This window comes from Papaver somniferum, chromosome 7 (assembly GCF_003573695.1).
Source record: "Papaver somniferum cultivar HN1 chromosome 7, ASM357369v1, whole genome shotgun sequence".
In the NCBI taxonomy this organism is placed as follows: Eukaryota; Viridiplantae; Streptophyta; class Magnoliopsida; order Ranunculales; family Papaveraceae; genus Papaver; species Papaver somniferum.
Genome location: NC_039364.1, coordinates 268,059,851 through 268,131,939, shown reverse-complemented (window position 1 = coordinate 268,131,939; position 72,089 = coordinate 268,059,851). Strand labels below are relative to the sequence as shown.

The following is a 72,089-nucleotide window of genomic DNA, read 5'->3' as shown; positions in this document are numbered from 1 at the left end:
TGAGTAGAGTGTTCGCAAGAGATAACGATGGAAGAGAAATTATGAATATTGCGAAAATCTCGCCACTAGAGGAATGGCAGAAACAGATCATTTCTTTTACCGCAGAAGAAATTCCCGAAGGAAGAGGTGCATGACAATCCATTGGTAGTAAAATTAGAAATTAATCCAAAACCGAAAGAAGATGAGGATGATGAAGCTGAATTCATGGGCAATTAATAGAATTCTAATCGATACTGGAAGCTCTGTGAACATCTTATTTTATCATACTTATAAAACTATGGGAGGAAGAGATGATGATCTTATACCATCAACATATAGATATATGGTTTTAATGGTACTGCTAACAAGCCTAAAGGGGAGGTTACTATGCGAATTCCATTGAAGGGAATATCTTCTGAAATCTTATTCTGTGTCGTTGATGTAGAATCACCCTACAATGCGTTAATTGGTCGACCTTGGCTACATGGGATTCTAGGTGTAGCTTCAACTTTCCACCAGTGCATCAAATTCCCTCACCCCAGTGGTGTAGGAATCATAAAGGGAGATTGGGTTGAAGGAAAGTGTTACGAAACTGAGATAGAATCTTGCGAAGGAAGAGCAAACAAGAAGGAAAATTGGCGACACAAAATCAAAGATACACAGAAAGTGAGAGGTTGATGGTGGATGCAATCGAAAGAAAAGAAGAAGATGTTGCGAAACTAATGCTAGCTCAGAATAAAAATGATGAACATACCACTACCAAGGAAGCAGTAGCAGAAAATAATAAAGACAGAGGATGGCAAAGGTAATAAAAACAAGAAATGTATGAATGATTAAGTTGTTGCGACACTCGCAATAAGTAAAATTCTCAAAAATACATTTGATTGAATGACAAAATTGAGATTGCGAAATCCAAATACAATATGATGATGTGCGAGACTCTCGCAGAGATAATGAATTTTACAGAAAATAATCAAAGAAAAATGACAAAAGAGAAAGAGGCGAACCTTTATGGCGTACACCCTAGTTCGCGAATACAATTTCGCAAGAGGCAAATGTAAGACCTAAAGTACGTCATATTAGGGGGTACCTGTTGCATGGCTCAGGGAAAGGCTACACCGCCACCGGAACCCGAGTCATGGAGATTTGGGGTCAATAAAGCCCATCCGGGAGAGGCACCTTGGATTCTCAGCTTAAGCATATGACTTAGGTTGGGCGACTAAGGTAATAAGGACTCTCCCAAGGAGTGCAGATTTGATCAAGGCGCCGAGGTACACGGTTGAGTCAAGAGTGCCAGGGACGTTTGAAGCGTACTTTGCCATTCTTGACAAGTCTTGGCCTGAAGAAAACCCCACTTAGGGTGCAGTCTCGTAATCATAAGATCTATAGGTAAAAGGGATAAGAGGCTGCGAAAACAACTGGTTGTTGTTAAGACCGGATGGGAGGATCTAACCTTGTATGGTAGAAGTACGCCTCCTTGAAGGGGAAACCAGGGGGAGATAAGGACGGCACCCTCCATTAGGGAGCTGATAAGTGTCTTAAGATGCAAATATCATGCGGCTTTTTATTCGCAAGGTTATTAAGGCTTGTCATATTTGTGCAACAATCCTGAAGAGGCAATAATACAAAAGAAAAAGATAAGACGAGATCAATGGGTTTTCGCATGAAAGTGCGAAGACGTCCTGCGATTTCGTCGCAAGACGGCAATGTCATGGGGATTTATTTTCGCAAGAATATTTAGACTTGTCATATTGTCGCAACATTCCTGAAGAGGCCATAATACAAAATAAAAAGTTAAGGCAAGATCAATGGGTTTTTGCATGAAAGTGCAAGGACGTCCTGCGATTTTGTCGCAATGACAAGAGGTGGCATAATAAGACCTTTACTTAGGAAGGCAAAATAAGACCACACATGAATGAGATTTTGAAAATAATCAAAATTCACTTCGCATAAGATTGCGAAATTATACATAATTAACTGCGAAATTGAGGCATAAAATAAGAAAATTTATAAATCTCTCATTTGGATACAAATAACAGAGGCAAGTATGGGAATGAATGAAATTAGAAAATGTTATTTGTCTCCATATGATAGATTTACTCAAAGATTCAAAAATTAATGATTATATTGATTAACTGTATTGCAAGGAAGAATTGTTTTAATGAATGCAGGTCAAAATGAAAGAAACACAAATATACAGAAAGAAGGAATAAATGTACAAGTATTACAAAGAATCAAAGAAAGAAAAAGACTACTTCTTAGTTGATCCTTCATTATCTTCATCAGACTTGTTCCCTTCTTCGTCTGCGTCAGAATCTTCATCACCATCAGAACTTCATCACCATCAGATTCTTCATCATCAGCTTCGCTATCAGAAATAATCAACTGGGAGTATTCTGTGGGATCTCTTCCAAGAGACAAGGATAATCAGAATGAGGGATATTATGATCGTCACAAACCATTTGGATAGTTTGATTGCGAAAATGCATAGCATCATTCTTAAAATTCGCAACAGTGATCTTGATTTGATTCTTTAATCTAGAATACTTGTCGTTGCGAGAAGAAAGATTCTTTGCGAGTTCCTCCTTTTCAGCTTCGAGTTCCTCTTTTCACGATATCTATTTTCAGAATCTGCGAGCAAAAGACAATCAATTATTAACTTGATGAAAATTCATAAGAAGCAAAAGATTAGTAAAGAAGAGCAGTTAGTAACCTTCTCTGTCAGAAATCATATCTCTAATCAAGGTGTATGCTCAACTTGGAGACTAACATTTACACCTAAATCTTTTCTAGCATCATCTAAGATTTTCGCAGCCCAAACAAATTCATCCTCATTACTTATAAGAAGACGAGAACGAATTTGATTTTCCCTTTCGCAGAGTTCGATGTTCTTGCGGTTAGCTTCATCTCGTTCAAGTTGAACTTCAAGAAGAGTCTCTTGGAATTTCGCCAAAGCCTTAGCACCTTGATCAGAGATGCGATCCTTATCATCTATGAGACCGCTAATTTTGGTTCTTAACTCATTGGTTTTCTCTTTAGAATCAAGAAGGAGACGCTTAAATCGGTTGGCTAAGCCTAAACTAGATCTATGGTCAATTTCTAAGAGGCGAAATTTAGATCTAAGCTCATTTAGAGAAAGAGATGAAATTCTATCATTTGAGAAGCTATTTAAGGAATTGTTAAGACGCTCAAGAAGGGTATCATTATCCAAGGCATTAGGAAATGAACGAAGAAGGGTAGCTTCATCAGAAAGACCATAAATGTCTGCAAAAAGGATCATTTAAATAAGATAAAACAACAGGATGAATGAATGAAGGGAAAAGAGAAAAGTAACATACCGTAAAGATTATTAGCTTGCTGAAGACTAGAGATTTTGTTCTTATACGAAGAAGAATCAATTTCTAATTGTCTATTTTTCTCGCGAAGACCTTTAACTTCAGCTTCCAATTCTTCATTCTTTGTGCGAAATTGAAGATTCTTCTTTTCAAGATTTTCGCGTCTCCTCTCTAGATCTGAGGCAACAGCGAAAGAAGCTTTTCCAGCCTGCGAGAAAATATAAAAAATATTAATATAGAAAGAAATTTTGAGTTATGACAATGAAGAAAAAAGGATAAAATATACCAGACTATTGAGAATGCAAGAAGTCGGGAGTCACTGATCTAGAAACTCCACGAAGAGAACTATCACCATCCAGTAAAGGGACATCGCAAAGTAGCGAGAGCTTGCAGGTTAGCGAATTGGCTATCTCCCATTCCTTGTAGAGAATCAGAAAAGAGGCCAGAGAGCTTAGCCATAGAAGATTCAGGTGGAAATCTTCACTTGCGAAGATCATTGTCCTCATCATCCTTGTCACTTTCGAATTTTGAGGAGGAATATTTGAAGGAGAAGAAGAACGACTTTCCTTTTCTTTGAAGGAGGAGCAGTTGATTTTTCTGCGAAGAGCACCTTTACCTTTATCACCAGTCTTCGCAACATCAGCAGGTTCTTCTATTTCAGCAATAATCTTCACACACAGATAGAAATAAGAAATGGAAGCAACAGTATACAGTTTAAAATCATAAGAGAAAATTTCTTACCTCATCTGTGTATGAGCGAAGAGCTAACAGAGTACTAGCTTTCCCAGTCCTGTTATAACTATCTTTCAGTTTTTGGATCTGCAGAATGTCGCAAGAGTTAGCGAACAAAATAATAAAACAATAAAGAAATATAAAGTGAGCTAAATGGGAAGAAACATACCTCTTTCTCCTTCTCAGGCCAAGAGAAAACCCAAGGTTGATAAGCAGCGAGATTCGCAGGAAGAACATTTGACCCAGCAATGTAAGGTCCTTTTAGCATTAAAGGAAAAACACACCATTTATTATCTTTGGATTGGCGAGGAGTTGTGTTTTTACTAGAATGCCAGTCAATATCTTGCATGAGAATTTTAGCTTCATCAATGTTATCTTTCCTTTTTAAGCGAATACCCCAGCGAGTATTCTCTTTCTTCATGGAGATAAGTTCATAGTTCTCAAAGAAACTCGCTACTGTGTATTTCTCAGCAATTATCTCTAGGTCTGCGAATTTAGGATCCCTAAGTTCTTTGGAGTACAGATATCCTTTACCAGCACCACGGTTATCTAACTCTAGAATCAGACGGATGCAGTCCCAACTTAGTTGGAAGATAGCTCGCGAAAATCCCGAGTGAGCGAGAATTTCATAGAATAAAGGAAGATCTGGGTCATAAAGAGGAATAGGGAGACCTGCGAGAATCTGACCTAGCAAAATTATGATTGACTGATCATCACAGTACTGATCAGATAAAAGTTTGATAGAAAAAATTGATTTGGCATTTTCACCAGGAATGGTAGAGAGTGTGAAACCTTTATCAGTAAGATCTTTTTGGACATCTTTTAAATCCTTCTCATGTCTATGACCACTTGGAGCCATATTTGAATATAGAGTATGGGAATGAATAAAAAGTAAGAGGATTGAAGGGGGAAAAATTACAGCAGCAGAACTTGCAGAAGAATAACAGAGTTGCGGAGAATAACAGAGTTGCAGAGATGAGAGAATAAAAATAGAAGAGAAAGTAAAAAGAAAGTGGAAAGAAGAGTAAGAATAGTATATAAAGGAGATTTTTTTTACTCGAAGAAATAAACACCATTAAGACGAAAAGACGTGAGCGGTTGAAAAGTAGCGGTTACAGAAGACGTGTCAAGAAACAAATGGAAGAAAGAATACGTGTGATAAATGCAGAATATGAAGAGATGAACAGCTGCGGTATTTCTCACATCATTCTCTACTTTGCAGAGAAGATATGAGAAGAGGCAAGATGTAGGATCAGAATCTAGCAACGATAATGTCTCAGCAAAATTATCAACAACACAACACAACAGCGTCGCAGAACAATTTCATAAATGAGACGATAAAACGACGTCAGCTAGGATCACGAGAAAGATGTGATAGTCCTGCGAAAATTAGAGAGTTTGCGAAATTAACATTTGTAAGGTTGCGAGAATGTCGCAGACCATACCCAAAAATAAAGGACAGATTAGCTGTCATCCACTATGTATTTCCCTATAAATAGTCGTTCAATTTGTAAAGAAGAGAGAAAGATCTTTTTGAGTAAGAAACAAGTAAATAGGAGAGAGAAAGTCTAGAGCAGAGGTCATTCTTGATTCCTTATCTTTTCTTGTAAGAACATTGAAAGATTTATCAATAAAATTAAGAGTGTAAATCTAAAAATGAGTTGAGTAATAATGAAATCATATGAGGGGTGTAGTGTAGGATTTCCTGCAACTACAGACAATTTATTATTCGCAATTAAAATCATGATTCAAGTTTTATCATTTGAAATTGCCCGAAATAGTGATATGTGTAATTAATGTTATTCAGGAATGTTTTGAATCGATTTACAGAGAAACATAAAACTACTATAGATTCGGGTATAAGACAGTGTTATCAGTCTTACAAACTAAGAAAATTGTTAGAAGTCTGAAGTCGTATTACAAGTACTCGTACACGTAGCGGAGTAGCTATATGTCGAAAAACAGATTTTTGGTACGCATATCCTTATGCACATCCTGTAAAAATCTGTTAACTCGTGAACCAGATCGGTACGCATACTCGTATGCAAATCGAATAGGAACTATGGTCACGAAACCGGTTTGGTATCCATGCCGGTACACCCACCAGAAAAGTTTTTTGTTCACGAACTCAGTTTGTGTATTCATATTGGTGCGCATACCAAAATAGTTATGTGGTCTCCGAAGCAGGTTATAGTCTTAAGGTACACATGCCTAAATAGTTCTGTGAACTCCGGAACTTGGTTGTGCTTAATAGTATACAAACTGGTGCACATATTGTGACTGACGTGACTCACAAACGACTATGATATTTTTAATTTGTACACCTACTAACCATGTCGATTATTTTCAAATGCAATAAAATTATTTCTACGAGATAATTAGCATTTGATCAAATCTCTAAAAACAGTATAAGCTTATTGGATCACATGTGTTAAATGTTCATGAAAATGAATATTAAGCTTATAAGATCAAATCGGCTAGTTTCGGCTAACCACCTTGAACATAGTCTTTATACATGATTCGGTTACGGTTTCACCTAACCAGAGTGTATATATTTTTTATGTAAATCATATTCAAAATTTCGTCTAACGTTAGATATTGATTGTTTGGTTCCAAAGCTATCTTAGCTTAAACCTAAAGCAACCTATACTTTGAATGTCTATGAAAAGAGAACTTCAAGCAACTAGGATCTCTTTGAATCCCGACACTACTTTCCTTGGTGTGTCCTAGTTGTAACTAGAGTCGTCCTCTTCCTAACCCTTTTAGGGTTTAGCGACTACAAAGACTTCACAGGGATTCGTGAAGCCAGGTCCAGTTATCTTTTCTTGATAATTCGAGTATCTTGATCTTGATCGATTATTGAGCTGCTCACTTGATCAAGATAGATAGAAATCATTAAAGTTCTCTTCGTCTCAGACTTTGTTGATTCTGAAAATACTGGGGGTACCAATATACGCCACCAACTTTTTCGTAGGCAATCTGTATGGACAAACTCAACACAACTTCCGACAGTAGAAACTCAATCAAGGAAAGTGTCTACAGTTATATCTCTCTCTTGTTGTTAGAACGTTTACGAAAATGAATCTGTGAACCTAACTACAAAGAGAGTTCTTGAACGGTACCAAAGACCAATATCCAAGGATCAATCAAGTCTAATCCAACAAACAAGGTTGGACCTAGCTACTGTGATTGATCAACGCACAACATGTGATATTTCAATTATAAAGATAAACAATATAATGCAGAAAAGGAAATGACACAGACACCAGAAATTTTGTTAATGAGTAAATCGCAAATGCTGAAAAACCCCGGGACCTAGTCTAGATTGAACACCAAACTGTATTAAGTCGTTACAGTCACTATCGTGCTACCAATTAACTTTGGTCTGGAATTTAGTTGAGCCTGAACTCAGTCTCCCACTGATTCAGGTACAGTCGCGCTCCTTCGGCCTCTCGAATCCCAGCAGGACTCTGCGCAATTGATTCCCTTAGACTGTCTCACACCAACTAAGAGTTGCTTCAACTAAATAGAAGACTTTAAACCAAATTTTCCTCCCATAGATTAAGCTTATGATTGATATCATGATTTACGATCTAAACGGATAATCAGATCAAACGAAAGATCCAGGTGATGGAAATCGATAGCAACTTGACAGAAGTATGGCCATACTTATGCAACCCGAAGTGCAGCCTAGATTATTATTCACCTCACAAGTATAAAACTTGAGGAATCAACAAATTATGATACAAAAAGACTTTGTTGATTACTATTTATCTTGATCGTTGGAGCAGGGCTCTACAAAAAATGAAGATCGGGATACTCGAGTTATCAAGATAAAAGATAACTGGACCTGGCTTCACGAATCCTAATGAAGTCTTTGTAGTCGCTAAAACCTAAAATGATTTCTGGAGAGGACGACTCTAGATACAACTAGCGCACAACAAAAAGAAGTGTCAGGATTCAAATATCCCAGTTGCCAAAAGTTCCCCTTATATAGACTTCAAAGCCTAGGTTGCTTTAGGTTTAAGCTAAGATAGCTTTAGAAACAAGCAAACAAAATTCACAGATAGATGAAAGATTTGAATCTTATTCACATAAACAAGATATACACTTTGGTTAGGTAAACCGTAACCGAACCGTGTATAAAGATTATGTCCAACATGGTTAGCCGAAACTAGCCGATTTGAACTTTAAAAGCTTAACACTCATTTTCATGTTCACTAAGACATTAATATTGAGTCACAATGATGTGATCAAATAGTCTAATGTTAGTTAGAGAATTGATAAAATTCAAATCACTTCAGAGAAACAATTTAATTACACTTGCATCATAATCGACATATAATTGTAAATGCACAAAGTACAAATACATGATAGTTCGTGAATCGGTTGAGTTAGAGTACGTTAATCGGTTTGCAAACTTATAAGCAATGACCAGTTCCGGAGTTAACAAAACTTTTCAAGATCATGTACCGGTTTGCAAACTTTGAATCAACTCAAAGTTCCGGAGCTAACAAAACTTTTCAAGTTCACGCACCGGTTTTCAAACTGAAGACTTTTTACCGGTTCTTGAGTTCACGGAACTTTTTCAGTTCACATACCGGTTTGGGTACTTAACTGTATCTAGAACATAATACTGTATTGGCTCGCATACCGGTTTTAGCATTTTAATCCGGTTCCCTTACTACAGTTCCAAAATGGTTTGTATAAGAATACATACCTATCCGAATCACAAAACAAACATATTTTCCCATGATGTACATACGAATATGCATATCACACAAATCCGAAAGTCGATACACAGCTACCCTACTACGTGTACGAATACATGTAATACGGCTTCAGACATATAACAGTTTTCCCAGTTTGAATATAGTAGTTCTACATTTCTCTAAATCAATTCGAAACAATCCTGAATAACATCAATGATACATATCATTGTTCCAGGTTATTTTCGAATGATAAACTTGAATCATGATTTGGTTCCGAACAATAAATTGTTCTCCACCGAATTTTATCAAGTATGAGAAAATGTTCATTAAGCTTAGTCATTATATTTCGTAAACTAAATAAATAGTTCTCGACTCGAAATTCTTTTCTATGCAAGCTAGTCTAGTTAGTTATGTGACAATCGTTTCAAGGATAGAGAGGTGAATATAACTTAAGAAATAGGTGGTTCCGTCTTCACTTAACTTTTTTTGATGAAGTTCTCCAAAATCTTCGGTTGATATTCTCTTTCAAACCGTAGAACGCAAATGATGACTGGTTCTTTCTCAACTACCTCTATCCTAGACCGAGACTTAACTAATTGTAGACTAGAAATCAAGATATAGTTTTGACAACTAAATTTGACAAGAAGCTTAATATAGAAATACTTGTGAGTTCGACCAAGCAATGCTCTAACAGATTCCATAAATTTTATGCTTATGAGGTGAATAATAATCTAGGCTGCACTTCGGGTTGCATAAGTCTGTATTTTGAGGTTAGCTAGACTTTGTTTATTGATATCGGTTTCCATCACCTTGATCAATATTTTTGATCGTAAAGGAAATCACATATAAACTTAATCTGTGGGAGGAAGATTGGTTTAAAGTCTTCAATTGAGTTGACGCAACTCTTATTTTGTGTGACGTCAGCTAAGGGAATCAATTGCACCGAGTCCTACTGGGATTCAAGAGGCATAAGGAGCGCGAATGTACCTCAATCTATAAACAACAATGGAAGTTAGGAATGTCAGCTTTCAACTTGTATTCTGGTAGTGTTCTATAAGGATTTTAGCCAGACTTTAATCTTCTATCCTCATTCCATCTTTTCTCATGTTCTTTTTCTAACTCATCATCTTTATCACTGTCGAGATTGAAAATTGTAAGCACTTACCTAGAAAACTCTCCAACTTTTTCTTTTGTCTAAGCTCACATAAATTTTTCCAGCTATATCAATATTCTGAAAGAAATAATGTTTTTTACGTTCTTTGTTTCATCTTCTATCTTTTCTTCTTTTTCTTCGTTCATTCCTTGCATGCTTTCATCTTCTATACCTATGTATTTTTCTATCTTGGTCATGTACTCTTCATGTATTCCAAGCCTTTTTTAGAAAGTCTCAGTAAGAGATTTGATGCTTGCTTCAATTATTGTTGTGAAGCTAGTTCCAAGTTCAGTTTTAAGCTCTGTTGTGATGGCAGTTTTAAGTATAACAAAATCTTCTTTCGTGAGTGGTTTATCTCCCATTGAAACAAAAAACTAATATAACTTGTAGGAAGAAATTTTTTTAGGGTTGCGAAAGAGAATTACCTAGGATCTAATCTAAATGGGAATCTAGAATTGCTAGTTAAGACCTCTTGTATCAATCATTGTGATTCGATTACAGAAACACATCTTCTTTCCTTGTTTCTCCAGTGAGTAAACTGTGTCCAAAAACAAAACGGAATCAGACTCATTCTCCTTTTCTTCTAAAAACTCTCGAAACCACAATAATCCACTCATTGGAATCATGGATAGTAGTAACCGCAATGAGCTTGGTTCAGCATCTCTTGTTCGTCATGGTTCAGTGAAGAGAAAACTAAAGTGGGTTGTACGTCACGCCTTAGTTTTAAGGCAAAATGAATATTAAATAGTAGTTCCTAGGCTTCCTCGAGCAGATACAATTAGGTGCTTCGGTAATTTTCTCTTTTCAACACATTAGAGACCTGCATTCTTCTATGCTTTGATTTTGCCAACGCCTAAGATTCTTACATAGCAAATTGAGATCCCTTTTCTCTTCTTTCTTATTACATGACTCCAAAATACCTACAAAATGCAAAAGAAGCATAATATACACTAATTTACAAGAGAAATAGCAAAGAAAGCATAAATAATATATAGTAAATCAAGGTGTTTAAGACACCTATAAGTATCCACAATATGTTGACGTACTGAAGGCAACCAAGGTACTCATCCAATAGTCACAAACATAGGGAGTACCGAAAGAAGATTTACCTGCAAATCATGGGAGCAAACTATGATTCACTTTCACACATCTCAAAACGAATTCAAAATAAACGAGTGAGATTATTCCAACTAACATCGATGAGACAAGGCATTAATAAAGATGTCTAGGCGTGGGCCAGCCCCAACCACACACGCTAAATGCCAACAGACAACTAACACGTGGAAGAATATGGGTGGAAGAGAGAAGGGAGAACCATCGTATCAGAAGTGTGTCGTTGATTAAACAATGAGGCAACACGAAATATATCGTCGCTCCAGGCACTCAGACCAAGACAATTTGAGGTGTACAATCCTTATGCACGACATGACTTTTTATTCCGACACGACTTTTTACTGAAGAGAAATGATGTGAGACAATTATACGGTGAAGTTGATCTTGTGCGTAGTGATATGACAACAATTTATAATGAGTATTACACGTTGTCAAATTCAAGAGCTCCCGGCAGTGGAACTCAGATTTGGGTATTCAAATTGGTCGGAATTCTGCCCATCAAGGAAGTGAGCTTATGCGGGTAATGTTAGAGCTTACTTAACGCTAATTCATGTTAATGATACTTTTTATAGATTATGTCTGTATTTATGTAGTTTTAAGTCTTAAATGGTTAGGCAGTGAGTTAGTGACTAATGAATCTTGCTCACAATTCAAATTTTGAATCTAAATTCATATGTTGCTGCATAAATATGCTTGTTTCATGTAGGAATATGCTTCAGCACAAGAAAATGGTGGTCGTATGCAATCTGACTTGTTGGAGTTAGATCAATATATTAGCGAGGTATATAGATGTTCTCTAAAACAACCACTCGATATCCTAGAGTATTGCAAAAATCTGGGGACAATGATTTCCAGTACTTTCAATAATGACGAGGGATATTTTGTTAATTCCTATTCCAACCGTCGCTTCGCAGTTCCTTATTACCTGAAAATGCTAAGGTGCTGATAACAACTTGTGATTGGGACCATGGAGTTGGTAAGTGTCTAAGTGGCGTTGCGTAAGTCAGTAATATTTCATTTAGTTGAATGTCTAAATCTCATATATGACATTGATTGTTTTTATCTATGTAGGAAAAAAAGATTTGGATGAGGACAATGGGATTGAAAAATATGTATTAGGATCTAAACTTGGTGCACTCAATCTCAATGGCAATGATGGGGCAGTGGAGGATGGGGAAGTAAGTTCTTATGCGTCTAATTAGTATGCGCATTTCTTCAATATAAAGCGGGGTATTTATGCAAATTCCATGTTTTTGACTTGAATCTTTTCTTTTGTTTGATTTTTTTTTTATGAAATTACAGATGCATATTTAATAGTTAGAGAAACTCAAAGATAGACATGGAAAATGAGAATGTTTTTTGGACAGACGGTTATCAATGTCTCCAAATTTTGTATAAAAAATAGATTGGAGATGGTTTTTTAGACAGTTATCACTTTTTTTTGATTGACCACAATATACATTTTGTGCAGGAAGTGGTTATTAATATCTTTATTGTTGGACTTGGTGATACAAAGTACAAACAATGGTATTACTACAGTTTTGGAGGTTATTTTTCTTGTTGAAGATATCATGAACTGATCAAGTACTAAACTACTAATGACTGGTACTGTGTGAGTGTGTTCCTTTTAATGCAAACTTAGTGTCAAATTATTGTTAAGTTTTGAAATTTTGATATTAAGGTATCGTTGATTGAATTTAATCAAAATATCAAATGAAAAAGCTTTATATGGCCTAAATGTTAGGTTGTAGGAATATGACCAGAAATAGGCCAGAAATCAGAGGAAACTCTGTCAACTTCGATTTCTAGCGAGTCAACTCGAGAGAAACCAACTAACTGGTGAGTCCGCAAGCTTTACTCATTATGGGCGCGCGCTGGAGAAATGACCGCCCGTGAAGAATAGCGACCCGCAAGCTTTGACCTATGTTAACCCGTAACAAGCCAGCCCCGTTTGCCCGTTTGCCAGCTCTACTCATTACTCATACCTCTCTCCTCATTCATCAATCATAAAAATAATAAAAAAAATTGGTTTCATATTCTAGCAGGTTGTTTGATTTTTTCTAATACAACTTATTATAATATCTGAATCAAAACTATTAAGGTTGTATTTTTTTTATTCTAGTCACAATACGTTCTTGTTGAGTCCACGATTCAATATATGATCCGAATCTGACATCGGAAAAAAAAATGAACGGCCAGACACCTAATTCGAACTGAATCATACGTCGAGTGAGATTCTAATCCATGATTTTAACAAGCAAGTTTTAAATCTATAATTATTATAGCTTATTTGGATGGCAGAAATAGAAGTCACAAGCAGTATCCAGAATGTAAATGTTTTTGCATCACAAAAATCGAACTATCTTACAGGGGGTTTGTCAAACGAGATTTCAAATGACTTTCAGGGAATTCCCAAATCTACTGTTAGTCAATAGAGATTTCTGGAGAGTCTCCCAATGTCTCTTGTTATTGGTTGGAGACTCTTTTTTAGGTCATTTAAATTCTCTGAAACTCCATTTTTATTGGATTAGGATTTCATAAGAGTCACTAAAACATCGATCCCTGTTATTCAAATGAGAATTGAAAGTCATTGATTTATTGTTTTCAGAGATTTGGAGAGACTTTTTTGGAAAATAGGCATGGTAGAAATCTCCTCAAGAGTTGATATTTCTGTAGACTTGGAAACTTGGGGAATATTTGTTTTTGAGAGTAGGACCAATTTTTTTTTGTTTGAGCTGATGACCAAGTAACAGGCCATTTGCAGAGTAAATCAGTGGCGAGATTGCATAGAAATAAAATGAATGTGGGACGAGTGAAATAAGAAAAATGAAAACATAGGCATAATAAGAAACAACGAATTATTTATATTATAATGAACATAATAAAGTAACATTTTTGACAATGAACACGTATTTTATCAGGTATTCATGGTACTTTTATTTAGATTATAATGTGCATAATAAAGTAACCGTTAAATATTTTGAATTTTTGAATAGATATTGTACATTTTTTTGTCTCTACAAATCACCTAGACTCTTTACGAATATCAATTTTTTGTCTCTACAAGTCACAAAGACTCTCTAACATACTCTCACAGAATCACTAGAAATCTCTATATTTTTAGAGAATCTCCGGGAGTCACTGAAATATAAAATCTATGAAAGTCTATATAAATCTCAATTGACTACCTCCCTGTAAATGGTTTTGCGTCACAAAAATTGAACTCTCTTACAGGGGGTTAGTCAAACGAGATTTCAAATGACTTTCAGGGAATTTCTAAATCTACTGTTAGTTAATAGAGATTTCTGGAGAGTCTCCCAATGTCTCTTGTTATTGGTTGGAGACTTTTTTGAAGTCATTTAAATTCTCTGAAATTCCATTTTATTGGATTAGGATTTCATAAGAGTCACTAAAACATCGATCCCTGTTATTCAAATGAGAATTGAAAATCATTGATTTATTGTTTTCAGATATTTGGAGAGACTTTTTTTGGAAAATAGGCATGGTAGAAATCTCCTCAAGAGATGATATTTCTGGAGACCTGGAAACTTGGGGAATATTTGTTTTTGAGAGTAGGACCAATTTTTTTTGTTTGAGCTGATGACCAAGTAACAGGCCATTTGCAGAGTAAATCAGTGGCGAGATTGCATAGAAATAAAATGAACGTGGGACGAGTGAAATAAGAAAAATGAAAACATAGGCATAATAAGGAAACAACGAGATTATTTAGATTATAATGAACATAATAAAGTAAAATTTTTGACAATGAACACGTATTTTACCAGGTATTCATGGTACTTTTATTTAGATTATAATGTGCATAATAAAGTAACCGTTAAATATTTTGAATTTTTGAATAGATATTGTACATTTTTTTGTCTCTACAAGTCACATAGACTCTTTACGAATATCAATTTTTTGTCTCTACAAGTCACAAAGACTCTCTAACATACTCTCAGAGAATCACTAGAAATCACTATATTTTTAGAGAATCTCCCGGAGTCACTGAAATATAAAATCTATGAAAGTATATATAAATCTCAATTGACTACCTCCCTGTAAATGTTTTTGCGTCACAAAAATTGAACTCTCTTACAGGGGGTTAGTCAAACGAGATTTAAAATGACTTTCAGGGAATTTCCAAATCTACTGTTAGTTAATAGAGATTTCTGGAGAGTCTCCCAATGTCTCTTGTTATTGGTTGGAGACTTTTTTTAAGTCATTTAAATTCTCTGAAACTCCATTTTATTGGATTAGGATTTCATAAGAGTCACTAAAACATCGATCCCTGTTATTCAAATGAGAATTGAAAGTCATCGATTTATTGTTTTCAGAGATTTGGAGAGACTTTTTTTGGAAAATAGGCATGGTAGAAATCTCCTCAAGAGGTGATATTTCTGGAGACTTGGAAACTTGGGGAATATTTGTTTTTGAGAGTAGGACCAATTTTTTTTGTTTGAGCTGATGACCAAGTAACAGGCCATTTGCAGAGTAAATCAGTGGCGAGATTGCCTAGAAATAAAATGAATGTGGGACGAGTGAAATAAGAAAAATGAAAACATAGGCATAATAAGGAAAAAACGAGATTATTTAGATTATAATGAACATAATAAAGTAAAAATTTCGACAATGAACACCTATTTTACCACGTATTCATGGTACTATTATTTAGATTATAATGTGCATAATAAAGTAACCGTTAAATATTTTGAATTTTTGAATAGATATTGTACATTTTTTTGTCTTTACAAATTACATAGACTCTTTACGAATATCAATTTTTTGTCTCTACAAATCACAAAGACTCTCTAACATACTCTCAGAGAATCACTAGAAATCTCTATATTTTTAGAGAATCTCCGGGAGTCACTGAAATATAAAATCTATGAAAGTCTATATAAATCTCAATTGACTACCTCCTTGTAAATGTTTTTGCGTCACAAAAATTGAACTCTCTTACAGGGGGTTAGTCAAACGAGATTTCAAATGACTTTCAGGGAATTCCCAAATCTACTGTTAGTTAATAGAGATTTCTGGAGAGTCTCCCAATGTCTCTTGTTATTGGTTGGAGACTTTTTTGAAGTCATTTAAATTCTCTGAAACTCCATTTTATTGGATTAGGATTTCATAAGAGTCACTCCAACACCCCTGTTATTCAAATGAGAATTGAAAGTCATTCATTTATTGTTTTCAGATATTTGGAGAGACTTTTTTAGGAAAATAGGCATGGTAGAAATCTCTCCTCAAGAGGTGATATTTCTGGAGACTCGGAAACTTGTGGAATATTTGGTAAACATGACAATGGAGATAATCGTGCTTCCCTTTAACCGAATGATGGAGAAATTACATTCAATCCAATTATCAACATTTTTTGTCTTTCGTGTAACCTTGTGATGCCTTTATAACCACGCCTTGAACCACAAAAAAATTGTTAAAAATTGATTATGTGAACTATATGATCGGTAATTTTTTTTTGTGAACTATCCCTTTACAAATGATAACGATACACATCCAACGAACAAGTGTCCATTTATCATTTCTTTTAATTATCTAACCTAGTTATCATCGGATTGTCCAACATGAAGTTATTTTCGAAGCTAGCATTTTCATTAGGTATTCATGATACTTTAATAAACATTTTAGCATGGATAATAAAAAAGAATTGGTAGACGTATTGAATTTTTTAGGGATATTATATACTACCACCGTCTCTAATTAGATGACCTATACCATAAATAAGTGGAGTAATAGATTAGTATTATCATAAGAAATATGTAAAATTTGATAGCCATATTTATATTCATTAGGTAGGTGTTTTAAAATGCTTTCTAATGATACAAAGTTTACGAAAATCCGTTGTATAGTTTGAGAGATAAATCATTTCTAAATTTACTAGTAAATTTTAACTAGGTCATCTAGTTAGGGACGGAGGGAGTATTTTTTGTCTCCACAAGTCACAATGACTCTTTACAAATCTCTTTTTTTTGTCTCTACAAATCACAAAGACTCCCTAAAATATTCTCAGAGAATCCCTAAAAGTATCTAGATTTTCAGAGAATCTCTGGGCGTCATTCAAATTAAAAATCTACGGAAATCCCTGGTATTTGTGGGCTACGAGCAAGTCTTCCATTTGATTACCATAAATAGACCATGGTCCATGACGAGCCAACGCGGTGCAACTTATATAAAACATAGCGAGCACGTAGAGGAAAAAATACTAACCGAGCTCTCCTCTCCTCTCCTCTGTTCCCAAAAATGGCGACAAACACAATGACAATCTTCTCAACCTCAACCTCAATTTCTTGTTCATCGTTCTTCCTATGCTCTTCTCCTCTAAATACTTCTCTTCTTCTTGGTTCACAACCGACTCCCTTCAAATCCACAAAATCTCACTTCAATTTGAGATTAAATCGATTCAGAAATCCTTCTACTGTTCCTGTTGTAAAAGCACAAGCCACCCCAGGTATTGGATCTTTATTCTTTTGTTGAATTAAACTGTGGGTTTGTCTTATTTTGATGATTCGTATGGTGGGTTGTTATCAAATTACATTCCAGACTCCAGATTTTACAAGATTGAGAAAGAGATTTGCACAGGTTTCATCGGTAAGACAAATTCAACTTAATTTTTTAATTTATAAAGTAGAAAATTCATGACATTAGAAGAAGCACAATGCATTTCATATTTTTGCACATGCATTTTGATGGATTGCAACAAATATTTGTGGTGTAGTAAGTATGTTGAAAGGATTGTGTACCGTGAGTTTTTTTTTTTTTGATCGGTTGTTTGTGTACCGTGAGTTAAATGAGGTACATGTGAAAAGCTTAGTGATAGAGTTGTGTTTTGGGGTTTAGGGAGAATAGAACTTTGAGCTAGCACTATGGTATGGAAGTCTTTCATATCTATGGTTTATTCCATTGAATAGCAACTACTATTGGTTGTTTTTCACCATGGAAGAAACACTCGCGCGACAATGTATAGGAAGCAATTCCTTCTAGCCAAAGACTGTCTAGATGGGTATTTATGTCTGAATTCATCAGTTCTTATATCCCATCAGGATGAAAGCTCTGTACGATGGTCTAGGCATCCTCAGAACTTTACTGAGTATATCCAATTCCAAGGTGAAAAATAGCCATAGTGTTTGCTATAACAAGGATACTACATTGAGTCATTTGATCAAAATTGTTTTTCTTGCACAAAAACTTATAATCTGAAGCGTAGTTGGTTACTGCTACATTTGCAATAGTGAATTTTGTACTTTTCTTTCGTAACTTACTATAAGTAGTGATGAAAATGTGTTTCGAAATTTATAACTGTAGTTCAAGTTAACATTCAAAATTTGTTTCTTTTGTGATAAATGAAGGTTGTGCTGAAAATGGAAATTCTCGGTGTTGCAATTTCTGACTTGCGAGATTTGGTGCCCAGAGTGGGTCAATAGAGAGACATGCTGGTAATTTATCTTGTTCAAGACTTCATGAACACTTAGCTCAGCAACTTGTTTGGTGTTTATGTATTATTTATTTATCTTTGGCCATTCCATAGGTTCTGAAGACAACTTCGTAGCAAAAGTTAAGCCGGAGCCTGTAGTCAGCAAAGAACAGGTAATTTTTATTTCCAAATAAAGAAAAATCAGATAAAAAGAACTGAAGTCATGAATGCTGTGGAAATATATGTATGTTGCCTTTGTAAGTGTTAAAAGAGCCAACACTCGAAGTTGAAATCATAATAAGAAGATATTGACTCTTGACTGACTAAGAAGATCTTGGTTATTGACTGTCTGTAATCGTGAAGTTATTTCCCCTAAACATACACCCACTAAGACAGTATTCCACTACTAATTAAAGAATCTTGTATCACGTTTATATATAGGACTGGGTCCATGTTTCAGTTGTATGCTTCCTTCTTGGTCTGTGAAATGACTAATATCTAGAAAACTAATAGCATTTCCTATATTTGCGCAATTTCACTGTGGTTTGATTAATATTTTATTATGCATGTTGATGAATATTTGTGCTAGTTAGTATTGTAAAACCCCTCTTTTCTTTTTACAGTATAAATTAGTTGGATATTCCTTTTGTGGGCTGGATGGATTGTTTTAGGTATCTGTATACTTAACCCGTTAACCCATTTAATTGGTTATCCAGAACGGGTGTTAGGACCCACATTTTTTAGAATTTAATTACCGCATATAAATTAAAATTAGGGCTTCCTTTTGATATGAAACCTAAAAGAGACAGAAAGAACAGGGTACGAGAATTAGCGGGATGAGGAAGGGAGATGAGTAGAGGCTAAAAGTTGATTGAGGTTGGAGGAACATGTAGGTTTTCTATCCCTTATGACGATTATAGCTTAATCTAATGGAATTGAAGGATTTTTTCTTGGCAACAGAGTTTTGAGTTTTGTTTTGTCGAATCAGTGATGCCAGTAAGCCTTGATTTTGCATTTTCGGAACTGTTTCAAGATCTTCTGTGTTACTGATTGAATCAAAGCATTGACGTGGGGTATACAACTTGCATGGTATTGTTCTTTTATTAGGCTGGCATTTAAACTCATATTTCCAGTAGATCTAGGTAGGGACTGTTGATTTTTTCACTTGTAGTATATCATACGGATTAGTTCCAAACTGACATGAATGCGTAGGATCGCCTATATATCTATCCCAAATCGAATATAAGAGAGGGAGTTAAACATCCCTGTTATAGTGTCTGGTGATCTGATAGCTAGTTAATTCAATATTGGGAAAATGTGTGGCTTTGTCTTTGGTTGGATTTGCTTGGCTTGTTGTGCTTGGTTGATAGTACTGTACAGGGTGCTTGAATTCTCCAAATCTTATTCCAAGGGAAATCTATGCAGTCATTATTGTCTTGATCCTGATTGACTAGAAAGTTAACATTTTTGGCCGTGAATTTTCCCGAGTGATGGTGCCTCCATCTAATGAAGTCTTGCTCTTGTTTCCTTGGATTAATAGCTTGGATTTTTCCCCTATCCTCTGGGAAAAAGAATTGGTTTAGCTTTTCTTGATCCCATTTATTCTGATCTGCTATTAGCTCTTGAACTCTTGGTGGTGTCTGATCTTGAGGGTTGGGTACTTTATGGATTATATCTGCGTTAGGAACCCATCTATCTTCCCAAATTTTCACCAAAGCTCCGTTTTTTACTTGCCAAACAAAATTACCTTTTATTAGCTCTAAACCTTTTTGTATGCTGGTCCAAATCCAAGACAGATTCGATGTTCTCGACTTTTCTAGAGGGTGCGAGTTTGGGAAATATTTTGCTTTTAAGAGTTTGACCCACAATTAGTCTTGTTCGGTTACCAATCTATTGGGAAGTTTAGTGAGAAGAGCTAAATTGAAATGATGGGGTTTTTTAATTCCTAAACCACCTTGGGATATGGGCTTGCATATACTTTTCCAAACTTTTATAAATCCTCCTTTTCTTTTTTGCCCATCTTTTATCCACCAGAAATTTCTCTGAATTATGTCGAGTTGATCAAGAATTTCTTTTGGTAGTGCAAGAACTTGTATTTGATAAGTTGGGTATGATTGAAAGATAGATTTTATCAAGACAGTCCTACCGCTTGAGACAATAGTTTTGATTTCCAACTTTGTAAGGTAGAATAATATCGTTGTAGAAGAGGATCAAAATTGGCTTTTCGATTCTTATCAAAGAAAAGCGGGGTACCCAGGTATCTATCGTTTTTGGTCATCGGCGGGACTTTTAAGATTTTTGCTATAATCTTCCCATGTTTCAGATGGGCTGAAGTAAACGCTGGATTTTTGAAGATTAACCATCTGGCATGTGATGTTCCCAAATAATTGTAAGATCTCCAAAAGACTTTTCGCTTCCCCCAGATCCACTTTTGTAATAAATTAAAAGCAGTCATCCGCGAAGAAAAAGTGGGATATATTGGGAGCATTTTTGCTGATTTGAAATCCAGTGATTCTTTTGTCTTCAATAGCTTTTTCGAGGAGTTTAGATAGAATTTCCATGCATATTAGGAAAAAGGTACGGTGATAATGGATCACTTTGTCTTAAACCTCTCGAAGTGTTGAAAGTGGGTCCCGGGGAACCGTTTAGAAGAATTGAAAAAGAAGTTGTCGATATGCATTGCAGAATGAGTTTTGTCCAGATTTCCGAGAAGCCAAAAGCTAAGAGGACTTTCTCAATAAAAGTCCATTCAACCCTATCGAAAGCTTTTGATAGCTCTAGTTTTAACGCCAGGAATCCCTTCTTTTTTTTTTCTTGGAGATTTTCATCGAGTGGATAAGTTCATGAGCAATGATGATGTAATCTCTGATTTGTCGACCAGGGAGAAACGCTGATTGATTGGGGGAGATTATTTTATCGAGAATGGGCTTTAGTCTATTAGCTAATATTTTTGAAATAATTTTATAAATGGTATTAATCAGGTTAATAGGTCTGAAATCTCCCGGCGTTTGGGGTGTGGAAACTTTTGGGATGAGGGTTATGAAGGAATGATTAAAATCTTTGTCAAGAACTCCCAATATAAAGAATTCTTGGACTGAGTCAATGATATCTTTTTCCAGTATGTCCCAGTTGGCTTTAAAGAAACCTGGTTGGAAGCCATCCGGGCATGAGCCCCCCAATGGTTATATTAGATAGGGTATGTCAGATGTGAAAACTACAGGGAGACCCATTCTCCCTGATGTTTCTACTGTGAAACTCACGCTCCCAAAACTACAGGCGCGCACCCAAATTCTGGAAGAAAATTATTCTCAAACCCAAAATATATAAAAATCATGTTTTTCCGAGATTTCCAATTCAATAAAACTACTTCTCCTCCTTCTAAAACCCTAAAAACATCGAGATTTCTGAGAAACCCTCGGAAAAAATGGCGACTTTGAGTAGAATGATGAATAAAGCCGCATCTTCAGTAATCCCGCTAGCAACCAGAACTCCTTGTAGAAACTACACCTCTTCCATCTTCACTACCCCATTGAAGACCAGCACCGCCATTAAAACTGTCACCGGAAATAGTAATCTATTTAGAACAACTTCAATTCCAACTCATCGTCAGTTCTCTGCTCTAGCTAAGAAGAAACCAGATTTTGATGACACTCTTCTCAGAGTTATTGATTCTGAAATCGTTGATGCTGAGGAGGAAGCTGGAGATTTTGAGGGTTTTTTTTTCTAAATTTGGAAAGTTTGTTTTATGAATTTCTGTAATGGGTTTGTGTTAATTTTGCAATTAGTTACTTTAATTGTGATTTCATAGTAAGAGATTAATTTGGTTGCCCTTGTCTTCATCAATTGAACAAGATTACTGTCTGTATGTGTGTTCTCAATAGGTTGGTGAGGCACCAAGTGAGTTTCCATTCAAGATTGTGGATAATGATGGAGCTGAAACTATTACACTGACTAGGAACTATCAAGGTGAGGAGATCAAAGTCACAGTGTTCAAGCATGATCTCTCTGGTGATTATGAAGAGGGTGATGAGGAAGACCAAGACGACCAGGAAGCAAATCAAGGTGGTGAGGAGGTGGAAGAAGAAGCTGGTTCTCAGCCTGTTGATATGGTTGTAACTGTTACGAAAAAAACCGGTCCAACTTTGGAATTCGATGTTATGGTTGAGGCAGATGAAATTACAATCAACAATTTGGCTGTCAAGAATCCAAATGTTTCGGATGAGGATATTGCTTACGAAGGACCTGAGTTCTCGTAAGTTGAATTTATTTTGAGTTTTAGTTATTATATTTCTTGCTATTGGTTTTTGGAGTTATCTATTGATGTTGGTCTTTTGTTGCGTTTTATTTTGAAGGAGTTTGGATGCGGAACTGCAGGAAGCTTTCCACACATATTTGGAAGTCAGAGGGATTAAACCAAGCATTGCCAATTTCTTACATGACTACATGGTTAAGAAAGAGCATAAGGAATACACTGCGTGGTTAAAGAACTTGAAGAATTTCATTGCCAACTAGATGTTGCTCGAGTTCAAGAGCTTTTGAAGGTTAAATACTCTTGCGCAGGGTTAGGAAAACATATTGTGTGTTCACAAATGAATGTTTTTTCTGGTGTTGGACGATGTTTACTAGAAATTGAGAGACAAATACTGGGGCCCGTTGCTGGTGTTGGTCTGTTTAGTGTCTGCAGATCATGGTCAAATACAGGCTCGAGCTCTGCAGGTTGTGGTGATGTGCAATAGCCGATAGAAGGTGCACTTAGCCGCGTTGCATAATCCGTTAGGAGATTTGGTTAGTGCTGTGGAAGATTTGGTCAAGGCTAAACAACAAGAACATAACCAGCTGCAGCTGCTTGACCGCACCGTTTCCTTGCTAGTTTGTTGTGCGTTTGTGGGATGAGTACAAGGGTTGTTTGCAACGGATGTGGCGTTAATTAGAAACCAGTAGGGTGAGCTAACTTGGGTACCAATTTGTTTCAGCATCGGATAGAGTTTGTTATGACTGCATAACATGTCAAGATCAGATTTGGTTTTTAGTCTGTTGGGTGTTGTTTTAAGTTGTTATGCAGCTATGAAAATGGATGCATAACCTGTTATGCATCTACAAAATTTGTTGCATAACTTGTTATGCAGTCCAGAAAACGGTTGCATAACACGTTATGCATCAACTTTTTCATCACTATCATGCACCTATAATAATATCTGCATAACATGTTATGCAGTCGTGAAAATTGATGCATAACCTGTTATGCATCCGAAAATATGGCTGCATAATGCATTATGCATCGAGAAATTTGTTGCAAAATCTTTTATGCATCGAGAAAATAGATGCATAACCTGTTATGCATCCGAAAATATGTTTGCATAATGCATTATGCATCAATTTTTTATTTACGCACTAAAATCAACCAAAACAATGGATACATAACTTGTTATAGATGCATAACTTGTTACGCAGTCGAGAAAATGGTTGCATAATTCGTTATGCGTCTGCAGAATGTGTTATGCATCTTTTTTGGTGGCTGCATAATGGTTATGTAGTCAGTTTTCGAAATTTTGCCTAAAATGATGATCACCTCCGATTTTTTCGTGAAAAACAAAAATTTAATATTGTTGTTTGTACTCGTTGCGTAGCTCTCTTAAAAAGATTTCCAACGATATAAAATTTGTAAAATTCCAAGGCGCGGATTTTTAGATAGTTATATCCAAGTTGCGTTGCCAATTATACCCCTGAAAAATTAGGCTGCATAACGAGTTATGCCTGAAAAATTAGTATGCATAACGAGTTATGTATTAATTCTTAATAATTTTGGATAATTTTGGGTGTCAGAGAAATAATTATGGGTGTCATGGTATACAAAATTAATTGTGGGCCTGAAAATGAGAATATTTTTTTTTTGGGCTCCCCCTAATTTCCCCATGTCAGATCTCTTCTTTAGTGAGGATTATTTTGTTGGTTATATGATCTTTTTCCATCCAGGAAAAAACAAAAAAACAAACTGATATATGATAGTATTGGATGACAATGAAACTACACAAGCAAAACAATCACAGCCCTTTCTTATTAATTGCAAAACCAACAACACCAACGAAGAGATGTATGGAAATTACTACCAAAGAATAGAAAATCCAAAAGACTCAGAAAAGAATAAAAAAACATCACAGTGAATGAAAAGTACGGGTGCATCAATATTTGAAAGCAAGAGTAGAGTATTTCCTTGTATAACCTGTCAATCTTCAGCGAATACATAAAACAGAACTTGACCTCTAGTCTTATTTTAGGTCAAATATATCCGAAGACTTGACGAAGTTAAAACATGAGAAACACATGCAAACTACGTGCCTTTGATCTCTAATTGCTGCATCTCCTCCTTATATTTTGTATGATAGTACTATGCCAGAGAACAAACCTCAGCAGAAATAAAATCCAACTAGTCAATTCTATTTTCCCAATAAACTTTGCATGGTTTAAGCTCACGTGTGCTGAAGCTTATCAAGTTGAGAAATTCATTTTGATATGACATTATTGTGTGTGCAGTGACTCCCGTTTCGCATATAATAAGAGTTTGTACAGGTATGCTTTTTTATCCTTCTCCATCTGTTAACTGGTCATCTCCATTTCAAGCTAATGCTTAAACACTTGACTTACGTTCTGCTTGTAACATTGTTGAATTCACACTTATGAACTGAATCAATATTTCACCATTTTTGGGCAATGTGGGTGTTACTTGTTTTGAATCAGACATGCTTTAGTTCATAGAGCGGATATAGTAAGTCACTATACACTGTGTACAGGAAGCAAAAACAAATGAAACATCTTGGTTGTAAATCAGTGAAAAACATTCTGGAATTGTCTTGGTTCTTAAGGCCTGCAGGTAAACTAGAAATCGAGCACTTGTGTGTCCTTGGAATATAGAAGAAAAGGATCCATACTCCATAGTATTCATGTCCATCTAATGGGTCTTTTGTAGTTGCTTATTCTGTACAACTTTTGTCACTTTTTTTTTTAAAATTTAAGTTGGTCAAGATTAGAATCATTCACGCTTTATTCAATTATAACTGATCATAACCAGGATATGCAATTGTCGCTACAACTCCAAAAAAAAATCCTAACTCACAACTACCACCACTCTCTCTCACTCACTATCACCACTCCGATTTTTTCCAATAAGGTATGGGTCCTTTTACATGTGCAAGAATCAAGAACGTCATATGTTGTTATTTTTGTCATGTTTCGATATTTCCTTCTACCCTTAAGGCTAACTTATTATACGCGTTTTTAATGTTCCTTCGTGGACATTTTTCGTGTTATATAAGGTTGCTCTTTCCTCCCCTGTTAAGCTAAGTATGTAACTTAGGTATGTTTAGTGCTGGGTAGATGGCAACTTTGGTATGTTGTATGCATTAATTACCCTTAGATTTCAAGTAAATAATTATAGTACCAATATACTTTATATAATAATTAAAGTAATGCTGTATCTATGGTAATTACAATTCATGAGTATCCAGTGCTAACAACGGTGTAATACCCTATACTGGAGTGCTCTTAACACTTCAAATTAGCCTTGAACATAAACCTTAGTGCCAACATAACTATGCATGTGACCCTGAATGACAATGCACATGTCACAACAACTTTACTGGAATGTATAATAAGATATATTATAAAGTTGATATTATAATAAGATATAATATATCAAGTTGATATTATAATAAGATATATTATACTTCAAAAGTTCTGAAGTGTATATTTTAATTGTTCGATCAACTTGGGAGCTACTTAAAGGTGTATTAAAGTTGATATTGTTCATTGACTTAACATGTTAGCTGATCGAAGACTCAAAATCGATGGCTAAAAATCACTCAAATGTAAAACTAAAAGCGACTTAACTATGGAGATAGAGTTATGACTTATATATGAGATAAGACAAACACACCAAGATGTATGGGATCATCATCGTCTTCACCATCACCCTTGGTAATCAAAGAAATATATATTGTACTACTAATTAGTGTAGAAAAAATGAAATTGCATTAAAAGCTAGACAGTAATGAGTTGGCAGATGAATATTGAAGAGGGTGTATTAAAGAGTCCGGTGAGAAGAAAGTAGAGAGAGAGAGGTGTTAGGTCAAAGCTTTCAAGCCACTACTACAACTGCATGGTGCGCTGTTGTTGTTACAGATGATACATCTGGTTCCATAAAAATTGCACAGATGTTGATGTTGAGGAGGATTTTTGATGGTTGTGGTTGAGGAAAGGATTTTGAAAATGAGTAGCCTTTGAGAGTTAGGGTGTGTCCAGAGAGATTAAATATTTTGCACCTAACCTCTTCATCTCTCTCTCTCAATTCTCTCTCTGATAAAAGAGCAATAAAGAGGTTTATACCTCTACACCAAGTATACCAGACCTAACCGTACCAGCTCTTATTTCATGTCATTTTCTTTGGTAGTAATTTCCATATATCTCTTAGTTGGTGTTGTTGGTTTTGCAATTAATAAGAAAGGGCTCTGATTGTTTTGCTTGTGTAGTTTCATTGTCATCCACTACTATCATATATCAGCTTCGATTCATCAACTTCTTACTACTATTACTTTCTTTACCTTTACCTTCCTTTATACCAGTAATGGAGTTTTAGATGACCCAGTTTCTATTCCGGAAGTAACACTGAATGAGAGATGGAAACTTCTTTCTTCTTCTTAATAATAATGAGAAGAAAAAGAGATCAGCAAACCATAAAACCTTCTTCTTATTATTCATCTAGTTTCTCTCATCTTCTTCCTACTTTCTGTATTTGTCTAGTTTTCTTTTCTCAAGTTGTATTAGGGTTAAATTACACAACTTTTAAACCAGCTGTTTCTACTTTAAGACTTGCAAGGATCCAAAGACATTTGGATGATATCAACAAACCTCCTATTAAAACTATTGAGGTATGCACTTTTTAAACAGTTGGTTATTTTTTTCTTGTTTTCTTGACATTTTTCTCTTTTATAGCTAGGTATGTCAACTTGGGTTTCATTATTATTATTTTTTTTTTTACTTTCTTTATATTTTGATTTGTAGAGCCTAGATGGAGATATCATAGATTGTGTTCATAAACGCAAACAACCAGCTTTGGATCATCCTCTTTTGAAGAACCACAAAATCCAGGTATATATACAGGACTACTTGTTATCAAAACCAGATCGAAATGTGTCTCTCTCTTTCAATCTCTAGCTCGTTTCTTACTTTCTTTCTTTTCGGCATGTTGCGTTTGTGTTACTAGAGGGTGCCACCAAAGAGACCAAGATTAAGAGCTGAAAGAAAAGAAGAGTTAATGCGAAGCTTCTTCAACAATAACAAGATCAATGAAAGTGATACTTACGATGGAGAGAACCATAAGGAGAAGGGACGTGCATGGCAAACGTGGCATAGAAGAGGGGAGAATTGTCCAAAAGGAACAGTTCCAATAAGGAGAAGTTCAGTTGCTGATGTTCTGAGAGCTAAATCTTTATATCACTTCGGAAAGAAACAAGCTATTAGTAAATCATCAAAATCAGTTGCTTCGATGCTTAATGTTAATCATAATCAGCATGATGTTGACCCCCCTGATGTAGTTAGTGGCAACGGCCATGAGGTATGTCATATCACCCCATCATTTCCATGCATTATTTTTTTTTAATTTTGTACAAAAAGAAAGAAGTTAGGTTGATCATTCATATTTGTTCACAGTATAATCTACATGTTCATTAGTATAATCTACATGCTTCAAAAAAATAATTCAGAGAGTATGATAAAGAGTAAACTCTAGAATTATATATATGATAAGGAAATGAAGAAACAAAATCTCATTTAGAGACATTGACTACAGAATGTACACATACAGGCAGCATGCGTAGGTTGCATGCATATAATATAATAAATTCAGTTCAGACTTAAAGATATTCTTTTGATTTGTAGTTGTGTGTTTGGGTGTTAATCGTATATATGAATATGTTAAGTAGCATGCAATTGCATACACTGGAACTGAACAAGAACTATATGGAGCTAGAGCTACGATAAATGTGTGGGATCCTGCAATAGAAGTAGTCAATGAATTCAGCCTTTCTCAGATTTGGGTTCTCTCCGGATCTTTTGATTCAGACCTCAACAGCATAGAAGCTGGTTGGCAGGTATCGTAATATTTTTTTTCTATCCCGTTTTACCTTTTCTCATTTCTATTTTATCATATTTTATTTTATATTACTATTACTATTACTATTAAACTCATTTATTTATTAGAAATTGTTCCTTCTAGTCAGGTCAGTCCAGAGCTATACGGGGACAGCAGACCCAGATTATTCACTTACTGGACGGTCAGGATCCTCCCTCATCTCATTCTTTTTTGTCCCTTTATTTTTTTTTTTGATAAACTTTTTTTTTTATTAAGTGATTATTTTTTTGTCCCTATATAATTAAGTGATTTTATATACTATCTCTCTTGCTTTTATTTGTGTGAATTTATGAACCCACTGTATTACAAGTCGTGAGTGGCAAAAACCATTTTTCCGTGTTATACACCTCATGCAAGGGAAATGCAATTTATTTGCATAAAAAAGAAAGCAAATATGTTTGGTCCATTTGTGTTTCCGGAGATGGTCAGACCCATTTCCCACCATGTCCGAAATGTTTGGTCCATTTGTGTTTCCGGAGATGGTGGAGAAGTCTCCATGTTTGGTCCAATTGTGTTTCCTGAGATGGTCAAGAAGTAGGCGCAAATGGGTATTAGTAGCACAGTTACGAAAATATGAACTTCCCTAGAGTCATTAGACAGAATTCGTTGTGGGAGATTATGTAATTGTTTTTTCTTTTTACTAGCTACAAATGAGACTGATTTTCTGTGTTTTTTTTACAGAGTGATGCATATCAAGCAACTGGGTGCTACAATCTTCTGTGCTCGGGATTTGTACAAACAAACAGTAAAATAGCAATTGGAGCTGCAATATCTCCAGTTTCATCATTCGCAGGCAACCAATATGACATTACTGTTCTCATATGGAAGGTTTGTACATGGCCCAATTTTTTTTTTTTGTCTACTTTGTAATTTCATATATATGCTGTTGACTTGATTGCTTAATATCAATGCTATCCTTACACCACTCTGACACTGGAGCTTTGCAGGATCCCAAGTTAGGAAACTGGTGGTTAGGGATAGGGGAAAACACATTAGTCGGTTATTGGCCAGCAGAGCTGTTTACACACTTGGCTGATCACGCAACAATGGTAGAATGGGGTGGTGAAGTGGTGAATACACGTTGGAATGGCGAGCATACGAAAACCCAGATGGGATCAGGTCATTTTGCAGAATCCGGATTCGGCCAGTCCGGCTATTTCCGAAATCTACAGGTTGTTGATTCAGATAATAGCTTAAGTACAGCTGAAAATATCTTAACACTTGCTGAGAATACTAATTGTTACAACATCAAAAGTTCTTATAGTAGTGAATGGGGAACACATTTTTACTTTGGTGGACCAGGAAAGAATCCACAGTGCCAATAACATTAATCAAATTCTGTTTTAGAATCAAGTGTATTATTCTCCTCCTCCATTTTTTTCCCTTTTACTATTCATTCTCTCACTAAAGCATTTCAAGGTCAACGTACGGAACTGAAGTGAGATTTCTTCATTTATTAATTAAAATTAATCTGTCAATTACTATAAAAAAATGTTTTTTTTTTTTTTTTTTTTGAGATTAGACTTTTGGTCTGAAATTCATAACATAATAGGATTTGGAAGAGAAGAATCTTTCCTCAAAGCACGCCCCAAGATAGTGTGGGTTTCTGCTTGTTGATGTTATTGTAATGCATTCCAAGTACATTTATTAATGAGTTTAGTGCAAATTGCAAAGCATTAAAAGGGATTTTCATTTTGAACATGGGTAGCATCGGGGACATCCCACAAACACTTGCTTTAAATAAGCCCTTAGCTTCGGAAAATTCAATATGTTGTACATTTATTGGAAGCAAGTTGATCACCCCTCTATCTACGAATTGAATCTAATGCCTCCTTTTGAGACCTCCCTTAATTAAGAGGAGGTTGGGGGTTTCAACAATTACTCTACTCTTGCTTTCAAATATTGATGCACCCCAACTTTTCATTTATTGTGATGTTTTTTTATTCTTTTCTTAGCCTTTTGGATTTTCTATTCTTTGGTAGTAATTTCCATATATCTCTTAGTTGGTGTTGCTGGTTTTGCAATTAATAAGAAAGGGCTGTGATTGTTTTGCTTGTGTAGTTTCGTTGTCATCCACTACTATCATATATTATCTTCGTCCCTAATTAGATGACCTAGTTAAAATTTACCAGTAAATTTAAAAATAATTTATTTCTCAAAGTATACAACCGATTTTCATAAACTTTGTATCATCGGAAAGCATTTAAGACACCTATCTAATGAATATAAATATGGCTATCAAATTTTACATATTTCTTATAATAATACTAATCTATCACTCCACTTATTTATGGTATGGGTCATCTAATTAGGGACGGAGGGAGTATCAGTTTTTTTTTTCCTGATGGAAAAAGATCATATAACCAACAAAATAATCCCCACTAAAGAAGAGATCTGACATACCCTATCTAATATAGCCATTGGGGGGCTCATGCCTGGATGGCTTCCAACCAGGTTTCTTCAAAGCCAACTGGGACATACTGGGAAAAGAGATATCATTGACTCAGTCCAAGAATTATTTATATCGGGAGTTCTTGACAAAGATTTTAATCATTCCTTCATAACCCTCATCCCAAAAGTTTCCACACCCCAAACGCCGGGAGATTTCAAACCTATTAGCCTGATTAATACCATTTATAAAATTATTTCAAAAATATTAGCTAATAGTTTAAAGCCCATTCTTGGTAAAATAATCTCCCCCAATCAATCAACGTTTCTCCCTGGTCGACAAATCACAGATAACATCATCATTGCTCATGAACTTATCCACTCGATGAAAATCTCCAAGAAAAAAAAAGGGATTCCTGGCGTTAAAATTAGACCTATCAAAAGCTTTCAATAGGGTTGAATGGACTTTTATTGAGAAAGTCCTCTTAGCTTTTGGCTTCTCGGAAATCTAAACAAAACTCATTCTGCAATGCATATCGACAACTTCTTTTTCGATTCCTCTAAACGGTTCCCCGGGATCCACTTTGAACACTTCGAGAGGTTTAAGACAAAGTGATCCATTATCACCGTACCTTTTTCCTAATATTCATGGAAATTCTATCTAGACTCCTCAAAAAAGCTATTGAAGACAAGAGAATCACTGGATTTTAAATCAACAAAAATGCTCCCAATATATCCCACTTTTTCTTCGCGGATGACTGCTTTTAATTTATTACAAAAGTGGATCTGGGGGAAGCGAAAAGTCTTTTGGAAATCTTACAATTATTTGGGAACATCACATGCCAGATGGTTAATCTTCAAAAATCCAGCGTCTACTTCAGCCCATCCGAAACATGGGAAGATTATAGCAAAAATCTTAAAAGTCCCGCTGATGACCAAAAATGATAGATACCTGGGTACCCCGCTTTTCTTTGATAAGAATCGAAAAGCCAATTTTGAGCCTCTTCTACAGCGATATTATTCTACCTTACAAAGTTGGAAATCAAAACTATTGTCTCAAGCGGTAGGACTGCCTTGATAAAATCTATCTTTCAATCATACGCAACTTATCAAATGCAAGTTCTTGCACTACCAAAAGAAACTCTTGATCAAGTCGACATAATTCAGAGAAATTTCTGGTGGAAAAAAGATGGTCAAAAAAGAAAAGGAGGATTTATAAAAGCTTGGAAAAGTATATGCAAGCCCATATCCCAAGGTGGTTTAGGAATTAAAAAAAACCCATCATTTCAATTTAGCTCTTCTCACTAAACTTTCCAATAGATTGGTAACCGAACAAGACCAATTGTGGGTCAAACTCCTAAAAGCAAAATATTTCCCAAACTCGCACCCTCTAGAAAAGTCGAGAACATCGAATCTGTCTTGGATTTGGACCAGCATACAAAAAGGTTTAGAGCTAATAAAAGGTAATTTTGTTTGGCAAGTAAAAAACGGAGCTTTGGTGAAAATTTGGGAAGATAGATGGGTTCCTAACGCAGATATAATCCATAAAGTACCCAACCCTCAAGATCAGACACCACCAAGAGTTCAAGAGCTAATAGCAGATCAGAATAAGTGGGATCAAGAAAAGCTAAACCAATTCTTTTTCCCGGAGGATAGGGAAAAAATCCAAGCTATTAATCCAAGGAAACAAGAGCAAGACTTCATTAGATGGAGGCACCATCACTTGGGAAAATTCACGGCCACAAATGTTTATAACTTTCTAGTCAATCAGGATCAAGACAATAATGACTGCATAGATTTCCCTTGGAATAAGATTTGGAGAATTCAAGCAATTCCAAGAATAAGACTTTTCATCTGGAAACTATCACAAAAAGTACTTCCAACATTTTCTAGACTAGGTGCTCATAATAAGGACATCGATCCGATTTGCCAGTTATGTAATAATCAAGCGCAAGAAACAGAATGTCATCTCTTCTTTGAGTGCCATTTGCAGGAGCCGTTTGGTTTGGTCTCTCCCTAAATAATATAATCTCAAGTTACGTTCCCAACACATTTATTTCTTGGATTAAATGGTGGATTACAGAAACTAACTTGAGCCATCTTCAGGTAAAATTTCTACCATAATTTGGTTCATCTGGAAATATAGATGTTCGTATCTTTTGAGAAAATAATCTCAGACCCAATTAATTTAATAGGGCAAATCAATAGTTTCTTACATTCTTACCCGTCAAATACCCTTCAAAGTAATATGAAAACTCAAAAGAAAACCTCAACCAATTACTCTGGGTCCAATCTAAATTCAGATTGGATAATCTTCATTGACGCTTCCTTTAAGAAAGAGGATTTGTCGATGGGATATGCTTTCATTCTATATTCAGCTGATGAAGAGACTTTCATGCACCTATCTGCGGGTTCAGAGTGGGTAACATCAGCTTTCCACGCAGAAGAAAAATCCTTATTAAAGGTTGTTATTTGGTTAAAAGAAAATATTTTATCAAGCGTCTTCATAGTACTGACTGCAAAGCGTCGGCGGACATTGTAAACAAGGTAAGCACAGATCCTTCGTGGTCAGCGGAAAATAACTTGCAAGAAATAAGGACAATCATGGGAGAACTACCTCAAGCTAAAGTGGAGCATATTAAGAGGAAGAATAACTCAGCAACGGACTACATTGCAAAGGAGCCAAGGATTAAAAAGCTATAGCATATGACAGATAACCTGCGACAAAAAATTCATAAATCTAGCATACATTCTAATATTTTTGATAAAAATGATCTTATGAATCTTTTGTACTATATTTACTAGTTAATATATGATCTTTTTCCATAAAAAAGAAAGAAAGATTTTATATAAGGGAACTTTTTCTCTCGCCCAAAATCTTTATTTTTTATATTAATAACCGGTCATTAAAATTCTACTCCATAATTATTTATAGTTGGATTTGAATTACAAAACTAACCTTTTACCAAAATTAAAATAAGCTTTTAATTATATTTATTTTGTGAAAAACGGTTATTGAAAAAAAGGTGATAATTATATTTCCTTAAAAAACTCCTAAAATAACGCATTAGGAATTAATTCGTATTTGACTGAAATATTCCGAATTTTGTTAACGGTCCGCGAGTTAAAACCCCGAAGGTGTCACTATCCATACACAAAAACTCCAACAAAACAAATTGTTCACAAAAACCCCCTTTAATATAATTGGTCTATATTACCCTCTTAGTTTAAATCACCCCAACAAAAACAAAAATCAACACCACTTTAATTCTTATTATATTGTCACCACCAACAAGCAACGCCACCTTCTACCACCGCCGCCGACCGCCAGCGTCGTCGCTGCCACCGACCACCACCGCCAACCATCGCAGCCACCACCTCCGATCGCTGCCGCCGCCTCCGACCGCCACCGCCGCCTCCGACCGCCACCGCCGCTACCGACCGCCACCGCGGCCTCCAACCGCCACTGCCACCTCCGACCGTCACTGCCGCCGCCTCCGACCACCACCGCCGCTACCGACCACCACCGCCACCTCCGACCACCACCGCCACCGCCGCCACCGACCACCACCATTACTGACCAAAATTTAGATGAAACCGATTTTGGTTACATCACAAATCCGATGAAACCGATTTTGGTTTCATCATAAAATAAGATGAAACCCTAATTGGTTTCATCAGAATTCAACTACAAGAAAAATTCAACAAGGATCTTATGTTGCAGTTGTCTTGGATACATCAACATCACAACAACACAGATCCATGCTCTATGCTACAAACACATATTATCAACTGCCAGCACCACCACTGCCGACCACCGCCGACCACCACCGACTAAAACCAACAACATCGCCAACACCCGCCGACGACTACCACCACCACTGACCAAAAATTAGATGAAACCAATTTTGGTTTCATCATAAATACGATGAAACCATAATTGGTTTCATCAGAATTCATCAGTAGTTGCACTTCATTTAAGCTTCATTTCTTCTTTAGTTTACAGCATCATCTCTTGTAACACAACTCTACATAAAAACAACTCTACTTTCAGGCAAAACCCAGCTGCACTATCCACCTTCAATTGCTTCAACTCCAGCTGCACTATCCACCAGGCCCTATTCTTTGCATCTTAACCCGCACTTCCAATTCAAACCCTATAATCCACAACTCCACAATACTTTCCTGCTTTTCCTAGCATTCATCTATTTGTGAATCTTCTCAATCATTCATTCAAGCCAACATCATTGTATCAACAACCTCATTCTATTCTTTCATCCACCAGGCCATCAATTCAATTTATTTCTTTCTTCAGCCACAGCCTTTGTCCATCAACCAACACTGCCATCTTCTATTCCATTTCCTTGTCTGCAACACAGACCAACACCATTTCAGTCGCCTGCACAACCCCATTTGCATATACCACCTGCAGCTGCTCAGGTAACCTGTAATTCATTCATATACAACACCAATTGCATTTCAAACTCAGGCCACTTCCACCTGCATCTCTTTGCTGCCTCAAAAACCTGTTAACAATCACACAGCAACCACAAACTCATTGCACAACATAAACAACTTACTCATTGCAACATCTCATATTCAAGCTTCTGTCATTCTCCAACTCCATTGCACCAAAACCATCTCTAAATCCTCCATCGACTGAATCTTCTCTATGACAAACTCTATCCAAGAGCCTAACCCATAGCACCATCAGTTCACATACATCACATAATTATTCAGTTATAGAAACCCCCACTTCAATTCAATCATCATCCTCTTCCATTCGATTTTAGGAAAAACCTGTTCATAAAATTCATCACAACAAGACCTCGATTTCATATCAAATTCGTCGTGGTAGCAGCAACTGGTTCTGCAACTTCATCATCACCACCAGCTACAACTTCAGTTCTTCTACTTCTTCCTTGTAAGCCTTCTCTCAACCATAAATTCCTCCAATCCCCATCTTTTTCTCCATTCATCTCAGATATCTACAGGAGCAGCAGAAACCAAACCCTAACCAATTTCCATCGTCAGAACCTCAATTTCACCAGCAACAACCTAATTCACATCTTCACATCAATCTAACTCAACTCTGAGTTTCAATTTCTGAATCAACCCCAGACGAGATGCAGATCCAATTTCTTGCAATCTCAGATTCAACCCATCTTAAATCTGTTTCAAATCCATCATATCTATCTTACCCTTTTCACATCTCCCAATTCTCGATCTATTTCTCGATCAACAACAACGAGATTTACTCTCAATTTCAGGTGATAAAACAGCGGCATCTGTTGCTTCTTCTTTTCTCAGTTTTAGGGAAATGAATAAACTAATGATTGAAGAAAACGTCTCTCGAATTCTTCATCTCTTGAATCAACGCCGTTCTTTTCTGCTTCTTCATCTCTGTCTCGATCTAATTTCAGGTGATAACAACGGCAGCTGCTGCTTCTTTCTTTCTCAGTTTTAGGGACTTGAAATGAACGATTGAGAAAATAATTTCTCGATTTAGATCTCTCGGCTTTAATAACAACAACCGTTTCTCAATGAACAAACTAAATTTACAGGGAATTACAGGGAAGTGGTGTGTCGGGGGAGAATAAAATTGTTGTTGGTGTTCGTGGAGATCCATTGTTGCTGCTAGTGATGATGGTGGTGGGATAAGAAGTAGGAAGAAAAAAGAAAAAAGAAATCAGAGAAGAAGAAGAAAAGATGAAAGGGTACATTTGGGTTTTTTTAAAATAAAAAAAGTTAAATTTTCTCATTATCATTTGACTTGGTGTTTTTGTCCCAGTTTTATTTGAAACGGTTTTTATTTGGTAGAAATAATATGACCGGTTTTTTCTTATCACTAGTTTGTTCACCTAGGGGTTTTGTCACTAGTTTTGTTTTGTTAATCCCTATATTAACTCCTTAGCATACTATAATAACTCCCTAAATTAATTTGTTTGACCTGCTAAAATAACTAACCTCTTTGTTTACCACGACTACCACCGAGGGAGTTAGGAAAATTCCAATTTTCACTGATTAACGAAGATTCCAGTTTTTACCACCAAGTGAAAATTTAATTTTTTACTCGCAGGGCATTTATGAAAATTTCGGTGTTCACCCTCTGAAAATTCCAGTTTACACTCCAATATATGCCAAACAAGTGAAAAATTTAATTTTCAAATAAAAATAGATGGGTGAAAAATCAAGTTTGACACTGTGAAAACATAAATATTCAATCTTATTCGGCGTCCAAGAAACTTATATGCGGCAATTAATGGTGAAAACTTCAATTTATCACTTCAATTTAATTTGAAAAAGCTCAAGTTATCATCCCAATATAAAACTCCAATTTATCACCTCTAAAATAACTCAAATTATCGCCCCTATAAAACTGCAATTATCACCATATGAAACTGGCAAGAATGACAATTTTCACAAATTGGTATAAAAAATAACTCCATTTATCACAAAAATTAGAGAAATTTCAGTGATGCAAACTCAAGTTTTCACTGGTGAGATTGGAAAAGTTCTAATTTTCACAAATTTACAAAGGAGCAGTGCTATCCCGCACGACCTTGCGGCATGCTATTCCGCTCAAGCGGCTTCTTTACCGTTAGATCATGTTAAACTCAAATCTAACCGCCTTGAACCCTTTAGGGGAAATAGTGGGTCTTATCCTGAAAATGGTGGATAGCATCCCGCAAAGTCTTGTGGGATAGCATTTGTCTTTACAAAATTCCAATGAAAAAACTCCACTTATCACCCTCTGTGATCAGTAAAAACCAATTTACATTCAAGTTAATCATAAAAAATAAAACAAAAGAGGTTTTATATTCAAAAATCATAGATATCAAAGAGCAGTACTATCCCGGGACTGCTCAATAAGCAAACAGCGTTTTGGCCGTTGGATTATATCACCAACCGTTGGATGGTAGTTTAATTTAGGTTTTGTAGAAAACTATAGCGGGCAAAATCCAAGTAATAAAAATAGATCCTTTTATTTTGTCATTATTATTCCAAAAAGACTTATTTCTTTTTTCTTCTTCTCCTTTTAAGTGACCATACACCCATTTACGGCGACTACATTACTATCGATTGATTACCACCGACTGATTTTTTGTTTAACAGATTTTTGTTTCAGTGATGTTGAATTAATATGCATATCCGCTCGACGGATACTTCCTCATCATACTAACACTTGTTTCTCTGGTTCTCACGCAAGTCTATACCATCTCCAACCTTTGCCGTTCACTTGGAATCCTTGATGGAATTAGCCATAACCCGTAAACTGATACTTACATTTTCAGTTAATTTTCTTCCATCTTCATCTGATAATTCAAGATTTAATCATCAATTAACATAACATGAACGTAATGATTTTTTGTGATTATTGTCTTGTTCGGTTATCATTTCTCCTTGTCCCGATGTAATTAAATAAAATCTAGTACCTTTTCATGATCACAAATATTAAAATCATACCATTTTTTCTTGAAAACTATTTTACCAAATTTATGAAAAAAGTTCAGAATTAAATTTTTACTAAACCCCAATTCTGAACTTCTCTGTACAGATCCAACAAGTAAAAACCCAAACCCAAATAATTCTGCCATGAATTTAACCAGTCCAAGCTATGAAAAGGATAAGACTCATCACAGTTATTTTCTCAAACTCTGTCAGTGTGAGAACTCTGAATTCCTCACTCTCCTATAGATTTAGATTTGTAACGACGGTAGGTATTATTTAAATTTTAACAATGGACTAAGGACCTACTCCAAATACTCAAACCTTGCCAGCTATAGTTTTTACAAAAGCTAAATTAAATTACCATCCAACGGTTGGTGATACAATGTTAAAACGTTGTTTGCTTATTGAGCAGTCCCGCGCAGCTGCTCGATATCAAATGAAAAAATAAAGTTAAGAAAACATGTGAAAAATTGTATAACGATGATTGGTGAAATCAAATAAGAAAACTACTCACAACACCACTAACTACTTGAATAGTTGCAACAAATATTGCTGACAAGGTCTGTTGGATTGTTTACCAAAAGATCATTAATTCTGCGGATTTTTTTTTTTTTTTTTTGAAACTGAAATTTTCATTGATTAAGAGTCTTGTGTTACATGTTGTGCATCTTTTTGTAATTGAGTTGCAATCTCATCAGCGATAAATAAAATCCAAACACTACTTAAAAAAGAGATTCTAGCTAAATTTGCTAATATATCAGCTATCTTATTCCGTTCCTTCGGTACATAGTTGCACTTCCAGAAAACTTTATTCTTGAGCATGCTTTTTATATCCAAAATCACGTCATATATTCTCCAATCTGTGTTGAAATTTTCTCGATTCACTGCATCAGCTACTAATTGTGAGTCCAGTTCAAATATCACCTTGTCCAGCTTCATATCCTCTGCCCATAATAAAGCCTCCCATAATCCTTTACATTCCACCTGTACTGGACTCAACGCCGCCTCTAGGAAGATGCATTTGGAGCCCCTGTTAGTTCCTGCAAAATCACGAAGAATTAGTCCCATTCCTCCCATTTTAGTAGAATAGCTGAAAGAACCATCAACATTAATTTTATGAGTGCCTATAGCAGGTGGTTTCCAGTGCAAATTTGTCCTCCTTTGTCTAGCATCATTAGTGACAATAGTAACTTTTTTTGGCTTTAGCAGATCCATTTCTAGTTTACTTTTCATAATGATTGAATCTGGATTGATCTTCCAACCCTTAAAGGCACTGTCACATCTTGCATTCCATATGGACCAAGCTGTGATTGCTATTTTGCATAGATATTCTTCCTGGATTTGATTAGTCTTCAGTCTGTCAAACCATTCACAAAACCAATCCACCATATTAACATCAACCTGAATATGAAGACCTAGAACAGCAAACCAACTGCTCTTGAGAGATTGCAATGCAAGACACAGTGAGAAGAAGTTTCTAGTGCTTGAGAACATAAAGGGCATCCATAATCTCCATTGTGAATCACATAGACCAGCTTATCTTTAGTCTTCCATATGAATTGCGCTATTCTAGGCAGAACAGGTAGCTTCCGGAGTTTTTTGAATATATACTGCATTCTTTATCCAACAAATTGATTTGCATTTTGCTCTTCAAACATTTTCCTACAAGTTAAATGTGAAAACCCCATTTCTCTCCAGTGTCCAAACCATTTTATCTGAATGATGAACATGAGTTGTAATATTAAGGATTAGTCTTGCAACTGGTTCTTCAAAAGGAGATAAAATAAGAGATTGATTCCACCCTCCAGTTTCTGAGAATAACTGATAAACATAAGTATATTCTTGATAATTAAGACATCCATGCTTTGGAGAAGGAGGAGTTAATAAATCAGGGATCCATCTATAACTCCAAATTAAGATTGTTTGTCCATTACCAATGCACCAACAGCTGTTGTTTTTGATGAATGAGAGTTCTGAGCTGATACTTTTCCATGACCAAGTGGAACTGGAATTATCTTTGATGTCAAAATTTTTCCCATCTGGAAAGTATTTAGCCTTGAGTGATTGAGCACATATAGAAGTATTATCTGAACACAGTCTCCAAGCAGATTTTGCTAGTAAAGCTCTATTAAAAAGCTTGAGATCTCTGAACCCAAGACCTTCTTCTTCTTTTGGCTTACTCACATTTGTCCAAGAAATTGGTGGCTTTCCATTATTAGTCTTCTTTTTCCTCCAAAATTTTTGTTGAATAGAATTCATATTCTTAATTGTAGTGTCAGGCAACTTGAAGCTCAACATATGATAAACTGGGATGTCATTTTTAACATTTCTTACCATTACAGACCTTCCTGCTTCAGACATATTAATAGAACACCATTTTGTCATTCTTGATTCCATTTTTTCAGCAAGATTTGAGAAAGGTATTCTCTTGTTTTTTCCCACAAAGAATGGCAGACCTAAATAATTTTCATCACTAATGCTGAGCTGTCTAACTTGAAGAGTACCAATGATGAGCTGGCAACAAGAAGGATTTGTATTTTTACTGAAGTAAACTGCAGACTTGTGAAAATTAATCATTTGGCCAGAGCAAACACTGAATTCTTCAATAACTTGGAGCAATTTATTTGTTTGGGTCTGTTTTGCGTTGCAAAATAGAAGGCAATCATCTGCAAACAATAAATGGTTTATTTTAGATGCTGATCTTGAGATTTTCGTACCTGTAAGTTGCTTTTGTTGCTCATAATGATTCAACTGTCTTGAAAAAGCTTCCATGACCAAGATGAATAGAGATTAATGCAGACTAGAATTTGTTTCTTATCCTTCACAAGTTCCCCCTGTTCTATCTCTCTTCTTTTCTTTCTTCGCTGATTTTGGCCGATCATACAAAATTTAATTGAAAATGTTAGAGCTTGGGCATATTTGTTAAGAATTTAATGTTATGACGTTAACATCAAAATTTCAGCCGGAAATAAACGTGCTGAATAGAGGGGGGAAATGTTACCTACATGAGTTTACGAAGATAATAATATAATAATCCGAAAATGATTTATGGCGCCCAGAAATCTGCACCCAGTGCACCCAGTATGAGCTGGCACATTAGAAGTAAAAAGGCTCTAAACACCACGTCACCCGACAAGCAGTTAAGAGTAAAAATCCTTTTTGACTTTCACTGTGTATTCTCAGCCGTACATCTGAATGTACGACATATATTCGATATATACAGTGAAATTTCTCAAATCCAGTAATATACCGCTCAAATCTCAAAATCTAGTAAACATACCGCCTAAACACACGGAGACCTAAAGGTCGCTCCATTTCCCATCTTCTCTCTCAAGGAATACGATCAGTTTTACAAGCTCCGTGAGGTTAACCAATCGATTTGGATAGTACAGAGAGGTAAGAATTTTAATCATATATATTTACGTCTTTGAGTTTTTTATTTTTATCATCTTGGATACCGATTTTTTTGTCAATAATGTTTATATGATCTAGGGTTGAGTTATTGAGACTGCCATGTGATTATCCATACAAATGGGATGCTATAATAATATATTGACTGTATTACAAATCTATTATCTAGAGTACATGCATACTCATGTATATTGACAATTGATTACAGTAGTTGAAAAATAAATGATTACCATGCTTTATGTATATCTTATTTACCATGGATGTTTTCTGGTTAATTTGTTGTAGATGGTAGTGGGAAGTGAACAGCCTGAATTGTATCCCATTACAGATGATGATGAGAATGATAAGGGAGATGACGATGTGGATTTCAAATTAAGTGAAGATAAGGATGAAGAGGGTGATGAATTTGATGGGACTAATAAGGTCGATGACGATGTGGATTTCAAATTAAGCGACTCTGAGGACGACGAGGGTGATGAAAATGATGGGAATGAAGAAGATTGTGGATATGGAGACAATGACATCTATGCAGGTAAATTTTTTGATTTCATATCTGAGATAAAATTAGCTTATAAAACATACGGAAAGGAGACGGGATTTGCAGTCAGGAAAAGAACCCAGCGCAAGAATCCATCAGGCGTCGTTAGAAGTTTTTCTTACTGTTGTAATAAGCATGGGAAACCTAGTGTGAATAGAAACCCAGCTAAACAAAACAAGACTAACAGATGTGAGTGCAAAGCTGGATTAACTGCACGTTTAACCCCAGATAACAAATGGGAGATTTCGACATTCCATGCTGCGCACAATCACATTGTTAGTTCTGAAATGTCTCGAATGATGCCTTGTTACCGACATATCCCTCCAGATGTTAGACATCGCCTTGATGCTAATGACCAGTCAGGAATCAAGATGCACAAAAGTTACATTTCGGTGGTAAACGAAAATGGAGGGTATCATAATATGACATGTACAGAAAAAGATTGTAGAAATATTACAAAAGACTTGAGGGAATTAAGACTTGGAAAGGGATATGCAGAAGCTATAATAAGATATTTTATGAACAAGGTTAGCCACAAATCAAATGAACATGAAGACTTTTATTATGCTATCGATGTAGATGAAGAAAAACATTTGAGGAATGTATTCTGGGCAGATGGTTGGTGTAGAGAAGCTTATAAAGAATTTGGAGAGGTTGTTACTTTTGATACTACTTACTTGACTAATCAGTATCACATGCCTTTCGCTCCTTTTGTAGGGGTGAATCATCACGGACAATCTATATTGCTTGGTTGTGGCACTAGTACAAATCTTCACATTGGCCACACTTAATCACCGTGTCCATAGGCTTTTGGTCATGGATTTTTTCCACTCCAAAAATGTGGCATCAGGTGCCGAGACAAAAAGGTATCCCTATGGCTACATAAACTTTGAGTGGCTATAAAACATGATTTACCATGGCCATAACTCTAAAACCGTGTCTATATGGTACTCAATATTTTTTTTGTAGTTAAGCATTTTCACTATCACCATGGCCATAGGATCCTTATAAACACACAATTTAATTATATATGGCTAAAGTTTACCTTAAAGTCACGTGAATTTTATTATAGTCGTGGCCTTTGTCATCAATTGGACACGCAAAATTCATTTTATCATGGCCAATTCATGAGTTGCAGTCACACTAATTTTTCTCAACCATGACCATCTCTATCATTTGGACACACGAAAAATAATTTAACATGGCTAATACATGATTTGTAGTCACGTTTAATCTATGGTACCATGGCCATCCATATTTTTGGACACATGATAAACATTTTACATGGCCAATTAATAAGTTATGGCTACTAAAAATTTGTAGCACCGTGGCTAAATTTTTTTGAAAGACACATCAAGTGTTTTGAATGTAGCTATTGTTCACCTTTTGGACACATCAAGTGTTTTCAATGTAGCTATTGTTCACCTTTTGGACACATAGGATACCACAAACCATGGCGATAACCTTTATAAAATGACACAAAACGTATTCAACGTGGCAAATATTAGCTTTTAGTCACTCGAAAAAATTGCAATTTTTATCGCCCAATTTATCTTCACGGACCTATTGGCCCCATCTTTTATCATTTGTAGCAAAATTCACCTAAATAACCATCCATAAAAAATTAATCAAGACTACAATTAGAATTGAACCAGCCTAAGATCTCAACAGTTATCGAATCTTAAAATATACCAGCATTCATTAAAATGTAAACCATTAAAATGTGACAGTATTCCAACACTTGAGCTCTTGCAATTTTCTCCTTTATTAGGGTGTAACAAAATAAGACCAGATTTGTACAATGATAAATTAAAAATAAAATCCAGTCAATAACCTAGATAAGCATTCAGGTAGTTGAGCTTCCACCTGCACTTTGGGGATGTTTTGTATAGACAGCACACTTCAGAACTGACCACTCAAAGGAGCAAGCAAGTGATCTGCAGCTGACAATTGACAGTTTCAGCTTGAACCAGGGATTCATCCTTGTCCTTGTTGATCTTCTTTAGATCTCCAGAATTCAAATTACTTGTTTTTTAGCTGAACAAATTGAAAGAAAATTATATCATATGAAGCTCTATGCGCTCTAATTTTTTATTTAAAAATTAACGATGAGAGATAAAGAGTAAGTTGTGTTGGCATGTATATGCACAATTAATTTAAGTTAGGTGATTATCATGTAAGAGGGTAAACTCTAAGTTAGGTGATTATCATGTAAGAGGATAAATAAAGATATAAAGTTACACTTAGTTTTGTTCGAACCAAAGCTTATTATTATCTTAGTGTGACCGACAGTATGACACCATGATGGAGATCACCCTTGATTGGCAAGCAACTTAGCCAGGCATGGACAACCTTCCAAACAACAGAACATGCATATGTTATGTTTCTGAATTCCTGACCAATTCTGTATAACAAAGATAACTGGTCTAGGTAAATAAAACTCAAGTTATGAGTCGAACAAAATAACTGATTTAAGTTTTTGGAAAAAAAGCACAATGGCATCAGCAACTCTAAAAATTGATTATAAAGACATAGCAAAGAAGGATGATATCATACGAAAAGGACCAGACTCTTCCATAATCTTAATTAAGAATCATCATGCTAGAAGAAGGAACTCAAATTCCTTTTCACTGAGAAGTGCATATAGGAATATGAGCTTGAAAAGTCATGTTATGAAGGCGAATAACCAAGAATATGAGCCTCAAGTGCAACTAATACCTGAGATGAATCAATACTGTCTCGATGGTACCGGCATATTTTCCCAACAGCTGAAACAACATTGTCATACGCCATAACATTGTCCATAGATAGCGTATTTGGATGCCTAATCACAACATTGATCCTGGAAAGTTCCTCTGTAATGAAAATTATGGATACAAGTCGGTACGCTTTTATATATCTTTATACCAACAATTATTGTTGTTCATATCAAGAACCCACAGCCAATAGTTCATAGAATGCGCAGTAAAAGTAAGTTACCTCCTACTAGAGGTTTGAACGCTGCTCCACCAATCTCTATGCAAATACCAACTCCATATACAGCAGCCTGAAGATAGTATTTCATATTATATGAGATCCATATATAAAGAAGAGATAGAAACTGCAACAGGACTCAGTAAAGAATGAACCTGGCGAAAATCTGAATTCTCATCATTGCAAGCCTCCAATAGGAATATAAGTATCATAATATCCGTGTCAGCAAAAGTAAATTAAATATATTTGAATAAAAAGAAATCTCAACATTCAGAATTGAACCTTATTATATGGTGCTTACTTGAGAGCAGCTTCTTGACACTGCTCGGCAACATCATCAAAAATGCATATAGCAACCCTTTTCTCTGCAATCACCAGCTCAAGCTTAGCTTACAAGCCTAGCCTGAAATTATGACAAGCTCTCAGTAGCAACATCTGGCCCCTTGCAATCTCCATCAAGCTCACTGCAACACACCTGCAGTTTCACTGCAACCAAACAACAGTATCAGCTTTAGCCAAATTCATTCTTCAGCACCGCTAGAACCTACCTGCAAACCAACTTTTCAAGCCATCAGCTGCTCAAACCACCTGCAACTTGGATTCAACTCGATCATTTCTTCCCTGTAGCTGTGTGTATATCATTTATCGCATCTTCTCAGATTCATAACCCGACAACCACAAACCCATGACATCAATATCTCAAACCCTTACGTAAGGACTCAATTCAATCAAACCCTTACATAAAATCTCATGTAATAAGAATTCAAACAAACCCCATCTCTTGATTCTTCTCATGTAATACGAATTCAAACAAACCCAATCTCTTAATAAGAATTGACCTGTTGAATCAAGAACCAACCTTGTTCAATCGAATCACAACAACAAAACTAAACCTGTTACACTATCGTTCAAATACTAAATCAAAACACCAAATCAAACATCTATATTATGAAAAACCCAATTATAAAACCTAGGGATTCATTATGATGAAAACCCCCAAAAAATTGAAACAAAATCGAACCATTACAAAAAAAATGAGGTGTAAAGATAAAAGTAATCGAAACGAAATAAAGAGGAGGAACAGAAAAAACAGTTGAAAAAAAAGAATTAAGTGTCTGATCTTATGAGAAGAAGACTTCATATCCTCACAAACAATAACAGAAAACATCATATCCCACCACTTAAACCCTAAAATCGTTTCATAAAAAAATCAATAAAACCCTAAATCCAATTAAACAACGTAGATTGAAAATATAAATCAAATTACTATCACTTTATTGTGCTTCTCTGAACTCAGTCATGGAAAACCCATGTTCCTATTTATCTGAACTCCCATTATGTCAAACAAATTCAGGGTTATGCATCAAAAACAAAAGAAGAGAGATCAGGGTTCTTCAAATCGTAAGATGATAAAATAGTAAAGATGAAGCCGATTTGTTTCTCTGGAAAAATTTTTTTTGGTAGAGTTAGGGTTTTCTTTGTTTGAGAGGCGGAAGAGATGAGGGAAAAGTGAGAGAAGGAAAATGGGAGAATTTTTTTTTTTTGGTTATATGTAAAAGAATTTGAACGGCGATAAGAGTTGATTTAAGACTGTCATGCGGATTGTGAAACTCTTTGGATGGCCAAGATTTGATTTAAGACTGTCATACGGATTAAGAAGCTCGTGTATTTTTCTTTGTGCTAGTTCAAACTCGTGTATTCGATCTTATTACCAACTTTCGATATGAAAAAAAATCTGAAAAATATATGGGAATGAAGCAGAAAAATAAGAAAGTGTGTTTTTTTTTGTGCTTTCTCTTTGTGTTTTTGTGCTTTCTCTTTATGCTTCCGGTTTGAATTTCGACTAGTCACATAGGTCATGAAGCAATTTTGACTAGTCATACAGGTCATGAACTTCAAATGTGGTACAACAATGCACAAACTATGAACCAAAAGCTTTGGTGGGTTCTGATTTCAAAGTTAGCAGGATACATCACCGAAATCGATCAATATGAAGTTCAGTGTCGATTCAAACTTCAAATGTGATATGAAGACATACAAACTACGAACTATGAAGCTCCAGGAGGGTTCTGACTTCAAATTAGCATGATACATCATCGAAATCGATCAATATGAAGCTTGGTGTCGATTCGAATTTCAAATGTGGTATAACGCCATGCAAACTACGAACCAAGAAGCTATGGGAGGGTTCTAACTTCAAACTTAGCATGATACATCATCGAAATCGATAAATATGAAGCTCAGTATCGATTCAAACTTCAAATGTTGTATGGCGACATACAAACTATGAACCAAGAAGATCCAGGAGAGTTCTGACTTCAAACTTAGCATGATACATCATCGAAGTCGATAAATATGAAGCTCAATGTCGATTCAAACTTCAAATGTGGTATGACGACATACAAACTATGAACCAAGAAGCTCCATGAGGGTTATGACTTCAAACTTATCAGGATGCATCATCGAAATCGATCAATATGAAGCTTAGTGTCGATTCGAACTTCAAATGTGGTATTATGACGTACAAGCTTAAGTCGGAAACTTTATAAGAACGATGAATCCAATCATTCATATGTAAGATTCCATAGAAATATTCTACTTAACCTTAAGCTAACCCTTTTCTGGCATATTATATGCACACCCTTGCTCTAAGATCGAAACCTGGCCGTGAATGGACTACTATAAGTCAGAAACTTGGTTAGAACGATGAATCCCTCCATTTACAGGTAAGATCCCTTCAGAATATTCTTTGAAACCTTAAACAAACCCTATTCTGGCATATTGTATGCATACCCTGGCTCCGAGACTGAAACCTGGTCGTGAGTGGACTACTATAATTCGGAAACTTCGTAAGAACGATGAATCCATCCATTTACAGGTGAGATTCCTTCGGAATATTCCACGAAACCTCAAATAAACCCTGTTCTGGCATATTATATGCATACACTGGCTCCGAGATCGAAACCTATCCAGGAGTGGACTACTATAAGTCGGAAACTTGGTAAGAACGATCCATTTACAGGTAAGATTCCTTCAAAATATTCTCTGAAACCTTAAACAAACTCTATTCTAGCATATATTATGGACACAAAAACAAACCAATGTGGCTAAATAAATCCTCTTTCCGCCACGGATTAATAGGTGTGGCTATTGTCATCCTACACTTTCGACACATACATAATTATTTAATGTGGCCATATAGACATCTATGGCTACATGTGATGGGATTAGACTGAAAACTATGACCAAACGATACCATATGGCTACAGTTGATGGGTTTAGGATTAAATCCATGAACAAATGGTGAACTATGGCTACATGGTAACACAAAACGTGGCTATAGTTATACTGATGACCAGTAGCCACACAAATAACCCGAAACGTGGATGGGTTGTAAACAAAAAAACGTGGCATATGTGAAGGTTTGTACTAGTGTGGGTTGCTCTCAGATGAACGAAAAGAAACATTTCAATGGCTATTTAGTGAATGGTTGAAATGCATGTCTGGATGTCCTCCAAAAGCAATTATAACAGACCAATGTGAAGCAATGAAATGGGCCATTAAGTCTGTATTCCCTAAAGCTAGACATAGGTGGTGTTTGTGGCATATTATGAAGAAGGTGCCAGAAAAATTTGGTATGTACTCCAAAAGTGAAAAAATAATATTTGCTTTGCAAGAAGTGATACATGATACACAAACTCCAGCCGAGTTTGAAGAACGTTGGCTGAAGATGTTGGAAAAGTATGGCTTGAAGGAGAAAAAATGGTTAAGTGATTTGTATGCTGAAAAAGAAATATGGATCCCGTGTTTTCTGAACAATACGTTTTGGGCAGGGATGTCCTCTACACAGCGCAGTGAAGGTATGAATGCCTTTTTTGATGGTTTTGTTAATGCAAAAATATCTTTGAAACAATTTGTTGAGCAGTTTGAACAAGCATTAAGGAAAAAAGTGGAAAAAGAACTGATTGCAGATGCCGAATCAGCTTTAAAGTCTCTGAAGAAGGTTTCGAAGAATCCGTTTGAGATGCAAATTCAGCAATTATATACTCATGAGAAATATATGGAGTTTTCAGATGAAATTCAAAAAAAAACATAAATTGTTATATACTTAAGACCGATGAGAGCTCCGGGATGACTAAATATGTTGTTCGTGAAGATATTTGGATGGAAAAATTCTGCAAAAAGTTGGAATTTGTAGTCTTCAAAAAACATAAAGTTATGAGGGAGAATTGGAGAAGAAAATTCATGAAACATACACTATCATCGAGGAAGACATGACTGACAAAGACACAAGTGATGAAAGTGACAATGATTCTGATACTGGAACCGATTCTGATTCCGATAACAGAGACAAGGGAAGTGAGAAAAAGAGAAAAAAGGTTGACTTTGATGTCCAATGCAGTTGCCAAAAATTCGAAAGCACTGGAATTCTTTGTAGACATTCAATAAAAGTACTAATGTTCAACGAGATTCGGTGTATATCTGATAAATACATACTGAGGAGGTGGAGAAAGGATGTAAAAATATCTCATACAAAAGTCAGTGTAAGGTTCACTTTTTGGAAAAATAGTGAAACAAATATGCGTTATAATCAGATGTGTAGAAAATTTAGTCAAATTGCAGATTTGGTTTCTGGAAGTGAAGAACAATGTAAATATGTTAATGACTGGTTGGATACTAAGATCCAAGAGCTTATTGTTACGCAAAAGGAAGTCGAGACAGTTAATATGGTTGAGGATAAAATGGCTGCACCAATGCTTGGCACAAAAGATCCAAAGGGTGGCAAACAGAGAGGGCGGCCTAGCTCCTCTAGACTCAAAGCCAAGAGAAGTAAGAGGAAACGCACAAAAACTAAACAGTCATCCCAAGAAGACCAGGTAAATTATTGCTGTTAAATTGATTTTGTTACAAGTTCTTGAAATAATACCATAGCGTATAACCAGTACCTATGTTATCGTCATGTATTATTGTTATCATAACATTGTAGGAAGGAACTGTCCAAGAGAATATTGCAGCAGTCCAAGCGCCACAGGAAATGCAAAACCAACAACTGATGTTTACAGGAGTCCAACGAGGGAGAGGTGTGAGGGGCGGAAGGGGATCAAGAGGAAGAAGAGGCTCAAGAGGAAGAAGAGGCATAGATGGAACACTTTTAAGCACTCCTCATGAACAACGTATGACCCCGCCTCATGTACCACATGTGGGAGAAGAGTATGTATCCCATGCAGGTGGAGCATACATGAGCTATCCCCATGGGAATTATAGGATCTTGTCTCATGTGCCGCATATGGGAAATAATAATTCTGAACTGTATACTGGCAGAGCTTGGGCTCCGTATGTCGCATCCACTGTAAGTAGTTTAATCAATAATTTTTTTCTTCTGTTTTAGAAATTAAGTTCTTATTTATACTCTAAACATATTATCGCGGTTCTTACACAGGCTAATACGATCGCGCCGAGGGAGTTCGGTAGTGCAAACCATTTTTCTTATATGGAACTGATGGTAAAGTGTAATCTTGTTTGTAATTTAAGTCTTCTCCTATCGTTCAATATCTCTATGTGAGAAAACTTATTACTCATCAGGATTTAATTTTTACTGTGAAGGAATCACAACCTAAACCATGGGAGTTGCAGTAGTACAGGACCATATAGATGTTGGAGGATATCCAGATGAAATTACTTCAAGTTATAGACAAACAAAGAAGAGTTTCACTAACTGATCGTCAAGGGAATCTGTCTTTATAGTGCTTTAGTTATTTGTTTTTCTATTTCAGTTCAATCTCAACTACTGATAGTCAATGGACCTTTTTTTTCCAATGCTTAAGTTATTTGTTTTTTCTGAAGTCAAGCTACTCCAAGTTATGGAACTAACATTTGATAACTGTGCATACGACATTTTAGAATACACTTTATGATTCTTAATCACATTACATTTGCAATGATTCCAATTAAGCCTCAATTAGATAGTCCCTGCAACTGGGAAACAACTACAAGACCTGACAAAAATTTCAATCATTGTCTCCCCGAAGTTATAACATCTTCAGCAGTTTTTGTTTTCCTTTACCCATTTCAAATCCTTCAATTCATGGCCTTAAATTTCAAAGTGATAAAATCACTCAAGATTTGTCATTAATTTACAGCCACAACACATTTTATGCAAACTAAAAATAGCGAGGAAAAGAGCGGAAAGAAAGAAAAAAAACATTAAAAGAGACCAAGAAGATAAACATGTGTTATGCAAAATTATGTACTGACTACTATTTGCTCACTGAATGTTGCTACCACAAAACATGAAAAGCTATTGCATATTTGATTTTAGAAAATTCTAGTTCCTCATATGTACTGTGTTCCTTTTCGTTTTTTCTTCTTCTTCTTCTTTTCAAGAAGAGGACGAAACTTAATCAGTTTCTAACAATCATATCCAAAGAAATAAACCTAAAAACCTTATATTTAATCTAATCCGTCGATTCAGATGTACGACTGAGAAAACTCAGTCAAAGTCAAAAAAAAATTTCACTCTTAATTGCTTGTCGGGTGACGTGGGGTTTAACAGGTTTTTTGCTTTTGTTGTGCCAGCTCATACTGGGTGCACTGGATGCATATTTCTGGGCGCCATAAATCACGATTGGTAATAATCATAACTGCCTCCCATTAAAAACGCCCACGACTACTTAGTTTGACCGGTGTTATAAGTGAAATTATTCGTATTACTATTTTTGTAAATAAATGCAATTTATGAAGGTTAATTTAGTCATACACAATACATGAAATCCCTAATTCAATCTTAAACTATTTTTGTTACTATTTAAATATTATTCTTGACAGTATATCTTATAATTTGGATTACAGATATAGACTATTTGAATAATGGGTCACTGGAAGAGAGAGGATTGGGTTCCTCGGAAATTTTTGCTTGTATTTATGTGAATTTATGAACCCACTGTATCACAAGCCGTGAGTGGCAAAAACCATTTTTCGGTTAGTTATACACCTCATGCAAAGGTACCGTAATTCACGGGAACTGCCATTTATTTGCATAAAAAAGAAAGCGAATATGTTGACAAGCAAAGCTTCTATTTGCTCCCACCAGCTTCTAGCCGGTATTCAGCGCTCAGACGGTCAAGACCCATTTCCCACCATGTCCGAAATGTTTGGTCCATTTGTGTTTCCGGAGATGGTTGAGAAGTCTCCATGTTACTATAAAAAAGTGATCTGTCAATTACTATAAAAAAAAAAATAATCTGTCCATTTGTGTTTACTAAAGCATTTCAAGGTCAACTTTCGAAACTGAAGTGAGATTTCTTCATTTATTAATTAAATTGATCTATCAATTATATAAAAAATTAAGAATCCTCTTAATTTGTATACCCGTATACATGTTAAGATGCATTAAATTAACATTTTTTTGCATTGGAAACAAGATTTGTTTGTTTTATTATAATGAAAATAACAATTCTTTGCATTGGGAACATGATTTGTTGTTTTTAGTTCAAGAATTACGAATTTCTAGTAGATTAAGACAAAAAAACACAATTTCCAATACCATTAAATAATTATTTATTAAATCTTAACATGTATACGGATATGCAATATGCAAGTTAACAAAACCCAAAAATTAAAATTAATCTGTCAATTAAAATAATTTTTTTTTTTTTTTGAGATTAGACTCTTGGTCTGAAATTCATCTACATAATTGGATTTGGAAGAGAAGAATCTTTCCTCAAAGCACACCCCAAGATAATGTGGGTTTCTGTTTGTTGATGTTATTGTAATGCATTCCAAGTACATTTATTAATGAGTTTAGTGCAAACTGCAAAGCATTAAAAGGGATTTTCATTTTGAACATGGGTAGTATCGGGGACATCCCACAAACACTTGCTTTTAATAAGCCCTTAGCTTCGGAAAATTCAATATGTCATCTCTTACTACATTTATTGGAAGCAAGTTGAAACCTCCCTTAATTAATTAAGAGGAAGTTGGGGTTTCAACAATTACTCTACTCTCTTGCTTTCAAATATTGATGCACCCCAACTTTTCATTTATTGTGATGTTTTTTATTCTTTTCAGAGTCTTTTGGATTTTCAAGAATCAGTATTGCCTTGTAAATTTCATTGAAGAAAAAACGGTCAAAAATCACACTCAGCATTTCAGACATGGTAACATTTTCAACGGTTCAATTCAAAAACATGTTGGTCGATACAGTTCAATTCAATTTATTTCTCAGCTTCCACAGAGGTTCAACAAAGCAAACATACAACTTGCAACTGTTTGACTTTCTTTAAATCAACTACAGTAAAGCACGTCTTGAGCTTCCAAGGCTCAATAATGGTGCAGAAAGTACATTCGAGATAGTTGACAACCATGGGAGGACCAACTGATATGTCTAGAGTAAAAATAAAAGTTATTTTCATACCCAGTTATGTGACTTATGTCTAAAGTAAATGCGGAGTTATGCGTGGATCTGTGCGCCATGGAAGACCAGTTCGAGCTCCCAAGGCTCTACAACTTGCACCCGCCTGCAAATTGAATGCCAATTTATAAGTGAAAGTTTTCAGTATATTATTTCTTTCTTAAAATTTACTTCAACTCTATGGTAGAGAGATATCTACAAGCAGACAGAAGGCAGTCACATACCACTTGGGATGCAAAAGGCAACATTTTCTCAGGTGGCATTCCTGCACAGATGGCTATAGAAACAACAGAAACAATCATTCAATCAATCAAATATATCTGATTAATTTTCTAAGCACTCGAAACTTGATGAAAGGTATTGACCCTTAAAGTTGGTATGAAAGGTGGTGGCACAATACTTTTTACTAACACAGTTGTAGCTTGGAAAAGCTCCCAAAACATCACAGGTGGTTTAAGATGCTCTAAACTTAAGGAAACAACTTGCTTAAACATACCATAAAGAGTTGCACCAATAAATGCATCTCCAGCACCGGTGGTGTCTATAAGCTCTGAAGGTGGTATCTTCTCTGCTGTTCCAACAAGCAGTCTCCCATTTACAGCTCCTATTCCTTTCGCACTCAAGCTCACAACTGACTGAATGTTTTGACGCAAAAGATGAAGGAATAAATAGTTTGAATAGAAAAGCTCATGGTGAATTTGCAACCTACGCCTTACAGAAACAAACATCACATGATGTTAATCTGTGACCTACCTTGCTGGCTTGTTTAGGTTTAACAATGTCTGGAAAAAGTATTTCACATACGGTTTTGTCTAGGACCTAGCTTTTGGCTTGGTAAAAGGACTGCTGCAAGGGAAATGAGGCCACCTTCGCAAAAATGAAAGCTTAGAAACTTCAATTGATTTTTCTCAGAAGACTATATGAACATTCAATGGATTAATATTACAAGGAACTAGTGAATGGTCAACTTTATTCCTTGACAACTAGAGCCGATAAGAACAAAATTAGTTAAGACTTTTGGCATACCTTGGATGAGATACAAGTTGGAATGGTGCTACTGCCATCAACTCTCTGTTTTAGTAATTGAAGTGAGCTGTCTACATCCACTTCCTCTGGCTGAAGGCTTCCTGGAGGAGGTGATCTACTGCTAGTAATCAGAACTTGTAGGGTGACAACAATAAAGCTTACACCACTTTAAAATAAAAAGTGGAATAATTTAAACCTCCACAGATAGAAACCAAGCGCGGATGTACTTACCATCAAGACTTCTCTCCAGCATTATACATCCATCATCTCCTAGGGTAACAATCACAAATTTGAGATTAGGCAGTATCATGAGCATGGATACTAGTGCACTCGGAATTGAAGAGGCTTCCGTCCATGCCTACAAAAAGAAAAGTACCAGTTAGATAGTTAGGCAAATCTAGTAGTCAAATTAGGCATGCGATCTAACTTTAGTAACATTACAAGACACTGCAGATCACAATGTAACAGATAAACTTTTATTTGCAGAAAGTGAACATCAAAAACCATATTATAGGCACGGTAAGAGTGGAAGTGGTTGCAGTTTGAAAGATGAAACCAAGACCAATCTTCTCAGGTCCTCACTATCTATCAAAAGTCATGCAAATGAACTCAATTTAGATTAGTTTATCTTGCCTGGGGAAATTTTGCTGTGCAAACAACATAATCTGCAAGGTTCAGAAGTTCATCCAACCCGTCTCTCTTTTTCTCCGCGTCAACTAAAATCGGTATATTCCTGCGACTTGCCTGCACTGGAAAAGATCAAGCTCATTCAGGGCTGCCATTTGTATTTTGATCACTCGTAATCTAGGAATTCTAGAGGATCTATGCAATGGAATCATTAAAATTGGGGACAATAAGCATCAAACTAGCATAAAGCAAGAAAATTGATTATTACCTCCTGTGCTACAACCAAAGCAGTTTCATGCAACCTCACATCAGAATAGACAATCCTCGCTCCATCCAAGGCAGACATCAAGCTTGACTGTGTCATGTCATGGGGCACCATTGGAGGGTATCCAGGTGTGTGAATACAGGTACGGGTTTTCCTAGAAATATAATTCAATTTTAATCTATTAAAATAGTAAGATTCCAGATAAAACTATTTTGGGGTATGACAAGTGATTTGACACCGACCAAATAACTCGACAATTTTGTCTTTCTTTTCGAAAGAATGGTAGTAACTTAACTAATATCACGTTTAGAACTTTGGACAAGCATTAAAGGTTACAAACTCACCTTTGGTTATCAACAATGATGTATGTGAATGGTGAATTTCCATCCTTGGAAACCTGCCAGTGAGAGAGATCGTGTCAAATCTTGATCTATAATTATCTCAAGGTTTGACTTAAGTGCTAGGCCTCGAAAAATTAAACGGTGGTTTTATTGTTACAGAAAACTGCAGTACAATAGAAAGAAGACTAAAACTTCTGGTAAGCAACTTAAACAACATAATAAATGAACATAAGTATATCAGGCTTACCACAAGATGTGAGGTATCTACGCCATCAGCTTCTAGTTCTTCTACTATACCTCTCCCTTGAGCATCATTTGCAAGCTGAAGATAACAAGCACTGTTTTTACTTTTTTATTTCTCGTGTTCTAGTATGATATCAGTAAAAGTATTAATAATTACTTTTTCGAACCCGAAGCAAGCAAAACAAGTGGGCACAATAAATGATGCATGATAAAAATTACAAGGCTGATGAGGTATTACAAAAAAGGCAGAATAAATTTAAACCTTTGAGATCAGCCTTGAATTCAGACCCAGGCGAGCAGCACAAGTTAAAGCATTTCCAGCATTGCCACCTCCTTGAACCTGCAAAGGTTACCCACATTTAGTAGTATTCGAAAAACAAACTCATTCCTAGAAAAAAGTAACTTTACTATCCACTTGAACAAGAAAATCAATCATTATATTAAGAAGACAAAAGAAAGAACTAGCATTGAAAAATAAAGGGATGGGATTCGTGGATAGTACATTCACTTTCCACTTGAGCATGAAAGCGAGTGGTAATATCAAAGCCCGTCTCTTGTTTGCATGTAGAAATGGTGGGTATTATTAACAATTGCACACTGTTTGTTTGTTTAAAAGCTAAATAGAGCAATGAATTGATTCTCAGACTACTGTTAATGAACAGCTTTTGACTATCTAATCACCAGTAAAATCACTTTCAATGAATAGGTAATTGAGGGAGAAAAGAGAGGAAAAGGAAAAGTAGTGAAAGAGAAAAACCGGTACAGATTAAGCAATTTGTTTCCAAACAATTTAATCTTCTTATAACTCATACCTTCAAACTGGTACTTCGAATTTTATCATCTGGGTTTGGAAAAGCATCCACTGTAGCCAAGTAATCCACTACCGTGCCACCGACACCTACCTGAAGCACATAGACCACTATTGACAAACCATATACATAGATAGATGAAGAATGAATTAGGGTTAGTGAGAAAACTTACGACAATCCGATCTTGAGGAAGTGGAAGAGAAGAAGAAGAAGTTGATGATGCCTGAATCGGATGAGATGATGATGACATGTTTTTCCTGAAATTACAATCTCTACCCTTACTAATTGAATAGGAGAAATTTAGACTTGAAGAAGGAAAGGGAAAAAGAAATGACGATGATGACAAATGCCTGGAAACTGTAGTGATTGACATGCTTTTCTTTTAGTTCTCAGGAGGAGAGAGAGAGAGTTTTGGATTGGATTAGGAACAAAAGTTGTTCTCAGTAGAACCTACAAACTGAAACACATCTTTAAAAAAAAAAAAAAAATTCTTATAAACCAATGTTTATTTACGAAAATGCCATTGTATCTAAAATTAGGGATTCCGACGTAAATCTTTGTAATTCTACGCACATCTAATAGAATTCTTTCCCTTTTCATTAGGCCTGTCAATATATGTCCGATATCCGGAATCCGTTTCCGATTATTCGAGATTCTATAGGATTTTATCCGTTTTATCGGATATCGGATAAAAAAAATTATCGGATATTTCTTCCTTAACCTATCTATATCGGATTAGGCTATATCCGTTTGGTTAACATCCGATATCCGATAGAATTAGGGGTATAATTGTAATTTCATCTATTAATCGATTATCACTGCCTGGATTGAGTGGATTCAGTCGAGAACCGAGTCATTTTTTTCGTTTTCTTTTTTTCCTTCTCTTCTCTTCTCAGTTCTCAATCGATCACTCTCTGTCTCTCCCGATCAATCACTCACTCAGTTGCTTTGCTTATCAATCAGACAATCACTCACCCGCTCAATCAGGTACTTCTATTTCCATATTCGATTTTTGTGTTCGATTTTCATGAAATTAGGGATTTGTGGTTTCTGTCTTGCAAAAAAATTTAGGGTATGATGAAATTAGAGAAAGATTTGAGATGGGTTTATTCTTAAATAAGAATATGAGGCCTAACAATCTGAGATTATGAAAGTTTATGAAAGTTTTATAGAAATAGGGAAACTGATGAATATCTTTTGATGTGAGTTTTCTTCTAATTTTTGGTTTTTGAATTTTAGATGTTGGATGGATATATGGTTTTTAGTAGTTTAGATCGATTATTGTATGATTTTCCCTTTTTTTTTTTGATTTGAGAAAAGTGAATTAGGGGTTCAGCAAATGCATCATAGAGATTTTTAGAATAATTAGGGGAATGTGATTATGTGACCATTGTTCTTGAAAATGATTTGGTAATGTTGTATCATACACATGATAGTATTGGATGAACTAGGGATTGGGGAACAAAGACTAAGCTTTCAGTGTCTTTTCTTTAAGCTGGTATTATTAGTGCTCTGTAGCATTGATGCTTGAGAGTTTCATGTGTCTTATTTTCCCTCTTTGTATGATTCCTGCTCAAATTAAATTAGTGAAACTGGATACAGAAATCTAGCTTAGTAGCTTTTACTTCTAGTTAGCTATAGTGAAAATATCTTTTGTAACTTACTGTTTTATTTCTTGTGTCCTTCCACTGCCTTCTAGCTTATGATACAATATCCTTCTCACCCTATGGGCATCTACATTTCAATACAGGAAATTGCAAAAATGTTTAAAAAACCAGCCAAGGGAAAGACAGTTGCAACCTCAAAGTCAACCCCTTTGCCTCAAACTACATCAAATGCTATCATTTCTAGGGATGGTTCACAATCACAAAGTGTTCAAGCTTCAGCAATTGGCTCAACAGAACCAGAAGAAAACCCAACTGATGATAACATCAACATGCCAAGCTCTCATACAGGTGGCTCAGGTGATGAAGATAGAGAAGCTGGTGAGGATCCACTGATAACTGCTCTGAAGACAATTCAGATGCCATCTTATGAGTACTGTTTCCAAGTTTTATGTATGACAGTATGAGAATAATTTCACCTTTACAATTTTTTTTGTTACTAACGGATATTATCGGATAAATATCCGTTATCCGATAGCTTAACCTATCGGATATCGATATCTGATTTTGATATCCTATAGGATATTCTCGGATATCGAATATCCGATAGTTCTTAACCTGTCGGATATCGGATATCCAGATATCCGACGGATATTCTTCCATTGACAGCCCTACTTTTCATCTCTCTATTTTGTGTCTCTTTCTCTATTTTCTAGTTTCACAATTATCACACGTTGCTCTACCAACTAATCCATTGAAACGGATTTTCGACATCTATGCCTAACCTTCTCCTTTTGTTTGATTTTTTTCCATCAATATATAAGAAAGAAAAATTTTAGCGGAAATGCTATTCACAGCTCCACTTGGAGCTCTATTCACAGCTCAAATGCTAGGTGTCGTAAGAGTATTGGTTCATGGTTTTTAATCAGGACCCACTGCTAGATAAAAGAGTTCACCATTTTAGAGATATAGGGTTTAGATGTCCCGATCTGTGAATAGTGTGGTGTTTTTGTGCTGTGAATAGCACCACCGAAATTTTAGTAACGTTTTTCCTGGATTTATTATAAGTTTGTGACATGTAAACCATCTGGAATCTACTAACATGCAGCGTCATGGATCTCCGATCTCCACACAAGAGCTTGTACTGTTCGTCTTTTGTTTTATTTTATTCTGTTAAAATTTGTTATTAATTGTTTGTTTTATCGTGGACATGTGTCAACAAACAACACGATTCATAAGTTTGTTAATGATTATGTAAAGCATTTTTCTTTTAAATGTTAATTGAACATATCATCAGTGGATTAATGTTCTACTGAAGGTGTTTCTTTTATCGGTGTATCATGTAACATCGTTTACTCCCTTCTTTTGGATTTCGTATACCTTTGCAGTCCCAACTATGGGAATTTGATTGTCCTCAATTTTTTTTAATTCTTTTCGAGAGCAATTAAAATCCATTGGTTAGCCTTAAAAGAAAAGAAAAATCAAAAAAAAATCAAAAAAAGACATATCGTCTATATTTCTAGTGTGTGGGTGATCAACTTTGTAAAATAAGTTTAATTCTCCTTTCTTCTATAATCAATTTCATAGAGAAAGAAAAAACAAATTCATCGAAAGATGGTTTACAGTTCCTATTTTTCTAATAAAATTATAATCACGACAAAAAAAGATGTTTTTTTTGGTGTTATCGCAGTTTGATTACCTTTTTCAGTAGTTAATCACGTGCATGGTTCATTAACCTATGGCCAATCAAGTTTGGTATCTTCACCCATTAGATGAAGATCATGTGATTTACTTTTATATGGTTTCTATTTTTTCTATACAAGAAACCATCTCTTAACCAAAATGGATTTTTCATATGCGATGATGATCGTTGTCGTATGCGTCAAAAATAATTTCACTTTCCTAAAGTATATAATAAGAAAGAGTTCGCTTCCACAGAGAGTCAATTGTAGTTATTATATTTTCAATTTTCTAAGTAACCAATTGGGGAGATTCCTGATTTTATAAAAGCAATATGAATTAAATCAAAAGCAAAGTAAATAGTATGACGTAATCAATAAGTTGAGAATATTGGTCAAGGAGTTCATCTTCAATCTTAAACACGTCCTTGCATACATGATTAGAATTACAATTTATCATTAAAAACCTAGAGTATCAAGAGAGCAAGATAATCCATTAATTTCCTAAGTTCATCAACAGACACATTAGAGTTGTGCATGTGAATTCTACCTAAAGAATAACCTAACGCCTTGCGCCAATTCCTAAGAGCATTAAGTTTTGGAAATAGTTTAATCAATGCAATTGTCATACATTGCACATAACAATTCGGAAAATGGTCAAACTCTACATATAATTACAAGAAAGCATCACTACAAACCGTAATCATATCATGCTACTTGTATTTGGGGTTATCGCTCGATGATGAAACATAAAATAGTCAAGGACAAGGATGCAAGTTCAATTAATTGGCCATTGAACTAAACAAGCATCTAAATCCTATCACAATACATCAATCATGTGATTATAAAAGTAGTAGAAATTTGAACGAAAACAAAGAGAGAAATTTAATACATAACTCAAGCACAAGTTGTAGATATAGGACTACTCATAGCCAAGGTTTGAAAAACAACCGTCTTTATCGAAAACGACCGTTAAAACGGTCACACCATATACCGTGGTCGTGAGGGTCCTCGATGAAAGTAAACGATTGTGAATTTTTTCAAGCACACTCCAGTTCCTCTCTAATCCAGACGATGTATTTGTTTGACTTAATATATTTACTGCAATCTTCTGGAGGGATGGATACTCAGCACCATAAGATAACCACCAACTTACAGGATCACCATGTTGAGCTGCAATACGTGCTGATGGTGATGCAAATTGACCTTGCATCATTCACATTCTTCCCGCCTACAAAGAAAAGTACAATTGTGGCTAGAAATTCAAATTACTTAATTAAACATATTTGGATATAGTATTAGTAATTTTGTACCTCTAGCATGCATTTTTCTTGTTCTTGCGGGCCACTAAACATTTTTGATATAACTTCAGTAGACAAATTTGGGGCTCAGAAATTTCATTATTAATGAGAAATTTCAAATTACTTATATGAATAAGAGAACTTAATTGACTTTTCCATCGTTTCTTTATTACACACACGATAGAAGCATTTCGATTTGATCTCAAACCCATTTGTATAGTTTACACTTATGTAAGGAGTATAAACATGACTATCGAATTATATGTATTTCTTATATTAACAATAATCAACTAAAATTGTAGTTTTAGAAATATCTCATTTTTTAATGATATAGGTCATCTATTTAGGGGCAGAGGGAGTATTAAAAAAGAAATTTTTTTTATTCACAATTGTATAACGTACGTGAAAATGAATAGGTCATCTATTTACAACAGTTACATAGGAATTTAAGATAATAATTTTTTTAATTTTCTATTCAACCGTTTTAACACTCGTTTTTATGAAAAACGTACAAAAAATATGTTTTTTCTCTAAATAACACGTTTTTTTGCCTAAAACGTGCTCACACCCGTCAAAACGCGTTATAACGGTCACGCTTAGTACCCGTGACCTGAGCCGTGACCCGTTTTTCAAACCTTGCTCATAGCTATGGAGTTCATCAACATTATAATAATTGAATTCAGAAGATGAAAGCAAAGCAAACCCTAGTAGCATACATAAAAGCGGCTATCTCCAAAGCTCCAAGAATAATATGTGATATCAAAGTTGTAGAAAACTTTTCCTTTTTGTAGCTTTTTCTCTTTACAAAACTAGGTCTTCAAAATCCAGAGTCCAAGTGGTACACCAAGCCCATATGTAGAAATTACCCATGAAATAATTATGCTAAAAAAATATTGCCGGAAGTCCCAGAAAGTGGCCGGTAAGCATCGGAAAATATCTCAGGTGACCGGCAAAGTCCACCGGGTCACCGGTTAACCGAGATGCGTGACACTCCAAGATGCGTGAATCATGTCCAATTCTTCTTATGAGAATCATGTCCAATTCTCATAATAAGATTTACTAGACAAAATAAAAACACAATTTACTTATCATCTTCATCATCGGAAACACTCCAAGATGCGTGAATCATGTCCAATTCTTCCTTGAGCTCGGGAAACTTAGTTGCAACCAACAACAATTGTTCTTGCACGCACTTCACCCTTGTATTGATCTTACACACACCCTTGTGAATTTTTTGGAGAAGACTCAAGGTTGTAGGATCTCAAGAATCATCAAGGGAATCATCTCTTTGTCTTTTGCACACATTCTCCCTTATACATTTGAAGGTGCAGGGACGAACCGGTTTGGGAACTCCAAGAGAATTTTCAATAGAATCAAATCCACGTTCAACGAAAATTTGACTAATAAAGCAAGGATAACCTAACTTCTTGTTAGGTGAAGTCATCGTTGTCATTTGAAAAATGATGAAGCCACAAATATTGAGACTCGGAACACCCAATTCAAGGAAATAGACCAATTCCGCAAACTCGCGACTCCACCGAGAATTCTCAATTGTGGAGGGACAAATATTAGAGATACCAAGTTTTCCGAAAGCCATCAAGGCCACACTAAGAACATTAGTAGGAAACTTTCCTTGATTCCACGCAACTTTATTACCACAAAGACCAAGAGAGATGTCTTCATGCGATGGTCGTTCATCACTTGGTCTAGGTAGACGAACATTACCCAATAGGATTTTGGTAATATTCGAAATCAATTCTCTATTAACAAGAAACCTTTCTCTATTTATCATGGTTTTTAATTCCATTTTTCCGAGATCAACATCATGAATGTTGGCATAGAAGATTCTTGTGAGAGTATCAAATCCTTGACCAAGACCATCAAAGATGTTTCCAAGATTGAATTTTTCAAAGAAAACTAAATCCTCTTTATGCCCACTAGAAGCATCCAATTTCTTTTCTAAAATAAAACCCATGGATGAAATCCTTTGAAAAACATTAGAACAAGAATCATTGAAAAACCTAATCCTAAGAGAATTTTGGTCCAAGGGAAGATTCATGCTAGAAAAACTCAAGACTTTTGAAATTCTTTTTGATACCTTAAAATTTATCAAGAGATCTAGAAATTGGAAGGAACTAGGAGGAAATACTTACTTGGAAAGAACCTTGAACACCCTTCCTTTTAATATTCCTCCAAAGAAGTTTCAATGGTGGAAACACAAGAACCCTAGAGTGTTCACGTACGCGGACTGATGGGATGAAGAAAAAGGTGCGTGTACTTCCTTTTTATAAGACCTAATGGGATTGGACCCGTTTATGAACCTCGACCCACAAAGGGAATGTGGGATTTTCTTTGAAGTTCGAACAATTTGTGAGAGAATACGGATGAAGTAGAAATCTCTTATCCGAAATTACAAAAACGAATAATATTTTTAACCCAACTGTACACAAATCAAACCATTAATTGCCCCATCTCAAGGTATATACAAATGGGGTAGTGCCAGGCTTGTTACCAAGAGGCATGATGTGCAGAGAGATCCTCATGCAATATTTATGGTTGATATTTGTAAGATGTCCCAGTGATATAATCAAAGTAATGATGATAATCAGGGTTGTCAGAGATTTCTATCTTCCTTTTTATATGACTAGAAAGAAGATTCTTCTGATACCTTGGAACTGTGTCAACAACATGAGAAATCGTTTTATTGAGTTTTCTTGTGTTAACAACAAGTTTAGTTCATACACCATGATTACATGGTATTACATGTACCGAACCTTTATCGGAATGATTCTTGGACTTAATGGAGTTAAGTATATCTAAGAATCTAAAAACGTTTTCAAAGGCTCTAAATAGATCTTTGTCAATTGATGCATCACGATGGTAATCCTTAAAAAGATTAAGAGTATCTAGTGAGATTCCATATCTTTGAGCGTGAAGAACGTTTTGTCAATCTTCCTTTCTGTTTATTTTTTCCTTTAGATTGTTTCTCATCATCTAAGTTTTTCAATGTCTTAGATGAATAGAAATTATTATGAGACACAAAGGGTTATGTCCGTAATAATCTTTGAACAATCTTTAAGGAGTTCTGGCGTGCGTTACAGATGCCAAGAGCAAGTTTTCCAAACAAATTTCCCATAGGGAAATTTTTTTTAGGATCAATCAAACACAAACTTATCAGGTTTATAGTGTTTTCCTGCTCTGATACCAATTGAAAAAACGGTGGTCTAACAACCACACTCAATATTTCGATTAACAATCGGTATGGACTAACTCCAGTATACTTTTAAGAGAATCAACTAGACAGTCAGACTCAATCTTAATGAAAGGATATCAAAGAGTTATATCTCTCTTTCTCGATTCAATACTTACTCAAGCAAATAGAAATCGGCGAGTCTAATTGAATACAAGAGAAATTACTTGAACGGTACCAAAGACCAATGTTCAAGTATCAATCAATTTCAATCAACAACCAAAGGTTGGATTTCCCAATTAACTGATTCAAACACACAACCTGTGATATTTCAATTATATAACAAAATATAATGCGGAAAAGATGATGCATAATAAAAATTATGATATCAGTAAAAGTATTAATAATAACTTTTTCGAAACCGAAGCAAGCAAAACAAGTGGGCATAATAAATGATGCATAATAAAAATTACAAGGCTGATGAAGTATTACAAAAAAAGGCAGCATAAATTTAAACCCTTGAGATCATCCTTGGATTCAGACCCAGGCGAGCAACACAAGTTAAGCAATTTGTTTCCAAACAATTTAATATTCTTATAACTCATGCCTTCAAACTGGTACTTCGAATTTTATCATCTGGGTTTGGAAAACAATCCACTGTAGCCAAGTAATCCACTACCATACCACCGACACCTACCTGAAGCACATAGACCACTATTGACAAACCATATACATAGATAGATGAAGAATGAATTAGGGTTAGGGTTAGTGAGAAAACTTACGACAATCCGATCTTGAGGAAGTGGAAGAGAAGAAGAAGAAGTTGATAATGCCTGAATCGGATGAGATGATGATTGACATGCTTTTTTTTTCTCTCAACAGACAGAAACGTTTAGTTCTCAGGAGGAGAGAGAGAGAGTTTTGGATGACCATTATATTTTTTCCTCTGCACTTGGTGCTCAGCAAGGTGACCCTCTCGGTCCCTTGCTTTTTGCCCTGACTCTTCACCCACTAGTGAAGACTATTGCTTCTCGGTGCAAACTGGACTTGCACGCTTGGTACCTTGATGATGGTACTGTTATTGGTGACACGTTAGAGGTAGCTAAGGCCCCGAGCATAGTAGAAACTGAAGGACCAGCCAGGGGTTTACATCTTAACGTTAAAAAAACTGAAGTCTTCTGGCCTTCTCCTGATCCCAGAAGCATAGATGATGGTGTTTTTCCTGCAGGTATTGGTAGACCTTCTAATGGCGTTAAACTATCGGGTGGACCGGTGAGTTTAGATTTGAACTTTATCAGTGATATTATGTTGAACAGGGTGAATAATACTGTTCAGTTGATGTATGCAATCAAGAAACTTAAAAGACCCGCAAAGTGAGATGCCATTACTTCGCAATTGCACTGGAGTTTCCAGATTATATTTTTCAATGCGCACTACCAATCCGGCAGCCCTGCAATCAGCCACAGCCTGTTTCGATGATCACTTACTTAAGTATTTAAGACTTCGTATCACTGGTGATGGCGCCGGATTTGGTCCTCTACAACAGCGATTGGACACCATGGATCACACTAGCGCCTATTGTTACCTTGATTCTCAGAGTCAGACTATTTCGGTGAAACGGTAATTCTTGGTAATTTATTCTCAACTGACAAGGGCTCTGCTTATCAGTTTGCACTCTAAACTTTTATTCAGGTATGTGGTTTGCCTTCTACATACTGTGTCGATGATACTGCCCCTCTCTCCATGCACTCCCTGGCAGTCACTTATTTCGACGCAGTTAAGAAGCAACTCCCAGACCAATTTTCTATGTCTGCAAGAGATTCCATCCCGTGGAAGTGTAACCGGATCAAGCATGCACAAGATTACTTATTGTCTGTACCCATAAGTGGGCTTAACCAGTGTTTTGGACCCAGAAATTTTAGAGCTGTGCTTTGCTACTGTCTCGGTATTCCTTTGTTTGTTGGGAATAACTTATGCTCAAGTTGTAAAAAATCCATGGATATCTTCGGGGATCACGCGCTTCATATGTTAAGGATATAAGCCCAAAGTTTCGACATGATTTTGTTCGTGATGTAATCACCGATATTTGTTACAAAGCTAGTGTGCCTGTGCGTAAAGAAGTTTCTTTGGGCTTTCTGACGGATGATGATAAGGAGTTGAAACCTGCTGATATTCTTGTTCTTAACTGGGAAAATGGAAAGGATGTTTGTATGGATGTCACAGGTGTCTCGCCCTTTACAGGTGATGGTATTCGCTCTTTCGTCCCTGGAAAAGCCTTGGCTAATGTTTGGGAGTCCCAGCCTTTACTACTTTAGGAGAATTAGGTGAGGATACTTTGTGTTTTTTCAAGCGTCTGAAAAATTGTTTAGTTAGTAACGACGCTAGTAGTGGTAGTGGTAGTTTTATTTTTCATAGATTAGGTGTTACTATCCAAAAAGGTGTTAGAGCCCAACTTGTTGCTAGGCTACCGACCAAAAGCTTTGTATAACTTTTCCCAAATATGAAGTTATTACTATATATATATATATAGGCAAAAAAATAAAATAAAAATAAAATAAATTGTTACCAATGTTTATTATGAAAATGCCATTGTATCTAAGATTAGGGTTTTAGAAAGGAAATTTGGGACAAGAGTCTTTTATGACATGTGGTAAGAGATAATTTAATCATAAAGAAAATATAACTTGAGCAACCTCGATATCAAAAGAGTTATAAACAGCTCTGATATTTGTGCCTTCCTCACAACTCTCAAGTCAATGTTGAGGATGAAACTCATCATTCGTATCCAAAGTGGATATTCCAAGTTTGTTTGTCTTACGATGAGAGTGATTCTTTCCTTTAGTACACTCTTTAGAAGGAGTTTTTTACCTTTTGATTTCTTTCCTTTAATACACTCTTTAAAAAGATTGTAGAAAGATTAGACTGTAGAAAGATTCATTAAGTTTACTTGGCCTTTCATTGCACTAGAAGAATTAAAAATTGTTGAGATTGAGCCAAAAATGATGATTTTTATGTTTTGCAATTAGGATCTTGAAAACAATGTCATCGAGTGTTAACAAGAAGTTGTTGGTGGTTAAAGATTATATCCCAGACATGGTTTACACTGATAAACATTGGGGCTTTCAGCAATTCTGGATTCAGTTGAAATACCTACTTCCTGAACATATGAATGTTGCTTCTGTCACTAAAATGAATGAAGTTACAGGGATAAAGCTAAAAGATGAAATATCAGTAGGTAGTGACCTAGTTAAAGTGTGTGTCAATATTGATGTTTCCATGCCATTAAGGAGAAGAGTCAAGTGCATCATTAACACATGAGTTTCAAAGTGGCAGATGTTTTTTTATGAGAGACAACGTAGTAGTATATGCACTGAATGCTATGTGATTAATCATTGTAAATGAGCCTGTAAGGATGCAACTAATTATCTAGCTAAAGCTCATGAGAAGCCATACTTCTTTGGAAAAACTAGTAATCTTAGAAAAATATTTAAAAAACTGCTTCAAAAAAGAGTCAAAACAAATATGTTAAGACTGTTGTATTTTTACCACAAAAAGATGGAGAAGAAGTCATCGATATGGAGTTTCTACTCAAGAAAAACTCAACTGAAGATATGAGACTTGGCAAGGGACATAAAAGTTCAAAGATACTGGAGATAACTGTAGCGCCCCACAAGCTAGCAGCTGACTGGTCCAAGAGATTAACTACATAATGAGGCACTAAGGATCTAAAACATCTAATAAAACACTAAGAAATAAGTTCTAAACAAAGATTAACCCAAATCTAAACCTTCTCTGAAATAAATGCAAGAATTCCTCTCTTATGATAATCATTTGGTTTGCAAACAGAATATACAACAAAATAAACATCGCGAAAGCTAACCATCTAACGTACTCAACTCCTCAAATTTTCCACGACTTGAACGACCATCGTCACGTACACATCTTAAAAAAAGGGGTGCCTAGTAGAAACAACAACTAAGTTGCAAGTAATCACTAGAATGATTTAAAGACAATGCGGGTTTCATTGAAAATCATTAAAAAAAACGGAAAATAGAATAAAAAATATTAAGATAGTAAATTGTACTGAAAATATAAATTTCTACCAACCAATCATCCGACAAACATTCACGATAGAAATAATAGTTGAGTGACGTCATGAAGTCATAAATGACTGTTGCGGAATCTTCAATGATCATTAAAGTACCATGAGGTTTTCCGTCCATGAAGTCATAAATGATGTGTACCTTACCAGTACCTCATTCTACGCGCACTCTACATATCAAGTATCTAAAAAGATCTAATAGTGACAATATTATATCCGATAGAAGAACTTAATCAAGGAGAACCTTATACCTCTCGCAAGACAAGTCCAACAATATCATATATAAGATTCTCAACATCATTCACTCCAAATACCAAAACATAGTATAATAGTTATTGAAAGTAATTTAGAAGAACTGTAAACATCCATGTATGAGAGATGCGTTGCCCGTACAGAAATAGAGAAAGTATAATGGCCAAATTAAAACCAGGCCTATATAATATTCAACCCAACGAGGCCTAGTAGATTTGCGTAAAATAGTTATAACATTTGGTGCACCCATCTCACACCAATCAAAAGGAAACCTTCTCCCTCTCGTGCTAACAATAAATAAAGATTTTAACCACTTTCCAGTCAATGGAAAGAATCACTTATGAAAATAAGTAAATACTCCAAAAACAAAGATATCAGTTGTTTCTAAAGATCCAATCCCATCCAAAAATGTAAAAGAAAACTAGTTTGTATTACACACATATAATACATGCATACACGCATCATATAGTAATAAAGATATGCATGAATTTCGCAAAAGATAGATTTTTAGAGAGTTCGTTATCGATTCCCACCTCTTTTGATGACATCCCACGCCTACCTCGAGATCCATTGGTTCATCCTTTGAATCGGTCATTTTTAATAAAGACTAATTATTAATCACACAAGCACTTTAAGTATTTATCCAATAAACTCATACAAGGTTCATAACATAATATCATACAAGTTTCTAGTTATAGGCTAAGTCAAATAACTAACTGTTCTAGTTTTATTAATGGTTCTATAATTTAGTAATAAGTAATTTCGGGATAAAACAATATCTAATCATCCAAATAGGGTCAAATTGGATATATCGAAAATCCTTCGAAAAACTCTACAACTTTGCAGAAGGAACCAAAAGCTAAGTCGGACCAGAAGTGGTCCAAAAACTCAAAATAAGATATCTGTCCCTAAGCCCAAGCCCATTAGCCTGACCCATTGGGTTAACCCACAACCAGATCCATAAACCCGGTCCACTACCCACTTGGTCTGACTTGTCTGAGTCATACATCTGACTCATCTTACTCACTGACTCACCGAGTCGAGTCAATTTCATAAACACATGACAGACATCTAGCATCCTTGTACACAACACAAGCACCGATCTTTCGTGGTCTATCAATTTCTCAACATTTATCCAAACAAAGCTACTAAAGGATCGTCAGATAGATGACAATCTCCTCAACAACTTTGTAGATATGACTGAAAACCAAATCCGACTCTAGCATACACATAAACATCCATTAACATGTCTACTCACAACATTTTCCAGATTTTCTGAACCATTAATTACCCAAATCAAGCAAACTCAGTGTATATAAAAAGATGCGAGACTCATTTACAAGTCCCAAATAACACCAAAGCGTAAATCACAACATAAGGTACCTAATTCAGTCTCTATAAACAGGGAAGTAAAAACATCAATTTCACATAAAATCATGAATTTTCATTAACAAGAACTCAATTGATTTTGAGTTATTTTTGATATCTAACAATCACCATATCACTAAAAACACACTAGAATCGTTTGGAAACGTTACCTTGTTTGATGTATCAAACCTCCATCATCTTTATCAACTCCATAACCATGAACCATGATAGTAACCAACTCCATAAAGCTTCTTCTCTAGTTACTACTATTTATTCTCAAAAACCTCTGCCTCTCTTAGCTTCTCTCATTTCTTTTCTCATCTCACAAACTTTCTCCTGATAAAAACTATCATAAACTCTCATTACCGTCATCTTATTTTTCTTCTATTTTTCCTTCTAGCTTGATAACGCTCTTCTTTTTCTTGTCAATTCTATCAAAAACTCCTTCTTTCCTATTTTTATCTAAACAACCAGCACCTACTTAACCAAACTTCATCCAAATCCTTCCCCATACATCACCTCCATCCTAGTTCACGAGGAGGAGATGAGTCTCCTGTAACTTCTTCAATTAGGGTTTTACTATTACTAACCTTATAATAATTCTAATGGACAACCTAATGACTAACCAGAGGTCCAGTTCAAAAGCAAATATCTGGTCAGCATAGGTCCACGGCTAAATCTCATGGTCAAGGTCAAACGACCAATGGTACAGTCAACACCGGTTGACTTTAGTCAAACTCTGACGATTAAACTTCCGAGTACGATATCTTCTTTGTCCTATATTCGATTTGTGCGTTCTTGTAGTCCATTGCGTGTAATTTTTCGAGATCTATCTAACGGTACTATTTTCGTATCTAGATCGTTGTTTGATTAATTTCTATTACTTAAGGTTCATCTCTTATTAATTGAGTTATTAGCGGTTGAGTCGTCACTTGATTGTCTCTAGACCAGTCAAATAGCGTTGACGAGCTTGAGGGTCCTTATAATAACCTTTCTGATACTGAGTCTTCTTATCACCACAACATCTTGGATAACAATACAGATATCCAAAACACTCACATGGTCACAATAGGGGAAAAGTAGACTGAAACATACAAGAAAGGAGAATCAGGTAATATTATTGCTCATTACAAAAAAAAAAACTTCAAATTTTAATTATCAATGCTATTATTAGTTCAAAATTTTCACAACATTTAAAACTAGTTAATCTTATTCTGTGTTTAGGTAGCATTCTTCATATTCTAGCTTTTTGTATCCCTCCACCGATATTGTCCCCAATAAACCATTGTGGTCATCCGGTAGTGTGGGGTTTTTAACGAGCATCGATGCAGTCATCCAGCATCAACTTCCCGGGAGGTCACCCATCCCTGGATTACTCCTGCCCGAGCACGCTTAACTGCAGAGTTTTCTGACAACTCTGGAACCAATTTTCCTAAAAAGACCTCGGTTTTAGGAAAGGACAAACCATTACTTATTT

General features: G+C 35.6%; 5 protein-coding genes and 1 long non-coding RNA gene across 8 annotated transcripts; 4 read left to right on the top strand and 2 right to left on the bottom strand.

The window, feature by feature from the left end:
- Nucleotides 1-17,219: 17,219 nt before the first annotated feature.
- LOC113293793 lies at nucleotides 17,220-22,889 on the top strand. The gene is made up of 6 exons (XR_003332575.1): nucleotides 17,220-17,487; nucleotides 17,580-17,627; nucleotides 18,386-18,472; nucleotides 18,565-18,623; nucleotides 22,332-22,702; nucleotides 22,803-22,889. It is a non-coding gene; the product is annotated as an uncharacterized LOC113293793 (long non-coding RNA).
- A 3,629-nt stretch (nucleotides 22,890-26,518) lies between these two features.
- LOC113300379 lies at nucleotides 26,519-29,982 on the top strand. Its single transcript, XM_026549601.1, has 7 exons — nucleotides 26,519-27,371; nucleotides 27,505-27,591; nucleotides 27,707-28,057; nucleotides 28,425-28,592; nucleotides 28,722-28,775; nucleotides 29,315-29,461; nucleotides 29,581-29,982. Exons 1-7 carry the CDS (start codon nucleotides 27,120-27,122, stop codon nucleotides 29,956-29,958), a joined length of 1,437 nt encoding a protein of 478 aa, XP_026405386.1. The 5' UTR covers nucleotides 26,519-27,119; the 3' UTR covers nucleotides 29,959-29,982.
- Nucleotides 29,983-39,112: 9,130 nt separating this feature from the next.
- On the bottom strand, nucleotides 39,113-39,976 carry LOC113296584. The gene has a single exon (XM_026544887.1). The coding sequence runs from the start codon at nucleotides 39,974-39,976 to the stop codon at nucleotides 39,113-39,115; it is 864 nt and encodes a 287-aa protein (XP_026400672.1).
- Nucleotides 39,977-42,169: 2,193 nt separating this feature from the next.
- LOC113296583 (protein FAR1-RELATED SEQUENCE 5-like) lies at nucleotides 42,170-44,428 on the top strand. Its single transcript, XM_026544886.1, has 2 exons — nucleotides 42,170-43,141; nucleotides 44,315-44,428. The coding sequence occupies exons 1-2, from the start codon at nucleotides 42,170-42,172 to the stop codon at nucleotides 44,426-44,428; spliced, it is 1,086 nt and encodes a 361-aa protein (XP_026400671.1).
- A 4,466-nt stretch (nucleotides 44,429-48,894) lies between these two features.
- Nucleotides 48,895-51,187, top strand: LOC113296582 (protein FAR1-RELATED SEQUENCE 5-like). Its single transcript, XM_026544885.1, has 5 exons — nucleotides 48,895-49,412; nucleotides 49,612-50,272; nucleotides 50,383-50,745; nucleotides 50,836-50,898; nucleotides 51,170-51,187. Exons 1-5 carry the CDS (start codon nucleotides 48,895-48,897, stop codon nucleotides 51,185-51,187), a joined length of 1,623 nt encoding a protein of 540 aa, XP_026400670.1.
- A 2,353-nt stretch (nucleotides 51,188-53,540) lies between these two features.
- Nucleotides 53,541-57,554, bottom strand: LOC113300378 (ribokinase-like). Of its 3 annotated transcripts, none has more exons than XM_026549599.1 (12): nucleotides 57,289-57,554; nucleotides 57,120-57,209; nucleotides 56,570-56,647; nucleotides 56,312-56,386; nucleotides 56,068-56,120; nucleotides 55,727-55,877; nucleotides 55,465-55,575; nucleotides 55,063-55,189; nucleotides 54,832-54,932; nucleotides 54,302-54,440; nucleotides 54,030-54,082; nucleotides 53,541-53,911 (listed from the first exon to the last, which is right to left on the bottom strand). In XM_026549599.1, exons 1-12 carry the CDS (start codon nucleotides 57,487-57,489, stop codon nucleotides 53,828-53,830), a joined length of 1,263 nt encoding a protein of 420 aa, XP_026405384.1. In that variant the 5' UTR covers nucleotides 57,490-57,554; the 3' UTR covers nucleotides 53,541-53,827. The 3 variants fall into 3 exon arrangements, 2 of the variants coding, with proteins under 2 accessions (XP_026405384.1, XP_026405385.1); XR_003335770.1 differs by lacking the exon at nucleotides 53,541-53,911 and adding an exon at nucleotides 54,559-54,672 and having other exon boundaries at nucleotides 54,029-54,082; XM_026549600.1 differs by lacking the exon at nucleotides 54,302-54,440 and having other exon boundaries at nucleotides 53,543-53,911.
- Between the last annotated feature and the right edge of the window lie 14,535 nt (nucleotides 57,555-72,089).

Coding starts and splice junctions, on each gene's coding strand:
- LOC113296584 (XM_026544887.1), bottom strand. CDS start 39,976: ATGCCCTTTATGTTCTCAAGCACTAGAAACTTCTTCTCACTGTGTCTT.
- LOC113300378 (XM_026549599.1), bottom strand. CDS start 57,489: ATGTCAATCACTACAGTTTCCAGGCATTTGTCATCATCGTCATTTCTT. Junction 57,210..57,288: donor TTCCTCAAGATCGGATTGTC/GTAAGTTTTCTC, acceptor TATGTGCTTCAG/GTAGGTGTCGGTGGCACGGT. Junction 54,083..54,301: donor TATTGGTGCAACTCTTTATG/GTATGTTTAAGC, acceptor TTGTTTCTATAG/CCATCTGTGCAGGAATGCCA.
- LOC113296583 (XM_026544886.1), top strand. CDS start 42,170: ATGGTAGTGGGAAGTGAACAGCCTGAATTGTATCCCATTACAGATGAT. Junction 43,142..44,314: donor CTTTCGCTCCTTTTGTAGGG/GTGAATCATCAC, acceptor TGTTTTGTATAG/ACAGCACACTTCAGAACTGA.
- LOC113300379 (XM_026549601.1), top strand. CDS start 27,120: ATGGAAACTTCTTTCTTCTTCTTAATAATAATGAGAAGAAAAAGAGAT. Junction 27,592..27,706: donor TGAAGAACCACAAAATCCAG/GTATATATACAG, acceptor TTGTGTTACTAG/AGGGTGCCACCAAAGAGACC. Junction 28,593..28,721: donor GCATAGAAGCTGGTTGGCAG/GTATCGTAATAT, acceptor CCTTCTAGTCAG/GTCAGTCCAGAGCTATACGG.
- LOC113296582 (XM_026544885.1), top strand. CDS start 48,895: ATGTCTGGATGTCCTCCAAAAGCAATTATAACAGACCAATGTGAAGCA. Junction 49,413..49,611: donor AAGAAGGTTTCGAAGAATCC/GTTTGAGATGCA, acceptor AAAAACATAAAG/TTATGAGGGAGAATTGGAGA. Junction 50,273..50,382: donor AGTCATCCCAAGAAGACCAG/GTAAATTATTGC, acceptor ATAACATTGTAG/GAAGGAACTGTCCAAGAGAA.